Genomic DNA, 72,089 nt, shown 5'->3' on the forward strand with positions numbered 1-72,089 from the left:
TCCTGTATTGGGTGCATATATATTTAGGATAGTTAGCTCTTCCTGTTGAATTGATCCCTTTACCATTATGTAATGGCCTTCTTTGTCTCTTTTGATCTTTGATGGTTTAAAGTCTGTTTTATCAGAGACTAGTATTGCAAACCCCGCTTTTTTTTGTTCTCCATTGGCTTGGTAAATCTTCCTCCATCCCTTTATTTTGAGCCTATGTATGTCTCTGCATGTGAGATGGGTCTCCTGAATACAGCAGACTGATGGGTCTTGACTCTTTATCCAGTTTGCCAGTCTGTGTCTTTTAATTGGACCTTTTAGTCCATTTACATTTAAGGTTAAGATTGTTATGTGTGAACTTGATCCTGCCATTATGATATTTACAGGTTATTTTGCTCGTTAGTTAATGCAGTTTCTTCCTAGCCTCGATGGTCTTTACATTTTGGCATGTTTTTGCAATGGCTGGTACCGGTTGTTCCTTTCCATGTTTAGTGCTTCCTTCAGGGTCTCTTGTAAGGCAGGCCTAGTGGTGACAAAATCTCTAAGCATTTGCTTATCTGTAAAGGATTTTATTTCTCCTTCACTTATGAAACTTAGTTTGGCTGGATATGAAATTCTGGGTTTAAAATTCTTTTCTTTAAGAATGTTGAATATTGGCCCCCACTCTCTTCTGGCTTGGAGAGTTTCTGCCGAGAGATCTGCTGTTAGTCTGATGGGCTTCCCTTTGTGGGTAACCCGACCTTTCTCTCTGGCTGCCCTTAAGATTTTTTCCTTCATTTCAACTTTGGTGAATCTGGCAATTATGTGTCTTGGAGTTGCTCTTCTCGAGGAGTATCTTTGTGGCGTTCTCTGTATTGCCTGGATTTGAATGTTGGTCTGCCCTACTAGGTTGGGGAAGTTCTCCTGGATGATATCCTGAAGAGTGTTTTCCAACTTGGTTCCATTTTCCCCCTCACTTTCAGGCACCCCAATCAGACGTAGATTTGGTCTTTTTACATAATCCCATACTTCTTGCAGGCTTTGTTCATTTCTTTTTCTTCTTTTTTCTTTTGGTTTCTCTTCTCGCTTCATTTCATTCATTTGATCCTCAATCGCAGATACTCTTTCTTCCAGTTGATCGAGTCGGTTACTGAAGCTTGTGCATTTGTCACGTATTTCTCATGTCATGGTTTTCATCTCTTTCATTTCGTTTATGACCTTCTCTGCATTAATTACTCTAGCCATCAATTCTTCCACTCTTTTTTTCAAAATTTTTAGTTTCTTTGCGCTGGTACGTAATTCCTCCTTTAGCTCTGAGAAATTTGATGGACTGAAGCTTTCTTCTCTCATCTCATCAAAGTCATTCTCCGTCCAGCTTTGATCCGTTGCTGGCGATGAGCTGCGCTCCTTTGCCGGGGGAGATGCGCTCTTATTTTTTGAATTTCCAGCTTTTCTGCCCTGCTTTTTCCCCATCTTTGTGGTTTTATCTGCCTCTGGTCTTTGATGATGGTGATGTACTGATGGGGTTTTGGTGTAGGTGTCCTTCCTGTTTGATAGTTTTCCTTCTAACAGTCAGGACTCTCAGCTGTTGGTCTGTTGGAGATTGCTTGAGGTCCACTCCAGACCCTGTTTGCCTGGGTATCAGCAGCAGAGGCTGCAGAAGATAGAATATTGCTGAACAGCAAGTGTACCTGTCTGATTCTTGCTTTGGAAGCTTCCTCTCAGGGGTGTACTCCACCCTGTGAGGTGTGGGGTGTCAGACTGCCCCTAGTGGGGGATGTCTCCCAGTTAGGCTACTCAGGGGTCAGGGACCCACTTGAGCAGGGAGTCTGTCCCTTCTCAAATCTCAACCTCCGTGTTGGGAGATCCACTGCTCTCTTCAAAGCTGTCAGACAGAGTCGTTTGCATCTGCAGAGGTTTCGGCTGCGTTTGTTATTGCCCTGTCCCCAGAGGTGGAGTCTACAGAGACAGGCAGGTTTCCTTGAGCTGCTGTGAGCTCCACCCAGTTCGAGCTTCCCAGCAGCTTTGTTTACCTACTTAAGTCTCAGCAATGGCGGGTGCCCCTCCCCCAGCCTCGCTGCTGCCTTGCCGGTAGATCACAGACTGCTGTGCTAGCAATGAGGGAGGCTCCGTGGGTGTGGGACCCTCCCGGCCAGGTGTGGGATATGATCTCCTGGTGTGCCTGTTTGCTTAAAGTGCAGTATTGGGGTGGGAGTTACCCGATTTTCCAGGTGTTGTGTGTCTCAGTTCCCCTGGCTAGGAAAAGGGATTCCCTTCCCCCTTGCGCTTCCCAGGTGAGGCAATGCCTCGCCCTGCTTCAGCTCTCGCTGGTAGGGCTGCAGCAGCTGACCAGCCCCGATCGTCCGGCACTCCCCAGTGAGATGTACCCAGTACCTCAGTTGAAAATGCAGAAATCACTGGTCTTCTGTGTCGCTCGCGCTGGGAGTTGGAGACTGGAGCTGTTCCTATTCGGCCATCTTGCTCCCAACCTTTTTGGCATCTTTATTGTGGTCACAGATCAATTTCACAAAAAGACAATTGCACAGTCAAATTTCATGTACATTATTCAAATTAATAAATTATGATTAATTTTGTTTTAATGATATTGCAGTTATCGTGAGCTAAGAAGATTTGGCCAGAAGACCATTAAATATATAGGCTAAAGTTACCAAAATAAAGGCAAGATACACATGATAGACCACATGATTGTTGACATGATAACTCAAGGAAAGCAAGGGAAGAGAAAGAACAGAGGAGAAGAAGGACAAAGAGAAAACTTTAGGGATTATCCACATTTAAGACAGGAAGAGGGAACTGGTAAGGTAAGTGAATGAGATGGTGTACTTTCCATAAAGTGAAAAAGAGAGTGTTTCAGGAAGGATGTGAACAATAGCCTGAATGATGTATAAACATCAAGGAACTATGAGTAGGCCACACGTTCAGTCATTGACAGTTCTATTTTTTTATTCAACAAGTATTAATTGAATGCCAATTATATATTAAGCACCTAGAGAAAAGTGCCAACATAAACCAGAAATGCACTCTGCTTTTCAAGAAGCTTAGAGTCTAACCATTCCTATTAAAACAGGAATGCAATCAACTCTAATACTAGAGAGAAAAGTAAATGTGGCAGAATAGTGACACTACTACATACGCAAGGAATTCTGAGGTCACATAGATAAAGGAAAAATATGACAAATGGCATTAATTCTTTTGAATAAATGTTTGGTATCCACTAAGCAAAATCCTTCCACTTAACCAGTCAAACCATAGCACTGTCTCACACTTTTTATATTTCCCCAATGACAAGCTTTCCAAAATACTGTTAACTGATTTATTGATTTATTGTATTAATTTATTGTATTATCAACAAATCTAATAGTAATGCATTCACTGAACAACTTTAAATATTATTGAATTATAAAAGGTCACGAATTTACACAAAACAAAACTGAACGTATTGGTAAATGAGCCAAAAGAGGAGAAAGTCAGTGAAATAAAGTCTAAGAAAAAAATAATAGCATAATTTTAGGTTGATTTGTCTTGTGTTACATTTATTAGATGATTCCCAAATAGATTCCATATTATTTGTAGGTAGAATTTTTAATATATACATTGTATATGTATGTAAGTATGTATTGAGACAGGGTCTGCTGTGTCACCCAGGCTGGATTTCAGTGGTGAGATCATGGCTCACAGGAACCTCTGCTTCTTGGGCTGAAGCCATTCTTCCACCTCGGCCTCCCAAGTAACTGGGACTACAGGCATTCACCACCAGCTCCGGCTAATTTGTGTATTTTTTGTAGAGATGGGATTTCACCATCTTGCCCAGGCTGATCTCAAACTCCTGGGCTCGAGTGATACACTGCCTTTTTACACATCTTAAATTTTATTGTTCTTTCTGAAAGGTCTTTTCAGAGAACTATAAATATAAGTGCTCAAAAACCAATAATAAATTGAAGAAAAGTAATTTCAGAAAAATATGCACCAAATCTTCACTGTTTCTACTGTTTGGGTCAAAATAACTCTCATTTGTCAGTTTTTTTTTTTTTTTTTTTAATATATGAGAAAATAATAAAAATAAACGAAATAAAAACCAAACCCCTCTAAAAGCATTTGAAAATATTCCCCAATATTGGTGATTTTTACATTCACTTTTTTCTCCTGCCCTTATCATTTTAATTTATTTTTTAATAGAAATAGTTTTGCAATGATATTTTATTCTTCCAGTTACACAGACTGACAAGTACATGCTTATATTTTCATTTTTCTTAAGTTATATATTTCTGATATTACTCTACAATTCAAAGCTTTAAAAAATAAATTTTTTGAAGACAACTTATACTAATTTTTAGGATCAAATTTTTTAAAACTACTCTCGCTAATATGTTAGTTGTTTAAAACTTTACCAGTGAAGTGACTGATAAAGTTCAGTGTTTCAAGTGACATGCTTTGGAGCTTAGCTGGGAAGTTTCACAGGACTTACTATTTAACCTGTCAGTCCTTTACTCTTGAAGAACAGTATTTATCAAATTAACAACAAAAGAAGAGGATGTTTAACATTCTGAGAATGAGAAAAATAAGAATTTTTTACAAAATGTGTCTTCTTTTTCGTAACTGTTAAATGGTTTTAGACTTAGATCCATAAACCTAATTTTGTGGTTCTTTGTTACACAATGTGTTATTTGTTATGTCAAGAAAATGATAATGCTTTGGGCTTGATTTTAAATTTTGGACATGATGTAGCTTCTATGAATACCACAGTAAAGATATTTTAACAGAATTTCTATTTCCACAACAAAACTCTTGAAGAATAATTATCAGCCAGGTGTTGACAATTTCCCTTGCCGGCCTCTTCTCTCATGCTCTTTAATGTGATAAAGAAGAAGAAAAATCAAGATACACAATGATTTCCTGAAAACTTATGTATTCTCACACAAGGCCTACTGAGAACTAAGGAGAAAGTCCATCCCCAAAAGGAATTACAGCATCCCCAAGACAATATTTACCAGGAATTGCACTCTTATAAAGTGGGGGAGGTAGAGTTTGAACCAAGCAAATCTGACTTTAGAGATGATGTTATTAAGAAGAGTTCCACAAAACCCTCAGTAAAAATCTTTTTAGTTGGTTCATTTGTCCTCATTTATTCACAAATTATTTGTAGGGTTTTGAAAATAGAGCTTGACCTTGTTTCTACACCCATCATATGCTTTAAAGTGAAGTTTTTATTTTTGCAGTCTTGGAAAATTGAGGGAAGGTGTCTTAGTGAAGGACTCTTCTATTGCATGTTGTACAGGTAAATGCTACTTCAATATCTCTAATAGAGGTGTAAGTGTCGAAAAGCTCATTCCTTGATGTTTAAATATGCACTTTCATTACTCTTCTTTTGGCAGATTCTTATCCTTTATAAGCTAGATTTTATTTCTGCTATGAATTCATTTATGCTAATCTAACAGCAGGAGGGCTATCTTAAATCTTTAAGGTCAAAATATAGTTCCAAACACCTACATCTAAGCTGCCTAAGAGACTTGGTATTTTACCCCAGATATAGATATGTTTTTATATACTGAATGGCAAAGCACAAGTTTGAGAAAAAATGACCTATGTGTAATACATAGAAAAATAAAGAGGAGAAAAAATGACCTATGTGTAATACATTGAAAAATAAAGAGAATACTTGACGTGTTGGTATAATGTTCCAAGAGCCTGAATGAATTGTAGTTTCTAATATTTAAATTAAATAAACATTTTTACGTCCCCAAATTTTGATTTAAAAATATTATTGTGATTTCCTTATAAACGTGGCATTTCAGATTTGTACGGAGTGTACTTCTCTTGCCAATCAATAATGTGTTGATTATTCTGACAATGTAACACTGTTATAAACAGAAATGTGCTACACTCACTTATATCACTATATCTAATATTGTTTGTAAAATGTACATTGTGTAGGTAAACAAGGCACTATACATTGTAATAAGGGACATTTTTACCTACTTTTCACTTGGATCTTAAGTTCTAAAATCTAATTATTTGTCCAAATCACAAGTTATTTTTATAAATGTGTAATTCTTAAAGAAAAGCGTACTCTTTAAAGAACATATTTTAGACATCCATGTTAATAAGTAGAAATATATGCATATTGAATATGCATGTTTTTAAATAAAAAGGAAAGCACTCAACAAAAATATATTTTGTACAATGCTGATTTATGCTACCTAAATACATGTGGGGGAATTAGCACAATATAATCTTAAGTAATTATGTAATGGCTCACAGAATAGTTCACTTGTATTCTGGAAATATTTTGGAGAAAAGCTTTGACATTCTGCAGTAAGGTGTATAAACTAGATTGCTGCTCAGGAATATTTAGAATATTTCAGATAGTAGAAATGGCATAGTCTTTGTGTATGGTGTGTCTTTAGTACAATTTAGACCACCATTTGTCCTCAAGTAGGTCTATTTAAAGTATAATTGACTGCCCTAGCAATTATTGTGAATAGCAGCTGTCTGCTGGTAAAAAGGCATATATGTAATGAGGGAGAAAGGATCAAATACATGCAATAGAAAAGAAAAGCATAAAGAACATATCTATATGAGGTTTTTTAGTCCAGATTTTATATTTGAAAGGGACAAGGCCTATTAGCCATTTCCAATTAGGGACTATAAAAAAATGAATGAAAGTACTCATCTATTTATGAAAAGCAGCTGGGACTCCCTAAATCCAAAACTAGCAAAAGTTGATTTGTTCTAAAATTGTTGCAGCTTACAACATTTCATTTATTTTCATTAGCTATGTTAGGGCTTGTGAAAACCTTTCTTGTATCATGTACCTTCTGCAACACACAAAAACACCTTGCTTTGTTTTTCTTCTAAATAGCTACGTAATTAGGTAGATTATTTCATGTGTCTATGCCTGTGTTTGCTGAAGAGAACAAGCCAGATAAATTAGCACTTAGCAGAACTCACAATAGCACATAATATGCCCTTGTGTTTCATATAAAGCTTTATTTGTCATTCACGGCTGGTTGGCAAAACTGACTTTGCTTTTGAAAATGACAGGTGGTACTCTGGTGAGCTCTGTATGGAGAAAAAAACAACGTTCACCAAGACAGTTTCTGTCAATAGCTTCCATGATTTTGTATTCAATCTGGGCCTGTGTTTCTTCTAAAGTTCTGTTTCATTTGCATCTCTTAGGTCTGGCATCACCAAAGCTCTTTAACAATTGGGATTCTATACCACAAGGCTACAATCGCAGGCTTCCTCTCTTCTCCACAGGCCTGATTAAAAGACAGGTGAAGTTCAGTATATTTCAATAAGCCTCAACATTCCATGTCAGGAATCAATAGCCCTCCTTCTTTTTTTAGGGGTTATTAAATTGCAGCTGTAACATTAGCCTTCTTTATCTAATTGATTGTCTTTTCACAGGGCTAAGAAAATCAATAGCAGTCAATGGGACTGCCCTGTTTTTACCTAATAGATGTTTTCTCCTAATTGGCTGCCTGGGTGGCTTCACCGAGCTCAGTATGTTTTCAGAAGTCCACAGTATGTTGCAACCCTTGTAAACTATTTTACCCTGTGCAACAGTTATTGATTTTATAATGAAATCTAGAAAAATCAATAGCAATCAGGAATATAGATCAGGATTCCTAGGTACGTTATGACAAAGGGCAAACTCACTTTGCTACCACTTCAAACTGTGATTCAATTAAACTTGTCCTTAAAACATTACATTTTCCAAAGATTTTGATCAAAGTCACTTGAATAGTTGTCCAAGACCTGGCTCAAAATCTAAGAATCAAAAGATGCTAATTTTAAAAATACTCTACAAGTTTTTAATGGACTATTTCCTTACAAAATGAGATAAGTCAAAATTATTAAGGGTAAATGATAAATTTTCTAGGGAAAATGTGACCTATCAAAAGTCATTGTACGCAATACAGTTAACTATATTAATTCCTGAGAATTAACAATAAAATGTATAACTTTAAGAAAAAAGATAGATTTGGTTGACTTGCCAAATTCTTTACATTTATATGATCTCAGTGAGCAACACTGCCCCAATATGGGCAAAACACAGGTGTTTTCCAACTGGTCTGACATTATAGAATCTGAGTGGAATTTGCATTCCTTCTCTGAATATTATTAGATTTTTGACTCTGAATCTATTTTGAACACTTACCTGTATAAGTAAGACAATGTTATAAATCAGTCTGTGTTATAATCAGACTGCAAATTTCCTAAGAACACAACCATTTCTGTTAAAAAAAAAAAAGAAAAATTCACAAATTAAAACACATGAATATTAATTGTGGCTTAAAAATGTTCAGTTTCTCTCTGGAGAGAAATAAATGGTCTCTACTCCTAACAGGCAAGGAGAATTGCTAGCCTGTTATATTTGTTCTTGCACATTTGCTTTGTGATTGCTGACTTCTATTGTTTGTTGCTCAGTTTTATACAACCCTGATTTTGGAATCTCAGTTTTCTTGACATCTTGAATTCTAGGCTGGATATATCTTTCAGATATATTCTTAGTATTCATTTTTATTCCCACTCTGGATAACATTTTCATGTCTATTCTTAAATCCTACTTTTTAAATTCATATTTAATAATAAACCAAAGAGTAAAAAGGCAGACATTTCTGTATAAGGCTTGCGATTTTGTGAACAATTCTCCTTTTTCTTTTGTCATAGTAATAAACTGAACATTGTCATATCTCAAACTAGAAACCTTGGTTGCAAAGCAGTTTCATAATACCTTCCAGATTAGCATGCATGTAGCTTAGTCTTTATCATTCTTCACTGACTTGACATGCCCTGCTAAAGAGTCATGCCATTTAATAGGCCTAACCATGATGGGGATGACAGTTCCATAGTCAGTGACAGTCAACCCATATCTGTGGAGCTGTCTTCTGCTCTAAAATCACACATTTATGGTATATTTCGATTTGACCTCAGTTCTACCAGTTGATCCTCCATTATCTGGAATATGAATAATTAATTAAATAAATAAATAACACCATAAACAAACACTCTTACAAGAACAGGACTTTCACTCATATATACTATTGTGAAATAATACAGAGTCAAGAAAATACCAAGTAAAAATCTTTTTATTTTATCAGGATTTATAGAAAGGGGGATAGGTGTTGAGGGTGGGGGAGAGCATTGACGATAATGATACCTTTCTCAAGCTTAACAGAGACAAATGTCACAGAAAAGCACCAAAGTGTCAACCAGACATTGTCAATACCTTCTAAATGCCTCAGAAAATAAAGCTGTTTTTTCTAGTTTAAAGAGTAAGTCAGGGTCTTTCCTTGCATTGCAGCATGGACTAAATAACAACAAAAATTGGGGGAAAAAAACAAAAAACAGTTAATTTCCAGTTTCCTTTCCCCTGGCCTATGGCAGTTTGTAATACCCCTGACACTGTGCATTATGGTGTGCGTTTGCTCTCCTGTCTCCTTTTTTGTAGATTCTTGGGACAGAGCATGATAAACTAATTCATGATAAGTATGAATGTCATCTCTCCTAAGCACAGTAAGATTTAATAAAGATTATTACCTAATGCCAAAAGTTGAATCATTAATAGAAAGTTTAGATCTCTCATAGAGGTCTTGGAATTTTTCAGGCTCATTTTATATACAAACTGTTAAGTTTTCACGGCATTCTGGAAGTAAGAACACTGATGACTGTATTTAGAAGGTTACAACCAAACATAATAGAAATAAGTATACAGGAAACTAAAATATGTCAGTTTTTAATGGGAGATATATATAGATAGATATAGATATATCTATATATAGAGAGAGTTGCTGTTTTATTGATCAAAGCTACTTACAAATGTGTGCAGTGCTTTTTGCCTAAAATAATTTCTGACTTGCTTTTTGTGCTAGTCAGGGCCTTACACATCATCAAATGTGTTAAAGTTTATGAGCCAGTAAATTAACTTTAATTACCCCAATATTCCTCCTCATTTTGATCAGTAAATGGCAATGTGGACTCCTGAAGCAAAGAAAAAGCAAATCCTGCCAGATCTGACTGTCAGTCTTTGCCATCAGAAGATTTTGGCTGGACCCTCTTTCTATTTTTCATTTATGCATGCGGTATTCAATAAATCAAACTCATTCCTCTTTTATCCCCAGATTGATGAGAGCCCTTTACAAACCAAAACACTATTTTAAGCCTAAATCTAAATGAATTAAACATACATGTGGATGCATTGTATATATGTATACATATATGTGTATTTAGGTATATGTATATAGATAAATATTTCACTAACTGGATGTATGCACATGTACATACATATATTCATATAATAGTTACTAAGACTATTTAGACAAGACAAATTTTAATGAAAAGTTTATTCCCCCTACATTTACACTGAAAAGTTAATAGCAAATACAAAAATGATATTATCAAGTTATAAAATAATGTTCGCACAACAGCCACTACTTCATCTCCTACCCCTACTCCATTAACACCATCACTCTCATAATTATTGTTATAAATTCAATGTGATTAAAGTTTTAATGATAAGGATGGTGATTTCATGGCTTATTTCATTGGAAGGACTGTAGCTATCTTTTTATACATTTTCTCACCTCTCAATTAACCCAACTCAAGAGACATCGTTAGATCCCAAGACATTAAATATTTGCATCAGAGACCAGGGGTAAATGAAGGGAAACACTCATCCTTGTTCTTTTTTTCTTCTTTGAGTGCCCTTTTTAGGATTGGAAACAAGTAAACTACGTTGTAATCCAAATAATTGACAAAATTTTACTTGCTTTTTTAAAACTTCTCTACATACAAAAATGGATCATCACCCTTAAACTTTTATGGAATTGCATTTTCACTTTGGAGAAGAGGAAAACAGTTTTAAACTAAGCAATTCTGCCTGTAAGCTTAAATTGAAGTCTTATATTTCAAGTCTTGTGTGTCAGATTAGAAACACTATCTATCACTCAGTCATTTTATTTGTATTTCTAAAACAGGATGCTTATTATGCTTTCACCAGAAGCATATGAATTGGTGACTGTCATGCAGTTATTCACTAGTGCCTGCCTCACCATAATCTGTAAAAGAGCAGCTTCCAGAGTAAACAAGGTCATAGGAGGAGGTGGCTGTAAATGGACAAGGTGCACAGCCAAGGAGATGAATGAGATACCTTAAATGCAAGACCTTATTGCTCCTCCATAGAAGCTAAGTAAAAACAGTGTATTCCATTTGGATTGTCTTTCCTCTTCTTCTGTTTTCTCCATTCATATTCTTTGCTAGATGAAAGCCATAGGTAATTTGAAGAATATAATCATTCGGAAAACATGTTTATTATGCCGAGAACTAAGAGGAAGAACCCTTAAAGAATAAATAAGAATAAGGGATTTATCTGAGATCTCTGGAAAAAAAAAAAAAAGCTGGATAATTTAGGAACTGAGACAAAACGATGACAGTGTCATGGCTAAATTCTAACCTCTGCAAGCTGGATTGTCACAGGTTATTGAAAAGCCTGTTGGCAATAACACAGTCTGTCTTGAGTTGGAAATAGTTACTGAATACAGGTCTCTCTTTGACAACATAATGAGCCATAATTGTTACAACACTTGGACTTCACATGAAAATTAGAGTAACCTTATGCAGTATCAATCCTGAAGTGGGTGTTCATGATTTTTAAATATTTCTTAGATTTTTGCATCCAAAAGAATTATAAATCATTTGTCTAGCTGGTGTATCAAAAGAGAACATGTTGGATCATGGCCCTTAAATGAACATAGGCAAGATATTAAAATAATAAAAATAATTTTTCCAATAAATTTCTTTATAATCTGCTTGTATCACAAAGGGAGCATGATTTCAAATGAAATTTATAGTTCCATTGGGATACAAGCTGTGACAAAGACACTTTTTGACACTATGTTGATGCCGTGTATATGTTGAAAATGGAACTAATTGATGCCGTGTCTATGTTGAAAATGGAACTAACACCTCCCGGAAAACTGACATTGAGAGATGTATCAGAATAACTGAAGATTAAAATCCATTCCACCTTTCATGAAAAATCATTTATTATTTTAGGGATTTGATTCCATGTACACTAGAAGGTTGGTGTGACATGTAAAGACAGAATTTGTCTTTAAATATGAAATAAAAATAAATGCTCTGTAGAAATGAAAAAGAAAAGCAAACTCTGCTTCCAACACGGAAAGTGACAGCTATGTAGGCTTAAATCCCCACAAGATCTATTATTCCTTGGATCTCTAGAGATTAAGACAAAGTGAAAAGAAGTGGAAAGTGCAGGGATAGTGCAGGGGGTCAGAGTAGGGCAGTATGATGATAGCGTAAAGTGAAATTCCAGATGTTCTCTTACTTCTGAAGGGCAATCATTCTGTCTTAAAAACCTCAACAACTTATATTTTCCAGTGTATTATTATTATTATTATTATTGTTTTAATATAATTATAATGTTTAATATGTGTGATGATTTGGTGAAATATTTGATGGGAGTTCACTAGCATTATGTATTCATTCATTTAATATATACTTATAGCATGCCTAAACCTCAGATACTCTTCCACATACTAGGTAAAGATCACAGTCTCCACCCTCATAAATCTTACATTATAAAAGGTTATTTTGAAAAAGCATATTGTCAGTATTAACAAAAACTCACTGTTCAATGACCATCAGCAAGTCAGTATGTCTCTTAGTCTCAGTTTTAGACTCTGTGATATGTGAACTATTTTTCTACTCTACTTCAGCACATATTATTTAAATAAGTATGTGTTAAGTATCTATGATATGTTAATATAACTCTGTCTGGTAGTCAATACCATAATCTACCACTTTGCTATAAGTCAGACCACTTTTCAGGTTGTTGTTATGGTATTAGTACTCTTCTGTAATCATACTTGCAAATCCCAAATTATTTGAAATTGCTCTCCATTTTCAATATCCATAAGTCCATCAATGATCAATAACTATTTATCTGTAAAATTATTTTTGTATTCCATTTTTATGGCAAACATCCTTTTCAAATATCGTGAATAACTTCTTCAAAAGGCTCAAATTAGTATCTTTAGAAATTTCAAATGATTTTCCAAGCAAGTTTTCTTTCATACTAAGCAAAATCTACCAAGCAATTGAGATTTGCCTGTATTCTCTACTTACCTAAATTTTGTAACATGTCTTCTTTAAATAAATGAATATATTCTGTTTTGAATTTATTGATAACAGTTATTTTTCTCTAATGGATATACAGATTCAATAGAGGAAACTAGGAAAAATCCCCTGAAATCTAGCAGAATCAAAATTATCTATAAGAACACCGTGAATTATAATAAATGTTCGTTTTTAGTGAATGAATTCTCAGCTTAATTTTACACTTACAAAAACGGGGATAATGACATATATATGAAATATTTAAAATGCACCATTTTAAGTAAGTAGATTGATGAATATTGAAAATTCTATACCCTTCTATAACCATCATTCCAATCAATATCTGGAACATTGATATAATTTCAGGAAGCCCCCTTCCGTTATTTTTAAGTTAACACCCACTCCCACGTTCTACCCAAGACAACCACTGATTTCCGTCACTAGAAAGTATGATTGCCCTTTCTAGAGTTTATATATATGAAATCATGCAATATACACTCTTCTATGTCTGGCTACTTTAGCTTATCAAAATATTTTGAGACTTATGTTGATGTGTTTATCAATAGTGTGTTCTTTTTATTGTTAATTAGTATTCTATTATATGAAGAGAACACAGTTGTTTATCCATTCACCTGTGGAAAAACATTTGCATTGAGCCAAGACTTGGTATATTTCATCTTCTAAATTTTAATTATTCTAGCATGTGTATGTTGCTAACATGCATTTTGCTGAGACCTAGTGGACTATTTGTTTGTGTTTATCGGACATTGATTCTTTTGTGAAGCACTTTTTAAAGTCTTTTGCCAATTTTTATTGCATTGTCTTATTAATTTTAAGTACTATACACATATTCTAGGAGGAAGTAATTCTTTCAGAATATATACTTTTTTTTCAATTTGTGGCTTATCATTTCATCTTCTTAATAGCATCTATTGAAGAGCAAAAGTTTTTAATTTTGATGATATACAAAAATTTTCATTTTTTTATTATTAGTACTTTTTGTTTTCTAAGAAATGTTCTTCTACCTCGTGGTTGTGCAGATTGTCTCCTATGTTTTCCCCTAGAAACTTTGTACTTTCTGCTTTATATTTAGTTATATGATTTATTTCAAAACAACTTACTTTTGCATATGATGTGAGGGAGGGGCTAAGGTTCATCATTTTCTTCCATACTAATATCTAGTTGTTTCAGTACAATTTGTGAAGAAGACTTTCCTCATTGATTTTGATATGTCCCTTCAACAAAAATTAATTGACAACATGTCATATCCCTTGAATTCCTTACTCTGTTCCACCAATCTGTCTGTTTGTATTTTTTTTAATAGTTGATTATTTGTGGTCTTTTGAATGTCTATATATGTTTCACAATCCACATGTCAATTTAGAAAATTTTATTTTTTTTACTTTTTTATTATACTTTAAGTCGTAGGGTACATGTGCACAACGTGAAGGTTTGTTACATATGTATACGTGCCATGTTGGTGTGCTATACCCAATAAACTTGTCATTTACATTACTTATTTCTCCTAATGTTATCCTTCCCCCTTCCCCCACCTCACAATTTAGAAAATTTTAAAAAACAACATGGGAACTTGGTTGAGATTGGTTTTATTTTGCATATCAATTTCCAGAAAATTTGTATTTTAATAACATGGGGTTTTTCTAATCCATTAATACAGTGTATTCCTCCATTTATTTAGATCTTCTTTATTTCTCCTACCAATATTTTCTATTTTTTAGTGTAGATGTTTGCACATGAATTTTCATATCAATTCCTACTTAATATTCTTAAAACTACTATAAATTTTAAAATTTATCTTCAAGGTTTTCTTTTCAAGATATAGAAATGCAATTGACTTTTTTATATTGAGCTTATATCCTTTGACATTGCCAAATACGCTTATTAAATTTAGTAGTTTTTTAAATAGATTCCTTAAGATTTTCAACATAGACAATCATGTTATCTATAAATAGGGACAAATTAGAATGCTAGCTTTTCAAACTTTGTTTGCTTTTATCATTATTTTTCAATGACACACAATATTTATATATATTTATAGGGTATAGTGTTATAGAAACATATATATAATATGCAACAATAAAATCAGGTTGATTAGCATATACATCACCTCAAACTTCTATCATTTGTTTGTGTTGGGAACATTCAAAATCTGCTCTTCTATTTGAAAATATACAATAAATTGTTAATTATAGTCACTGCTTAGTGCTATGGAAGAACTTATTCCTTCTATCTTACTGTACTTTATTATCTGTTAACCAAACTTCATCTTTCCCTCCTCCATCACTTCCCCTGCCTCTAGTAACCACTAGTCTACTCTCTACTTCCATGAGATCAACTTTTTAGCTTCCATGTATGAATGAGAACATGTGGTACTTACCTTTCTGTGCCTGGTTTATTCCACTTAGCATACTGACCACCAAGCTCATCCATGTTGCCAAGAAGGATATAATTTTATTCTTGTATGGATGAATAGTATTCCATTGTGTAAATATAATATGTTTTCTTTATCCATTCATCTGTGGATAGACACTTGGGTTGATTCCGTATCTTGGCTATTGTGAATAGTGTAGACACCACTTTGATACATTGATTTCCTTTCCTCTGGATATGTACCCAGTAAAAAGATTGCAGGAATATATGGCAATTCTATATTTAGTTTTTAAATTTTTCTTTATTGTAATAGTTTAAACCTTCAGTACAATATGTAATGGAAATATGAACAAACATCCTTGCCTTGTTCCCAACTACTGGGGCAAGATTTATAATTTCAATGTTAATTATGTAGTTTTCATAGATTCTTTTTATCAGTTTGAAAAAAAAAATCCCTCCTTTTATTGATTTGCTGAGTTATAAATAAGTGTTCAAATTTGTCAAACAATTTTCATGCATCTTTTGAAATGAACACATTCTTTAATAAATGTGAAGATCAATATTGATTGATCTTAAATGCTAAACAAACTTTTGTAGAATAAGTCTTACTTGCTTATGATCCACCATGCTTTCCTATCTATTGTTGGATTCCATTTGCTAACGTATTCTTAAGGACTTTGTTTCTAGGATTATTAGAAGTATTGGTCTCTATTTTTTTTTTTCCTATTTTGGCTTTGCCAGATTTTGGTATCAAGGATATGGCAGAATCATAAAATTACTTTTGATTTTGATTTTCTTCTTTAATGGAAATCTCTGGTGAAGTTAGCTTAGTCTAGAGTTTTTATGGGAAGATTTGGTATTATTAATTGTATTGTTTTAATAAATATTAAAGGTTTGGTTAAATTACATAGTTTTCTCCAGTCAATTTGGAAAATTATACTTCTCAAGGATTTTGGCCTTTTCATCTTTGTTTGCAAAAGTTGTTCATAACATTTTCTTATTACTCTTTTTGTGCCTGTCAGATCTCTAATGATATTTTCTCATTTATTTTTGATATAGGTAATTTATACTTTCTCTTGTTTTTCCCTTCATTGGTCTTTCTAGGGTCTTTATCAGTTTTTGATTTGTTAATTTTACTTATTATCTGTTTTCTATTTCATTGCTTCCTGCCTTGTAATTATTTCTTTCCTTCTACTTACGTTGGGCTTCATTTGAATTTTCCTTTTTGTGACTGTGTTCTTCCTTCCCCTCTTTTTTAAAAATAATTTTCAATTGTTTCTCTGGAGCTAATCATATGCATCCCTCAGTTCTTACTTCTGACCTGACATTGCCCATTTTCCAAATGTAATAAATTTAGTGTCGGTCTAATGACAACAATTTTTTCTCAACATTTGTTCATTAAAAAACATTTTTATTTCTTTCTTATTTTTGAAAGATATTTTCCCTACTTACAAGATTTTAGGTGACATTTTTAGCATGGTTTTTAGCAGTTAGACTAAGAATTGCTTAAGTACAGGTTTTTGTTTGTTTGTTTGTTTGTTTGTTTGTTTTTGGTACTTTATGTTTTAGGGTTTTGCTGAAATCTTGAGTCAATCAGTAAATATTTTCATCAAATTTGGGAAGAATTTGGACCATTACTTATTCAAAATGTTTAGCACAGTTTGTTGTTATTCTTTTCACTATTGAGACTTTTGGAAATATGTTTTGACTCTTTTTGTATCTTAACTGTCTGTTCATTTTTCTTCAATCTCTTTTATCTCTTTTTCAGATTGGAGTATTTCTATTGATCTTTTGTAAAGCTTAGTGACTCTTCCATCTGCTTTCTTCAATCTCCTGTCAAGCACTTTCAGTGATTTGTTTTTTCATTTCTGTCTTATAATTTTCAAGTCTGAAATTTCCTCTTGAGTTGTTTTACACAGTAGCTGTGCTGATATTCTCTGTTCCTCACTAAGACCTTTAATTTTCTGAACACTTTATCCCTTATTTCTGTAAACATATTTATAATAGCCTCTTTAAAGACTTTCATTGCTAAATCCAATGTCTGGGCTATCTCATTGTTGACTGCTACTGAATATTGCTATGAACTTTTTATTTTTGATTCTAGGTCACATTTTCCTGTTTCTTTCCATGTGTTACTTACTTCACATTATACTTTGTTGATGACATGTTTAGAAATTCTAGTTCTATTTTGTTCGTCCAAAGGAATTTTTTGCATTTGTTGGCAAATCTACAACTGGATGATCATCTTGAACTGATTGCAGCCGAATTATGCTTTTTTAGAGCAATTCCATAGACATCTAAGTTTTCTGAAGTCCCTCCCACTTGAAGAACTAGATGTCCAGAATCCACCTCCCTAAAGGTTTTTCCAGGATTTGATTTTAGACTTAGTTAGAGAAGAGGTAGAATAGGCCTTAATTGAAGACATTGTCTTTACTCTTTAATTCATAGCCTTTCTGGTTCCTAAGCTGAATGCCCAGATTTTTCACAGTGTGTTAACCTAACCATGTCTGCACACTGCATGCACCTGAACTGCAAAGTTTCCTAGCATTATTTAATCTGTACTACCTCTGTGCTTTTCTGTTCCCAAGCCATAGGAGCCACTTTCTGTTGAGTCTTGTGTAGTTTTGCTCTGCTTTTGGCCAAGGACTCACAGAAATTTTCTGATGCTTCTCTCTGCACAGATCTCTACCACCTAGAGCCTTGCCCAGCCTCTTAAGCTACTTCAAACTGTTGGGGTGTGTTTAGACCCTACTTTGTTGTGACATGGCCAAGAAATTATTCCCTGGAGGAGTCTTGAGGATCATAGTCTTGTTCTTTTTTGTCCAATATATTGAAACACATACCTCATGTAGTTAATCAATGTTATACTTTTCAGTAGGAGAGCTAGTCCCATAATAGCTACTGTCATAGCTCAGAACAAAAGTCCATATTTACTATTTGAACATTTTCTACTTGTCAAGAGATAATGACTATTTTATCCATGGTAACATGATTTTTTAAAGTTTGCATTCTATTCTATTGCAAAGGTTTGCATTCTATTCTATTGCAATGGTGAACTCATTTATATATTTCCTCTATGTTTGGGTATGTACATTAAATCTAGTAATTTTGAGTGTTTTCTAAGTGCCATGCATTGAAACAAGTGTTTTACAGACACAAAAGCATGTAATCGTCACAACAAACTTGTGAAGCAGAAGTATAATAGTATTCTTAACATTTCGGATGAGAAAACAAAAGCATGGAGAATTAAAATAATTTACTCAAAATCATCAAACTAGTAAAGTGAAGCCAAGATTTAAGCTCAATTATAATATGCAGTTTAACTCTTCTATGTTCAACTATTAAGCTCCACAACCATTTTGGTAGATAAAAATAATCTCTCACATTTATTAATTTATTAATAAGATGCTTAAAATTTTTCATAGTTTAACTGACCCTATGTGTTTCAAATTTTATGACTTAGATGTTTATCTCATTTGCTCAATGTTCCCTGGGATCTTCATGTTTTATTTGTTTCTATAAGTTCTTTATGTGTAAAATATTCACCTACCAATCATTTCTTGTTTGCTTGTATACTATCTCTTCTTTTGGGGGAAAAAAAGATCATATTGTGAAATTGCATAAATAGTCATCAACATGTTTTTAGGGTATTTTTATTTGTTTGATTGATTGATTTAATTTTTAATCTTTCTCCCTCCCATCCCAAATTTTTAGTTGATTTAATGTGATAACAATTGCATTTATAAACCATTTAAATATTTGTAGGTATGTTTCTAAGCTTTCTATTTTGTGTGATTGATCCATCTATGTTAAGTCTTTAGTACATAGTAGCACATTTTTAAATTTTTGTATTAATACATCTTAATATCTGAACGTGAATGTCCCTTTTCAGTAATTTTTGTCAAATCTTTGATTCTTTTTGTCTTTTCCACATTTCATTTGAATCTGAGGATAAGTTTGTCAAAGTATCTGTATATATGTCTGGGCATTTCTTTATATTGTATTTCATGTTTACATCTCTTGTTAAAGAATTAGCCTTTTAACTTCTCAGATGAGAAAACATGCATTTCTTCATATACGGTATTCAATATGTTTTAAATTTATACACATCTGCCATTGTTTGTTAAGGTCATTCCCCAGTTTATATTTTTGATAGCTACGGTGAATGTGATTTTCTTCATTTTCACTTTTTACAGATAACTAATAGCATGATGAAAAGTTATTTCATTTAGGATTTTAGTGATATAGCTAGTCAATTTACTGAGGAATTAATTTTTCTTTTAATTTTTAAATTGACTGTCTTGGATGCAATAAAATATATAATATTCTTAAATGAAACAGATTTTATTTATAAATATATTTTTAGCAGATACTTTATTTTTCTTACAAACTTGCAGTGGCTAAAACTTAGAAACGTGTTTAATTACAGTTGTGGTAGAAGACATGATTGTCTAATACAGTCATGTGTCATGTAACAACATTTTGGTCAAGGACAGACCCCATATACAATGATGATCCCTTAAGATTATAATGAAGCCAAAACTTCCTATTGTCTAGTTATATCTTGATGATTAACTCTGTGTAGGCCTAGGCTAATTTGTGTGTTTAAGTCTTCATTTGTTTTACGTTTAAAAAATTTGTAAAGCAGTTAAAGACTTTTATAATTAGGATATAAAGAAAAATATTATATTCGTACAGCTGACCAATGTGTTTGTTTTTTAAGCTAAATATTATTATAAAAAGTTAGAAAATTAAAAATTTTATAATATAAAAAGTTACAGTAAGCTATGATTAATTTAATATTGAAGAAAGAAAACTATTTTTATAAATTTAGTGTAGCCTAAGTATACAACATGTATGACGTCTACAGTACTATACAGTAATGCCCTTGGCCTTCACATTCACTTACCACTTACTTACTTACCCAGAGAAAGTCACAGTCCTGTAAGCTTCATTTATGGTAAATGCCCTATATAGACACATCATTTTTTAAAATCTTTTGTTGTTGTTGTTGTTGTTTGTTGTTGTTGTTGTTGTTAAGATGGAGTCTCACTCTGTCGCCCAGGCTGGAGTGCAGTGGCACGATCTCAGCTCACTGCAACCTCTGGCTCCCAGGTTCAAGCGATTCTCCTGCCTCAGCCTCCCAAGTAGCTGGGACTACAGGCCCATGCCACCATGCCTGGCTAATTTTTTGTATTTTTTTTAGTACAGATGGGGTTTCACCATGATGGCCAAGCTGGTCTTGAACTCCTGACCTCAGGTGATCTGCCTGCCTCAGCCTCCCAAAGTGCTGGCATTACAAGCCTGAGCCACCACGCCTGGCCTTGAAAAATCTTGAGTCATATTTTTACTGTACTTTTTCTGTGTTTAAAATACTTACCATTGTATTACACTGCCTACAGTATTCAGTACAGTAACATGTTGTACAGGTTTGTAACCTAGGATCAATAAGCTGTACCATATAGTCTGGGCATGTAGTAGGTTCTACCATCTAGGCTTGTGTAATACTCTCTATGATAGTCATACAATAGCCAAATCCCATGATGAAACATTTCTCAGAGTGTATCCTTGTCATGAAGTGATGCATGACTGTATTTGATTTTCATGAGCATGTTGCTAAAGTCACATTTATAAAGATAACGTTGGCTGGTAGTTTAAAACATAGTATTTACCATGTTAAAAGTATAAACCCAAAGGATTATAAATCATTCTACTATAAAGACACATGCACACATATGCTTATTGCAGCACTATTCACAATAGCAAAGACTTGGAACCAACCCAAATGTCCATCAATGATAGACTGGATAAGAAAATGTGGCACATATACACCATGGAATACTATGCAGCCATAAAAAAGGATGAGTTCATGTCCTTTCTAGGGGCAAGGATAAAGCTGGAACCATCATTCTCAGCAAACTAACACAAGAACAGAAAACTAAACACCACATGTTCTCACTCATAATTGGGAGTTGAACAATGAGAACACATGGACACAGGGAAGGGAACATCACACAGCAGGGCCTGTCAGGGGTGGGGGGTTACGGGAGGGAAAGCATCAGGAGAAATACCTAATGTAGGCGATGGATTGATGGGTTCAGCAAACCACATGGCACATGTGTACCTATGTAACAAAATAGCATGTTCTGCACATGTACCACAGAACTTAAAATATAATACAAAATATATATATATATTTTTTTCTTCTATATCTAGTTTCTATCATAATGATACATGAAATTTACTCAAATTCATTTTAGCATTTATTTGGGTGGTCTCACAGATTGACATCTTTTATTTTATGGTGTGGTAAATTTTATTAAAACGTATGTTAGGCATTCTCAATGTAAACATTAAAGCTTAAAATATCCAAAAGTTTTAAACAAAAATAAAATAATTTTATTTTTATTAAACTAATGAGTGTAATATAATGAAATATTATAAAATTAAATTACCTATTGAAAAAGTTCCCTTTATATTTTAAGTATATTATATGTTGTAAGTATATTCTTTTACTCTTTGTCATTTATATTTTCTTTGTTAATGTGTGTTTTTTATTATATTAGTTGTTTTGTCTTTCACAATGTTTTACCTTTTACCAAAAGTGATATCAAAATGCATTTATCAATTTGTAGTATTGTCCTTAACCTGCTTTTTAATTCATACATCTTTTTCTCCTGCTTCATTTAGGTTTATTTTGTTGCTCCCTTTCAAAGTTCTTTAGATGGATGTTTAATTATTATTTTATTTTCTTGTATTTTTACTTGATAAAAAATCACATTTGTGTCTTACTTTGTATCTAGCTCATAGATTTTATGTGGCTTTATTAGTTTTCATGTGTATTTTTTATTTTATGAAAAAATGCTTGAAAGTAGACCTAACTATGAGTTTTCTCTTAAAATTTTTATAACTTACCATTTTTGTTCATCTTCTTAATCCTTAATTTTATGTAACTAGTGGCCACATAATTATCTTGTAAATCTTGCTGTTTGATTTTTGTGGCTTATTACATGCTCAATTTCTATAAATGTACTATGAGTGTTAGCAGCAAAATTATACTTTCTGCTTGAAGGACACTTCATTCAAGTCACATACCTGTTAATTAAGTTAATTAAATCTATTATAATTGTATTTATTGTTTTACTACATGATCTGTCAATAACTAAGAGAGCTCTAATAAAGTATTGAAGTATTACTGTGTTTCTATTATTTTCTTCATTAATTTTTTCTTTGGTTTTCTATACTTTGCTGCTAGATTATTTAGGAAGACTGTATGGGAAGTATAGCTTTCTGTACCTGAATAGTACGAAATGTTATCTTCACATGGAAATCATTATATGTCTAAGAGTAAGCTTATCAGATTACAAATTTTCAGTTTGCACATAACCAATATTTGTAGTCTTCTGATTTTTGCTGCTTTAAGTAGTACTTGATTTATACATTAGGATGACAGATTATTATTGTACTTTAATGTGTTTTTCACACTGTGGAAACATTTGAATATTTCTGTGAGTATTGTAACCATATTTTCAATTTCACCTCCCTCCTCAACAATATAGACTTCAAACTGCTCTTCACCTGTGACCCTGCAGGAAAGCCCTGCATTTGTTGCTCTACTCAGAGCTGATCACAATAGCATGCAATTCCCAATGTAGCCAGTTCCTCTAAGTTGAAGTTGATCTCCCTGTTATCTGTGCAACACATCAGTGAGCAAAAAGAAGAAGAAATTTAGTGTTTTCTTTTTTTTCTTTTTTTGTTTATTTGTTATTTAACTTTTATTTTAGTTTCAGGGGTACCTGTGCACGTTTGTTATATAGGTAAATTGTGTGCACAGCGATTTGGTGTACAGATTATTTCATCATGCAAGTAATAAGCCTAGTATCTGATTTTTGATCCTGACCCTCCTACCAACTTCCACCCTCAACTAGGCCCCTGTGTCTGTTGTTCCCTTCCTTGTGTATATGTGTACTCAGTATTTAGCTCCCACTTATAAGTGAGACCATGTCGTATTTGTTTTTCAGTTCCTGTATTAGTTTGCTTAGGGTTATGGCCTCCAACTCCATCCATGTTGCTGGAATGAACAAGAGCTCATTTTTTTTTTTTATTGCTGTGTAATATTCCATAGTGTATATTTACCACATTTTCTTTATCCGGTCTATCATCAGTGGGCATCTTGATGAATTCCAGGACTTTGCAATCATGAATAGTTCTGTGATTAACATAAGCATGCATGTATTTTTATGGTAGAAGAATTTATACTCCTTTGATTATATACCCAGTAATGGGATTGCTGGGGTAAATGGTAGTTCTGTTTTAAGTTCTTTGAGAAGTTGCCAAATTGCTTTCCACAATGGCTGAACTAGTTTACATTTTCATCAGCAACGCATAAGCATTCCCTTTTCTCTGCAACCTCACCAGCATCTGTAATTTTTTGACTTTTTAATGATAGCCATTCTGACAGGTGTAAGATGAGATCTCATTGTGGTTTTGATTTGCATTTCTCTAATGATTGTTGACGTTAAGCATGTTTTTATGCTTGTTGGCCATGTGTATGTCTTCTTTTAGAAAGTATCTTTTCATGTTCTTTGCACAATTTTTATGAGGTTCTTTGGTTTTTGCTATTTTGTTCAAGTTCCTTATAGATATTAGACCTTTGTCAGCTGCATAGTTTGCAATTTTTTTCCTTTTCTGTAGGTTGTCTGTGACTCTGTAGACAGTTTCTTTGGCTGTCCAGAAACTCTTTTGTTTACCGAGGTTCCATTTGTGAATTTTTGTTGTTGTTGCAATTGCTTTTGGCATCTTTGTCACGAAACCTTTGCCAGGGCCTATGTCCAGAATAGTATTTCCTAAGTTATCTTCTAGAGATTTTATAGTTTTTGGTTTTAGATTTTAGTCTAACCCATATTGGGTTGATTTTTGTATATGGTGTAAGGAAAGTTTCCAGATTTAATCTTCTGTATTTGGCTAGCCGGTTATCCGAGGACCACTTATTGAACAGGGAGTTCTTTCCCCATTGTTTGTTTTGGTCCACTTTTTGAAGATCAAATGGTCACAGGTGTGTGGCTTTATGTATGGGCCCTCTATTCTGTTCCATTAGTCTGTGTGCCTGTTTCTGTACCAGTACCATGTTGTTTGACTTACTGTAGTCTTGTGGTATATTTTGAAGTTGGGTAATGTGATACTTACAGCTTTTCTCTTTTTGCTTAAGATTGCCTTGGCTATTTGAGCTTTCTTGTTGTTGTTGTTCCATATGAATTTTAGGTATTTTTCTAACTATGTGAAGAATGTCATTGATGATTTGACGGGAATAGCATTGAATGTGTAAGTTGTGTTGGGCAGTATGACCATTTTAACAATATTGATTCTTCATATCCATGGGCATGAAATGTTTTTTCAGTGTTTGTGTCATCTCTGGTTTCTTTGAGCAATGTTTTGTGATTCTCATTGTACAGGTCTTTCATTTCCTGCTTTAACTGTATTCCCAGGGATTTTATTATTTTTGTGACTATTGTGAATGGGGTTGCATTCTTGATTTGGCTCTCTGCTTAAATGTTGTTGGTGTTTAGAAATGCTGCTGATTTTTGTACAGTGATTTTTGTATCCTAACACTTTGCTGAAGTTGTTTATCGGATCTAGGAGATTTTGCACAGAAACTATGAGGTTTCCTAGGTATAGAGTCATAGTGTGTGAAAGCAGAGATATTTTGACCTCCTCTCTTCCTATTTGGATAATTTTTATGTCTTTCTCTTGCCTAAGTGTTCTGGCTAGGACTTTCAGTACTTTGCTGAATAGGAGTGGTGAGAATGGGCATCCTTTTCTTGTTCCATTTCTCAAGAGGAATGCTTTCAGGTTTTGCCCACTCAGTATGATATTGGCTGTGAGTTTGTCATAGATGGCTCTTGTTATTTTGAGATGTTTCTTCAGTGTCTAGTTTGTTGAGGGATTTTAAACATGAAGGGATGTCGAATTTTAGTGAAAACCTTTTCTGCATCTATTGAGATGGCCATGTGAATTTTGGTTTTAGTTCTATTTATGTGTTGAATCATATTTATTAATTTGCATACATAAACCAGTCTTGCATCCCAGGGATAAAGACCACTTGATTGTGGTAGGTTAGCTTTTTCATGTGCTACTGGATTTGGTTTACTAGTATTTTATCGAGGATTTTTTTTTCCATGTTCATTAAGGATATTGGCCCTAGACACGCACACTGTATTGATTAATTCTGTGTCATCTTGACTAGATTCAGTGATACCTAGTAGTACTTCTGTTTATTTCTGTAAGAGTGTCTCCAGAAGAGACTGGCATTTGAATCAGTGGACTGAAGAAAAAAGATATCCTCTTACCCAGTGTGGGTGGCCATCATGAAACTGGCTGAGGACTCAAATAGAACAAAAGGACAGAGGAAAGACAGATTCACACTCTCTAGTGTCTTCTGGAATTGACACTCTTCTTCCCCTGCTCTTGGACATTAGAGCTCCAGGTTCTCTGGCCTTTGGACTCCGGAACTCACACCAGCAGCCCCAGTTTCTCAGACATTCAACTCAGACTGAAAGTTACACCATCAGCTTCCCTGAGTTTGAGGCCTTTGAACTTGGACAGAGTCATGCTTCCACAAAAGAGAAGTTATTGCTATCAGTTTTGTATCATTGCTCTGTAATTTCAAATATAATAGGTTGGCCATATGCAAACCATGTTTTATGGACGCTACTGAAGGTTTACTGTTTGAGCTTCATGACAAGTTTTACAAATTTTGAATGAAGATATTTCTAAAGGGAGGATTTAAAATACTTGTGGTATACTAATATTTAATCTATTTTTTCTCTTCTCTACAAATTAAATTTTCATTTATTTTCACCAAGTAGCTGAACATGAAAGATTAAGCATAATATTCAACCTGAAGTAGACAAAATAATGCCTGCCATCTCCCCACAAAAGATATCCACATCCTAATCCGTGGAACCTGACAATATGTTACCTTACATGTCAGAAAGGATATGGCTAATGTAATTAAATTGAAGACTTTAAAAAGGGAGGATTATCCTCGATTATCTGGTGGGCTCAGTATAATGATTTTAAGTCTTTAAAAGGGAAGAATCTTTCCCAGCTGTGGTCAGAGGAAGATGTGGCTACGGAAGAGTAGTTGGAGAGATACAATAATGTTGTTGGCTTTGCAGAAAGAGGAAGTAGGACACAAGCCAAAGAATGTGGGGAGCTTCTATAAATTTGCAATAGAAGGGAAATGGATTCTTCTCCAGAATTTCCAGAAACAAAGGCAGTCCTGTGCACAACTTGAACTTAGCTTAGTGAGACCTATGTTGAACTTCTGACCTGGAAAACTATAAAAAAATAAACTTGTAGTGCTTAAGCCAGTAAGTTTGGGATAATTTGTTATAGCAGAAATGAAAACTAAATACATCACTATCAATAGAATGTTTATCACATTTATTTCATAATTGCTCAATTTATATTTCTAATATTACCACATATTAAAATACTTTAATCTCATTTCAACAGTAACTTTCTATATAAGGATAAAAGAGATTCTACATATAAAGGACCCAGTTTGGTTCAGAAACAATTCAGGTGAAAACACAGGGCATTCGGCAGAGAGTGTTTCCCTGCTTGATAAGTGCTGTGGCTGAAATATTGCTGATGATGTTGATAGACATGATTCCCCGCATAATGCAATAGTAAATACTAGATGTAAAGGGAATGTTCAGTGCCTGGTAAGTAGGCACTGAGAATAATGGCTTGAAACATGCATGCAATTGCCACTTTAGTACAACCTGCTACATGGCATAGGACAAGATAGTCAAGTTAAAAAAAAAAAAAAAAAAACTAAACTAAATATAAAAATAAACCATCCATGTTTTAACCCAAATGACACCTCCATTGGAAAGCCATTCCCAATCCCTCCAACTAGATTAGGAAACCCTGTTACCATATTTCTAAATCATTTGGTATCTATTAAGCATATCTCTCAAAACTTCTAATTATTTGATTATATTTATCTTCTGTGATAGAATGTAAGTCCCATGGAGGCAAAGATAGCATTTGCCTTGCGTACAGTTGTATCCCTAGCATCTACTGTAGAATGGCATATAGAATACACTTATTAAAAGACTTTTGTCTAATAGATTGACTGAGTCAAAAGACAGGGTTTCTAGTGCTGGCTCTGTCAAAAGGTACATACATGAACTTGGGAAATACAATTGATTTTCTGAGCCAGTTTTCTGGTCAAGAAAATTACAGGGATTTGAAATGTTGAACATATTAATTCTAACATATTTTATGTATAAATACAATATGTTTATCATGTAATTATCTAATTATAATTTTAATATATAACTATGGCACTTATTTCATAAAATCAATAGTATAAAAGTAAACATATGGAGAACTCAGAAATAGTAGGGCCTGACTTTTATAATTTTTTTCTAAATGCAAAGGTAATGCAGTTTGTTATAAAAATATTTACTGAATATAAAATGTGAAAATATTTCTCATTCTCCATCTTTACTTTTTAAAGATAAATATTATTAATTATAGTTTCTGTTATAGCTTTGGGAACCATCTCTTTAGATGACATACACAGAAAAAAATACTGTAAGAAAATTCAAAAGACAATTTTTTTCCAGCAATTTAGAACTTTTTAAAAGCTATAGATCATCTACTGTAAAGATTTACGATTTATTGTGTTTTGTGGTAAACATTTGATAGTAAATTATACATTTTTTTGGTAAGCTTCCTATCACCAAATTTCTTCATAAATGTGCATAGTATATAATATTAAACATTTAAATAACTATCTTTAATTTTTCAAGATTACTGCAAGTATAATATATGCAAAGTATATTCAATCGGTGGATGAGAGCAATGCAAGGTAAATGTGGCCCTGGATGACTACCTTGATGCATCAAAAATGGTGGCAGCTGAAAGCTGTCAGCTAAATTTGCTTTCTGCCGAAGGTTCTTTTGAAGGGAATTCTGAGCACGGAACGTTCATGGTTGCTTCATCCTAGGAGAATCCTTTCAGCAATATAGTGATTGGCAACATTCTGAATTGAGAATATAAACATATTTATTAACATTAACATGTAAGTTGTAAATAGTTCCTTTAAATTTCTATTTTAAGCATTTGAGTAATTTAAAACCATAATAAAGACATGACACAAAAGTTGCAAAGAACATTTAAACATTGCCAACAGTCTCCAATTTCATCTCAGGCAGAGAGCACCTTTTTCTCTCTGCCCAGCTACCAGTTCTTCTTGAGAGACTATTCTAAGTTCTATCTTTCCTTGAGTCTTCATCTGGCTACTCCATTTACCTTGAAAACACACTTCCCAGCCCTTGCACACTGACATAACCCCTCAGGGTTGCATCGCTCTCTTCTTCTTTGAGTTAGCTTTCATTATGCAAAAAGTTACTACAAATGAAAAACAAAGTCAAATTCTAATGCAATTCAAACATAAATATGAATGCAATAATGGAAAATGTTTTACTGAAACCAATTACACAAGCACTTTGCAAGGGAATATTGTCACCGCAGTTTCCTTTCATCACTATTTTATTTATTTATTTATTTATTTTTTATTTTTTTATTATTATTATACTTTAAGTTCTAGGGTACATGTGCATAATGTGCAGGTTTGTTACATATGTATACTTGTGCCATGTTGCTGTGCTGCACCCATCAACTCGTCAGCACCCCTCAACTCGTCATTTACATCAGGTATAACTCCCAATGCAATCCTTCCCCCCTCCCCCCTCCCCACTCCCCATGATAGGCCCCGGTGTGTGATGTTCCCCTTCCCGAGTCCAAGTGATCTCATTGTTCAGTTCCCACCTATGAGTGAGAACATGCAGTGTTTGGTTTTCTGTTCTTGTGATGTCCATCAGTGACAGACTGGATTAAGAAAATGTGGCACATATACACCATGGAATACTATGCAGCCATAAAAAGGATAAGTTTGTGTCCTTTGTAGGGACATGGATGCAGCTGGAAACCATCATTCATCACTATTTTATAGTGAGTCCTATGTTGCTCTGATTCCTCCCGCCCCGACTTTGCTCTATTTGATTTTTGTGAAACTTTCATTTGCAGTGTTGTGTTGTTGTTTGGCCTTAATCCCTCATGTATACCACTCATCTCAGGTCTTTACTTTAGAGCCTGTGGTTATTAAAGAGTATTGATAAATTCCTATTTGATTAAAAATGAAATTATTAACACAAACACCAACATGTCATAAGGTCACTAACTGAATGATCTAGATTATGTTTACATATTTTAATATTATCATTAATATTAAATAGATACAATGATTATAACTATATAAATAAAAATCTATAGCTATCTAATCATAATAATACCATTACCTCACCTACTTCCCTCATGTTTGGCCTCTGTTACCTCAACAGCAGTAGCCCCATCATCTCTTTGATTTTAGAATTTTTTGCCTGCATAGAGTAGGCAACATGTGCATGGTATCTTTTTTCCAAAGTATTACCAAAACCTATACATTAAATGTTTCTAATTCCTAAAAGTCATAAAATCCTAAGCTTTATCCTGATTCTGTAACTTGTTTGTATTGCATTATTATTATTTGAAAAGTTTAGAGATTATAGCCATTTAATGATAAAATAACGATCTTTAAAATTATCTATTTCTGCCATCTTGTTCTGCCACTGAGAAAGGTACAATGATATGCCTTTGAAGAGTCACAGAGTCAATCATTGGCAAAGGAGAGGCCAATGTCCCTGTCTCCTATTACTCTTTTATCATACATGTGAGCCACAGTGTGCAGTGAAATAATTCAAAGGAAGTAACAAACTTTTTATACGATTTCAGATTTTTTTTTTAAACAGGTTCTCACTCTGTTGTCCAGTTTGGAGTGCAGTGGTAACATCACTGCTCACTGCAGCCTCAGTCTTCCGGGCTCAAGCAATCCTCCTGTCTCAGCTTCCCGAAGTGCTGGGGTTATAGGCATGAGCCACTGCGCCCAGATAACTTCAGATTTTAAAATTTTTATAAAGGCCCTTTGTGGTCAAAAATGTGATGCCATTTGAGTTAATCTATTCACATTTTCTTAGTGCTTCCATTGTGATAAGAACTGCTGAGACAATACATGTCATTTAGATTCAAAACTCATTTTTAAATATTGTACTTTATACTTGGTTTTAAAATCATAATTACCGTACCCAAAAGGACCGGCATGTATAAGACACATTTTTTTCTCAGTTTTTATCACACTTGTGTTTGGTAGAAGTGAGAGGAAAATCATGATTAAGTTACTTGAAATCTAGAATGTAAATACATAGATGATTGCAAAACTAAATTAAAAAGGAGGATACTTAAGAATGTCTTTTTGCCCTGCCAAACTCCAGATATGTACTTTTATGTAAAATATAACACCTTCAGGTTATTGCTTAACTGATAACATTTGCAGGCTGTTTTTTAATATCATGAAAAAAAATCAGATATCTGAAACCATTGAACAGCAAATAATTTATGCAAAGTTGTATCTTACTCACTCATAACATATTAATCTAGTTTCTAAAAAACTTCGTGTAACTGATAAAATCTTACTGTGCAGATTATATTTGTTATGTAATATGAATCAAGAATATCCATTTTCTCCCTCCTGTCTCTGTTTTTTTCTATAACAAGGTCAACTGTAGAAAAACAGTAAGCTGCTAGTGTGCCTGCCAAGTTTTAATTGAAATGTTGTGATAAATTTCACTGCCAGGTCAGATGTTATTTTCTGGTTAAGGAGGGTCAAGTTGGTCTCTTAAAGAACCACTTTTGATTTTTATAGTGTCCAGTGATTTGTTCCTGGAAGTTGATTTACCGCAGAGTTGACCTCTGTCCTCTCAGTTGCCCTTTGCCAGCATTGTCAAGTCTCCAGTTCACCTATGGCCACTGGCAGAAAAAAGTATTTTATTAAATGAGGCTTCCCATTTTATTAGTGTGAAAATAGGCCTTTCCTAATCGATAGGACAGGAAGCATTCACTTTATTGCTTTAGACTAGAGACTAAAGGTCATTTAACACAAATAGAATGAGGCACATAACAAAAACAGCAGTAAATATTTGATAAGTCAGCATAAATAACTTGGTTAGTGTAAAAAATGCCTGCCCTCTTCAATGTATGTATTAAGTTAATAAAAAATATTTAAAATCGTTGAAATTTAGAACAACTATATTTTAGATGATAATCTTTAAAAATAGTTAATATTAAATCACAATTTTGGTTTGATTTTTGAATACATCAATCCCAAGTTCCTGCTTAGGATTTAAATAATATCAATACTTATAAAGTAAGTAGCTTCTATTCTACAATTTCCAAGTGCTTTATTATTATAAATACTATAAAAATTTCTTAAGAAGACAGTGTATTTTGGAGAACATGAGTAAACTGTATAGTGAGAGAAACAAAGACGAAAATGGCAATAGCTTTGCATTCACTGATGAAAATATTGTGGAGGTGACATTCGAAAGCAAGGAATATGCCTTCATAATCTATGTCTTGGTGAAGTATTACTCAAGGTTGGTGGGCTGGCAGTAATCACTCAGCGTCATCTACTTCAATTTTACAGACTGGCTTTGCAAGACCTACAAGGTTCCATTGTTCTATTCCAAACATACATCTTAAGCATCTTGGCACCTTAGTAACATTTTCAACTTTTCATTAACACTTGAAAATTCACGTATATTACCTGAATAACACCTTTACTTTTACCATTTTAAGACAAGTTATTTAGGTCCTCTGTTTAACATATAAATGTATATAAATACTAATATGACCATTTTAATCAAAATTTACAATGTATTAATAATATTATTTGGCACATGTTTTGTTGTAATATCACGTATGCATACACACTGTAGCAAAAACTTTCTATGGTAGAAAATACATAGAAAAGCCCCTTTTTGAATAGTGGATAGAAGTTACTGCTAAGAGATGCAGAAATTTTAAACAACTTACCTAAAGCTTGTGATTGTTCTTAAGCAAGTGATGATGGCAACTTCAGAATACACACCTTTTAGAATTAGAATTTGAATTATTACTTCTGAATTTAGAATTACATGAGCTAACATACACAAAAATATAAAGAACAATCTGTGTGTTGTTATTTTTATGATTTCTTGGTGGATTTTATTCAGGATGCTTACTTACTAAGCTAAATGTAATGGTTCTTTCATTACCCTAGAACTGCAGTGTGTGCACTTCAATGCTCTTGTTATTTATGTAAATTATTGGCAGTCATAAAAAGCTCAGAAAAGTTTACTATTCAACAGTATAGTAGTGAATAGAGTGCTGTGTCAGACTAATTCTTTTATCATGAAAGGTAAGCAAGAAATTTGACTGTATAACAAAGGAGCAGAATTTTACAGCCACTGGCATATGGTTCTTCAGAAATAATCAGTCTGTGAGGCTTCAAATATGCAAATTCAGTTTGATTAACTTCCATGAATTCCAAATTTAAAAAATAATTATGCTGGCCTACATGAGAGGACACATAGGTAACAATAATAAATTTTTCATTTTTCACCCACTAAGCATGATGTCATTACAAGCCTGAAGCATGTGGTGGGGAGCCCGTTGCTGTGAACAGGATGATCTTGGGCTCTATTCCCTTCTGAGAGTGGGCTGGGCTGGAGGCCTAGGGAAGTGGGAGTTGGGAGCCGATTTCACAAGAGCTCTTATGGACATAAGGAGTTACGGGCATGAGGAGTGTTCTAGGTCCAGATGACCAAGTGTGACAGAGAATTAAGGAGGTATTCTTTTCTCCATGTCTGCTAGAAACCCACTACAAGAACAGGACACTTGAATGGCCTTGAATGACAGACACTTGAGATCTTATAATAGCAGTGGCAACAGAGAAGCCCTTTCAAGTTACTTTGCCAAGACTTTATATAAAATAGGGTGAGCCAAAGCAGGAGGGAAAGTACATGGGGAGTGTCATGTGGTAATTGTAGTGGGCATACTGGTGACATTGTCTTGTAAGTAAACATGAAGGTAAACTCCAAAATCTCTCAGAAAAGTACGTGAAGGATTGAGAGCATGCCACATGGTGGCATCCATGCACAGGTAGGGATTACTACTAATAATATTTACTATCACAAGTAGGTAAGGTCTCAAAAGCAGCTCAAAAATTCCTAAATAGCTGGTAATTAAAGCACATTATAGCACAGATTTCTTATGTTCCAAGCACCATTTTAAGGACTAGTGAGTTACTCATTTTTCCTAACAATCCTATAAAGTAGTTATAATATTTGTTCTCAGTGTAAGGTGAGGATGCTAAATCAGAGATATGATAGGTAACTAAGTAAATCGTGAAACTGTGAATCAAATTTAGGTAGTTCATGTTCTAAAGAGGTTAGACCTGTACATGTCACTTTTTAGGTGAAGAACATGAGTTATGAAGTTTAAGTCATCTTTCAAGGCACACAGAAATAGCAATCCACAAAGCATGGACTTGAATGTAGGTCATTCTGAAATCAAAATTCACTACTTTTAACCATCTCATTATCCTGTAAAGCACATGAGGAATGCGGTGAAGATGCTGGGCCTCAGAGCTTTTGAGTGTTCTTGCCTTAGCTGATAGGGTATCTACTGGTGGAGAATATGACTTGCTTACCTACCCATACTTACCAAATCAACTATGATTCGGCCCACTCTGTGTTTCTTAGTTGTCTTAAATAGCCAGTTGCCTCAAATGTGACTAATTTATTCCAATTGGCTACCAAAACCACTATTTACTGAAAGCCTAGTATGCCTTGGGCACTATGTTAAATGAACGTATACATTACATCTGTGACTCCTCACACCAGTGCTGAGAGAAACGTATGATTAACTTTGTTTTACATATGAAGAAATTGATTCTAGAAGTCTAACTCACCTAAGGCCATGCCCCAGGTGACAAGAAGCTAACCAGATCTATCTGATGGTGCCATTAATGCTACATCACTCTCCCAAAGACACCCAAATCCACTTGATTAACTGCATGTCCTGCAATTGTATGGACATAGGATTCTATGACACAATCTCATCTGAGCTTGACATAATGGTGTCTGCCACTCCACTCCATTTAACTACTTTTTTTTGTTGATTTTCATGCATAATCAATGAAAATTGTAATGACAAAATATAAAAACAAAATGAAAATACATATACACATATCATATATGAAATATAAATATCAATGTATAAATAATATTCTTATTAAAATATTTCTTTTGTGCTATTATATTCCAAGGTAGGTCACAAAAGCCAATGATTATTTTGAGAAATATATCTCATATTTTTTTTAGTTCCTATTTATTTAATAAGGGACCTAAATAATGTCCTTCCATATTTTTCACCTGCTTTCATGTACTTTGTCCTCTGGCTTATCAATTAATAAATTTCCATTTGAGAGCATGTCTTTTTCTCTTCTATTTGATGTTTAGCAGATGCCACCTGTTTCCAGAGGACAGGTTGTTTGTTGTTAGTAGAGCACAATAGTGAGTACAGAGCGTATAAACACAGTTGTTGGAGTATAATTACTTGAGCTCTTTATGGAGGTGGATCATCTCACAGTACAATGCTCAACAGGACAAAGTAAGGCCAACTGTCTTTTACAGCATCAGCTGCCACACTGAGTTTGGTGTTTTGCCACGACACCAAGTCTTTTTTGTTTATCAGGTAATTAACAGTAATGATGTCTTGCTGCTTGGCTTTGTTTCAGAACCAAAGCTCCTTCTCAGCAGATTTGGGTAGACTCTTAGGCTCAGGCCCATGGCCTGACTGTCATAAGCACCAGCAGGCAATTCTAGGTTTAATTACTTCCCTGTTTTGTTCTTTACATTGGGCAATAAACATCCAGTCTAAAGGCAATTTGTAGGAGAGAGGGGAGAGGAAAGGGAGGGGGTGACTCTTCTCACAGCAATGCATCCATCAAATAAACTAACTTAAAAACTGTTTTGACCTTGAGTTCTTAAACATTATTGTAATTCCCCATCTTATAAGGAAAAGCATTTTAAAGAAAGTTATTGAAATAAAACACAACCCTACAGATAGGCAGTCTGTTTATGAAATATGAGGGAATTCAATTACCCATGAATGGATGAATGGCTTTTTTTTTCCCTCTCTTTGTCTGGTCATCATTGTTACTGTGGATTTCTTTAACAAAAGATATCAAAATAAACAGAAATGTCTCCGATGAACTGTGAGCCTACAGTTAAGTGGCGTATGTATGGGAGAGTGCCTCTTTTGGATGTATTTAGTATAAGTATTATTTTTTTAATGGTACATTATTGAATTTTGAGCAAAGTCACACTAAAAAAAAATAAATTACTACATAAGAATGAGCAAAGATCTAGAAAAATACAACATGTAGATATTAATTTTTTCTTACACAAAGCAGGAACACATTTCATTAGAAGAAATATAAAATTTTAGATAATTTTGGTTAAATGTTGATTATAGATAAATTTATATGGAAATGATATACATTTGTTTTAGTACTTGTAATTTTTGAACCTCATCGAGTACTGATTTATAGCTTTTGTGTTATGGAAATTGTATTTTTAAATATTCTTTAATATGCAGTATTTGTAAGTAATTTTCAGTGCTTATTAGTGATACTTGGCACATTTCAAATGCCCAAATCCTAAAATTGTTCATGTAATTGTATTTATTATATAATATTCTGACTCATATTATTTTTGCTAGATAAATCGATCTCTTTTGGATAAAACGATCAAATATTTAAAATGAATTTGTCTATTCTGTATTTACAAAGCATTTAATTATTCAACAAAGTATTCCATATTTTGGTCTCTTTTCTGCTTAATAAAGTATCTGAGTTACAAATACCAAACCAAAAGGTCCAAAACGTAGTTCAAATAGCAATAGTAATTTGAAGTATGTATTGGACCTTTATGATAATAATTTTTCATTACAGTTGAATTTTAAACAAACCGTATGGAAGGTTTCATATGTAAAGGATGGGCGCGGAAAGTAAGGAAAAGAAAAGGATGGGTATAAAAAGGTGATTTTTATGTTTTCTAAAGAAATTTTGTATTAAATATATTCAGTGTTGTGAAATTCCTCCAGCATGGTTTTTTGGAAGTGTTCCCACTTCTTACAAACGTTCCTCAGATTTTTATGGATAGGATGTTCCATAGAGATGATGCACGGCCTTCTCTACAATATAAAAGCAAAGAAACTACTGCTTCCCTTGGCATTCAAGTAGTCTTTTCCATTTCTAAGTACATTTTGAAAAAATACATTTTACATGCTCTACTAATTGTATTCCATTTTTATATGTGGATTGAAAAGCAAATATTTAAAAACGTTAACAGCACTCAATTTGTTAAATACAAAATATCAGAAATACCAGATTTTCACTGTATCTATAATTTACCAGGTTATAGTAAGACCACTGGGAACATTTATATTTAAAAAGGGTTTAAATTGTTTTTCCACTAAATTTGCTCATTACTGGTTTAGCATGTTTAAAATTGATTTTACTGAGAGAAGAAATGAATAGATTGATTGTTCAAGTGGAATAGTATGAGGAAATATATAGTATATAGTAGTAGTGATTTTGAGAATTCCCATAAATGTGACAGGATATTGATAATCTACCAGAATTTGTCCACAGAACTCTTAAAATATAATGGTTCTCTTTCTCTTTTAATGTGAAAATTTTTCTAGCCTCAAAGTTCGTAAAAGAACCAACAAGCCCTTCACACAATTTTTTCATGTTTCTCATGCATGTAACAAAGGGCTCAGATTAAACTGGCATTTAATAAATTATAGCTATTTTATTATTAATAGCACAATGATTATTATGTATTATTAGTTTCTTTGGGGAAAAAGAAGCATTATAATAATTATCATTGAAACTATATTTCCAACTGGATAAAACAGTTTACATCTAAGAAGAATAGTTGTGACTTTTACCTCTTGGAAATAGCATCGACATCATTGTGGGTCTGGATGAAGATTGGAAAGAGAAAAATGTAACTGTCCTTTTCCTAGGACCTATCAACCATTATATCAATTGACATGATTCGAGCAGAGTTTTTTTTTTTTTCACTCTAAAGCACAAAACAATACTAGGAATGGTAAAGGATGTGATAATTTTTAAACTAAGAACTTATAATACACTCTGTAAATGCAAGAAAGGGGTCCCTAAACTCACTTCTACCTTAAGCCACTTTTTCTGAGCAACAAAATGTCTTGGCAATTAAATAATTCATTGAAACAATAACAGCAGTCTAGTCAGATGATATTTCTTTGTTTAACCCAATTTTGCAGGATGAAACTATTTAGATGTGGACTTAGTGACTTCATTTGAACCTTCGTAGGTTCATGCTTTGTTGAATTGGACCGTAAGAGGAGATTCATACGCACCAAAGCCCATATTCACACTCTTAGTTCAAAACTTTTTAACTGGAATTTAATTTTAAACTTGAATAGAAGTATGAGACAATTCACATGTGGTCAAGGTGAACATAAAATTACCTAACTTGATGAAGACTGTACAAATTCTTCATAATCAGCAAATATTAAGCAGAAAATTTGAGCACTGTTTTGGGTATTTTTTGTTTTGTTTTTGCATTTCAACACCAAATTCCTTTTACATTTTTTTCACAAATCATGGAAAGAAGAGGAAGTAATAGTAATGATGGCGATGATCCATTTTGACCATCTTATTATTTTCACCTTATTCATCTGGGAGCTACAGTGCAGTCTTAAGCATCCCATAAATACTGATCTAGCAAAAGGAAACAGACTGTATTTTTCCTCGACTCTCTGCATTGATATATTGAAATAGCAGGGAAGAAAAAAAAAAGGCCCATAATGCTTCATTAGTTAATTGTGCAGAGTACAGCTCTTTAGGGGTAAACAAGTGAAGGACATTTGCTGAATGGCCCCTCCTCGTCACGCATATTATGGCCTAATGATGCTAGTAATGGTAGGAGTCTCCTGGAGAGTCATCTGTCAAATTAGCACATTGAATTATTTATTGCCTCAGGATAAAATTGTTGAAAGGTAGCAGCTGAGACATGGTTTTTATAAATCTAAAATTCAGAAAAAAATACTAAAAAACTCATACAGCTGCTTTGAGGGTACATTCGTTTTTTAACACTTGCATTTATGAACACAATAGTCTTTACTGAGTAAACAGACTGAGCTTATTTCTACCATTAAATCTGATTTTTTGTGTGTTTGTGTGTGTGTATGAAATCCTGAGTATTTTATGTCATTAGTGATATTGTAATAACCTAAAATTCAAATTAATTGTTAAGTCTTCATAACTCATTTCATCTATATCACCAATGATAACCGTAAGACAAAATGCCAATTTTTACTAGGCTTTGTGCCCAGAAACTAACATGGAGAGTATTGTTCTTGACTTCCACTTCTCAACTGTTCATGTTTTTGTTCCAGCACAGTGTTGTCTAAGATAGAAAATCTGCCCTCCTGGGACTTACGGAAAAAGGTAAACCCATGCTAAACTCTAAAAACAAAACAAAACAAAACAAAACAAAAAAACACGAAAGAGTAAATATGATAAGAAACATAAACTCAGAGGAATCTAAACATTAAAAAGTCTAATACAGTCAAGGTCTTTCAAAACATATTAATCATTTGTTCAGTATTTACTTAGTGGATACGTGCAGAAAATGCTTTTTCTATTCATAAATATTACATACAGAAATAAATTCACTTACCAATTTCTTCCACTGGCCAATGACGAGTCACTGTTCTGAAATAAATTAAAACAAAACAAAACAAAACAGTTAACCAATTCTATGTGGTCCCTGTTACCTCTTTATTTATTTATTTATTTATTTATTTATTTATTTATTTATTTTAATTCCTGCTCTAAATAGGTAACTAACTTGGGAAGACTTAACATCTCGATTATAAAATAGATCGCTAATTTCAAACAAGCAGAGTTACACTATGTATTATTTGGCCTCAAAGGAGCAATGTAATGAATTTCTTAACATTAAATCACTATGAGTAATCGAGAATGTATATGTGTGTGTATATGTATCCATTTAGTCAGAAACAACTCCAGTTAATTCTAGTAATGTTCTGAGTGGTAGAAGAAACTGGCATCTGGCAACTTCTGTTTGGCTGACCTGCTACTGGGGAAGTGATCATAGAGAAAATAGCATCAAATCAGGGTATTGAAATATGAATGAGCTTTCAATACACAGGGAGAAAGACATAACCAGTTATCTTGGAGAAAAAAAAACAGTTTGGACCAGGATATTGAAAAGATATAAAGAAAATTAATCTAAAAACCAAGTTGTATAAGATAATGGAAGGTCTTGGCCGGGCGCGGTGGCTCAAGCCTGTAATCCCAGCACTTTGGGAGGCTGAGACGGGCGGATCACGAGGTCAGGAGATCGAGACCATCCTGGCTATCCCGGGGAAACCCCGTCTCTACTTAAAAATACAAAAAACTAGCCGGGCGCGGTGGCGGGCGCCTGTAGTCCCAGCTACTCGGGAGGCTGAGGCAGGAGAATGGCGTGAACCCGGGAGGCGGAGCTTGCAGTGAGCTGAGATCCGGCCATTGCACTCCAGCCTGGGCGGCAGAGCGAGACTCCGTCTCAAAAAAAAAAAAAAAAAAAAAGATCATGGAAGGTCTTGACATGTTAAGAAGCATATAATTTATTTTAAGGAAAAAAATTCAAACAGATGTAGAGAAATAGATTCAGCAGAAGAATCTTTAGGAAAAGTTTAAATAATGTTGGATAAATTCTAAAATAATATATACATTCTAGTTTTCATCATTATCGCCACCATAAATATACCACACGGGAAAGGTGAAGAGACAGAAAGAGGAAAAGTAGAAGTACTAAATTAAGTGGCCACTGTCCTGGGAGAATGGTGATGCTAATTATCAAGTAAAAGAATCAGGGAGAAAGAGTCAAGTTTAATAATGAAAATAACAATATTTTATTATTGACATTCAGATTTGAAGATTTTGGTGAAGTATTTAAACTGAAATGTCCAGAAAGTTGTTGAAAAGTCAAAGTGTAGCTCAAAGATAGGTAAGTTAAAAATTTACAGCTGATAAATGGAAATTACTTTCACGTGGATAGAAAGTCATGCGAATAGCTAAATTGGTTACTTGATGTGATTTGGTCAACGCAAATGTTGTCTGCCTGCATATTTTACTTTCTTTTGATAGTATGGGCATCATGTAGAATAATTACTGTTTTATTACCCCATCAATTTTCTCATCAAGATCTGATTTTTCTTATTGCTATTGCCATTTTAATTCTTTTCATCTCAGCTCTTCTTTCCGAAGTTCTTTTGTATTGACCTTTCTTTTCATCTTTATTAATTTTATATTTTTCTTTTAAACTTGTTATTGAAATGAGAAATGTCTATCTTCCAAGAGCTTCCGTGTTTCATAGATACTCTTTAACTTAATAGAAGTAAAAGTATGGGGAAACTGTTATTCCCAGCTTGTAGCAGTTGAAGCAGACCTGCTGATGACCCAGGTCTATGCAATTCCGAAGTTTTGATTTTGCTCTTTTGTTCTTTCTATATCACATTGCTTCCTCCATAGACAATATCTCAGCTTTTTACCTTAATTTCTAATAGCTATCCTTAATCCCCTACTCCTATCTCATTTTCTCTTATCAGTCACCTCTCTTATTGCAGATCTACTCCTCCAGTTAGTACTCTTCCTCATGCTGCTGTTCGGTGTCTTTAAATCCTCTTCTCATACTTCCTTATGCTCATCTGCTCAAACCATTAAGTTTTATCAACCCAATAACATTTACAACAATTTTACCTTTAAAATTGATGATGGAGTGGTCTCAAACCCACCCTCCCTTCAATACCCAAAAGATGGCATTGAAATCCCTTGCTATGTTAGAAAGTCCACACTGTGACAACAGAATGGAAAGTATAATTTTGACTGTATGTCATTTGCTTAGACAAATCACCAACAGTTTTTCTGCTTATATGAATACGTTTTAAATTGTAGTATTATTTTTCTTGTTCACAAACTTGTAATATGTGGTCAAAAATATATTTCAAAGGTGAACATTTTTTAGACAGTAGAACTGCTCTAAGCAGTCAAATTTTTTAAATATCATGCTTTTTTTTGTTTGTTTGTTTCTTTAGAATGGTTATCTATTAGGTAATAGCTGGGTTCGACTGAAGCAGGATATCAACTGATGCCTACCTGGCAATTAAGAAAACCAGAATTTCATCTATCATTCTCCCAAAGAACTGTAGGACTGATACCTGGAACAGGGAGTAGTAGCAGCTGACTGTTGGAGCAGGTTATATTGAGCTTACTTTGGAGGAAAAATACACTAATTTCATATCTAGGAGTTTGTGTTAAAATAAATGTGGGAAGGTATGTTATTTTAAAGGAGCCATACTTACATCGACCATAAAACCTGAGGGAATGGTGCTGGTGTTCCAGTAGGTGGCAATCTTCCCCCAGAATATGCAGCTAACCAAGGTCCTAGTGCAGGTTTGGGATGTGCTGCTTGCCTAAATTAACACCAAGGATTCTGTCTCTAAAAGTTCAAAACTTCAACAAAAGAACAAACCTCTTTGTATATTAGAACACTTTCCACGCTCTTAGTAGACTAAATCTTAGTGGCTTTATCTTGCATCACCAAACTAAATCAGGTATTCTTTGGGCCTTATCTTTTCTGTTCATGAGTTATATATGTACAGCCATATAAGTATACCATCTCCATCATCCTTCTCAAATTATTCATGTATATTAGAAACTGCTCTTTGCCAGACATCAATTTATAACATTATGAAGACAGTTAATGAGAACCTGTAAAATGTCATTACCCTTGCAATATGTTTAAGGCAGAAAATTTAAATAATTCTGTGGACTACAAGTGACTCTCCACTATATTTATCTCATCAATTAAGGAATTGGAAGTTGAAGGTTTTGTAAAGGCTTTTGCAAAATAACAAGTGTTTCTCAGTGCGAACTTTGAAAAATAGATTTTATGGGGAAATGCAAAGCAATCAGAATGCCTTATCTGTGGAGAGAAAGTTTACAGGAATATTTGCCATGCTGTGATACTAGATATTTGTAGTAAAATCTTCTAGTGATGTGTAATACAATGGTTACTGCTGTCATTTGGGGATTTTAATGCCATTCTTCCAAACAATCACAGCATAGGCTAGGTGCAATCTTTAGTTTTCTCATGTTTTTTGTTTGTTTGTTTTGTTTTTAAATAAATCTATTACTTTATTTTAAGTAATTATTTTCTAATTTGGCATATAGTCTCATAAATATGGGCTAATATGGTAGCATTACTACTGTTCAGTAACATTAGGTCCTTCTTAACTTCTGAGTAAAAGAGAAATGTGTGCTTCCCTGTTCCCTTGATGTCATATGTGTGTGCGACTTACTTTAGCAAAGAAACGAGTGTGGGAGTGATCTATGTCACTTCCAAGCAGAAACATGGAATTGTCAAAATGATAGTTTCCATGCTGTGGCTTCTTCATCAGCCTCAATCATTTAATGAAGTCAAAGTGGAAGAAAATCCCTAGTTTACCAGAAAAGATATGTAGCATGGTCCAAAAATAGATCTTTATTGTTTCAGGCCACTGAGATTTTGTATTTGTATGACAGCTTAATATAACTTAATCAATCCTAACGATATAAAAAGGAATTAAACTTAGTACTATAAAATAGATGATAAGTACTATTAAGTCATATATTCTGCTCAACTCTACTCTGTTAGGACAGTAAATAAATGTAATGTATGTATAGACAAAATATACTATGGAAGTATATACCTAGGAACTAAAATTATCTCAAACTAATAAAATGTTTTCCTAATATGGAGCCAGCAATTGCTCCTACATTCTCCTCCTCTAGGTGAAAGCTGGACTCCTCTATAATTGAGAATCTCCTAGTAAATCATTTTCTAGATCAATATTAGAAAATCAAAGGTTTAACTGAAAGTGTAGACAAGTTAAACTTCAGGACTTACTTAGGTAAAAAATGATTATAATTGATATGTAGCTAATACATATGCTTTTCAGATCACTACCAAGCTGTATCTCAACTGCAAGACTTTTCAGATACTTCAACATTCATTGTGAATTTCCAAGAATGAAAGATAACATTACTGGCAAAGTCAAAGGCCTAATAAATTCCAGGAAACATAATGTCACTCTGTCTTATACTTAAACAAAAATATTTCCTTATTTAAAAAACAGTAGTGCATTTAACCATTATAGAGACAATTTCCTTCATAATCGTTTCCTTTTAGAAGCATGGCCTCTGAAGGAATTACAAAAAAATTAGAAATGATTTTCTTTTTTTTAAAATATATTTTCATGGTTATTTCTAAAGATCGTAACTCTTACTCACCTGCATTGTGGTATGTTTCCTGATTAGAAGGGGTAAAAGGGAAGAGTTGGGTTTAGTACCACGCCATCCTAGGTACACTCTTGCTCTTTGTTGAGTACCTAAATCCCATCCTTCATTCACCAGGACATTAATCAAAGGTTTAAACCTACTTTGTTGGAGCATGGCTTCACAGCTCTCATTGATTTCTATATTCGGTTAACAGTTCGTGGTCTAATTTACTCATTTACTCAACAATCCATTATTTCATTCCTAAAAAAGACCAGGTTCTGTGTTATGCACCCGAGATACAAAGTTAAAAGTAACACGAGCTCCATTCTGAAAAAGGTCATTATTTATCAGAGAATAAAAGTTATTTGAATGTACTATAAATGTCAAAAATAATATATTTTCAAATACTTTGAATACCAAAGCGATAGAGCAATTAATGACATACCAGGAAATATAAGCAGAATGATCAGAAGCACATTGTCAAAGTTTATGTCCTATTTGGAGAACTATGTGTGATCTGCTATATATAGTTCAAATGACCCAGGGGCATTTGGAATACAGAACTTAAAAAACAGTATTTATTTATGTAAAATAGTCAAATGTATACTTTGCTTAAGATGAGACACTGTAAGCAATTAAAGGTAGAAAATAAGGATATTTGAAACTCATCAAGTAATATGTCTTGTAAAATACTGACCTCAAATGGTCCAAATAAGAGGCAGATTTAAAAAGTAAGGTGGAAGGAAGGGGACATAGTGGAGATGAGGTAGAGAAATAAACATTTATTGATCGCCTAAATTTTCTAGACATTTTGGTGGTAGTTTTCACATATCATCACATATCTTATTCACACCCAGCCAGTCAAGTAGGCATTACAATTCTTACTTCATGGACACTCTTAAAAGCTCTTGGACACAAAAATGAAAAAAAAAAAAATTTTCTTAAACTATGAATAAAGTCCTTTTTCATAAATTGTATATTAGTTAAATAATCTCCTTTTTTACTTATGATTCTTACACAGTGATAATCTGATGTAACTAGGGTATTGAACAATTTCAATGAAAAAAAGTTAGCACTATATATTTTCATAGCAATGATGAAAAATATATGTATCTCATATTTATGTTTCATTTAGTTAACCATATCTAAGAAATCCTCTGGCCTTAAATCAATCTAAACAAACTTTTAAGGGCAGAAATAGCAGTTACCTTTTTAGAAGTGGAAAGGTGTGATACCTTTCATCACCCATCATAAGGGTCATAACTGACACTCCTATGACAAAAGACTACTAAGAGAAGAGTGTAACAAATGTATTTATTCAAAGTTTTACATGACATGGGAGGCTTCAGAAAGGAAAGGCCCAAAGACTCAAAGAAAAACTGTCCTTTGTTATGCTTAAGTTCAATGAAAAATGGATAGTCATGTAGAAATGTGATTGGACAAAAGGAAATAATCGAATGGTAACAGACTGAGGGGGGAACCAGGAAAGGCCTGGCTATTCAGATTCTTCTTGGCCTGTCTGTATAGCATTCCTTCCCCCCACATATGGTATGGAGCAACGGTCTTCTGGAACAAGGGTCTTCAAGGGAGAAGAAAGAAGGGAGGGAGTGACCTTTCTAGGTTTTAGGTATTGCTTTTAGGAAAAAGACTTCTAGTTTCTATGATCCCCCTAAGGGAAGAGGAATTCTGGTTTCCATGACTCTCTTCGGATGGGAAAGGGAGACAGGAGACAAGAGGTCAGGAGAAGGTCAGAGAGAACTTGCTTCTGAGGCCTTCTAATCTCCTTTAGTTCAAAGTACTCAGCATGCCAAGACAACATACTTTGGGGTATCATGTTCTGAGCCCCACCACCTTCTTAGACATACTCCTTAACCCAAGATATATTTTTTCATAAAAATCACTCAACTCTATGTTTTAATACATTCTATTTTTTTTCTGTTTAATATGTCTTGTTATCACAGTCATTGAAGCAGAAGAAATTACTGTTACCTATCTTACATGTTTTGATCCAATGTAAAAATGGTTCCCTAATAAATATCTACCACCAAACTTCTGTTCAGGTTTTAGATATAAACTTTTATATATAAACCTTTAGATATAAACACATAGATATAAACCTTTCAGATATCAGACTAAGACTTTTAAGCTCTCGGGCTTTTAGACTTTAAAATTGGTAGATTGAAAACTTTTCCTCCATGTCTTATTCCCATTTTCTTCTATTCTCATTCACTGACTCCAATTCCAATCTGAAGCATGAACACCTCCTGTATGTAGGCAACACATTCCTCATAGTCACGCAAACTTTGGCCATGGGTATCAATCCTCGTTTCACTGAGACGTCTTACCTTTGGTTAATGTATCACTAAAGCTGTCTTACCACAACTTGCACACACTGAACAAAATCTCATGATATGTATGAATATAAAGTAATACCACTGGCTGATAGAACAGCCTACAGAAGAGGTAGTATCAAATGTTGGTTATGACTATTGACTGTCTCCACCATAAAATATGGCTTTATAGCAAAGCTGATAATAGAATTCAATAGTTCAGTTGGAGTAGCACCCTCCATACATAATCCATACACTGCCAAAGCAGTCCAGCTCAGGTTGGAAGAGGTAACTATTTCTCAAGTGTTGCCTCTATGACAGTGAACACCCTAAACAGTCAATGAGCTTCTGGAGTCCCGATTCAGCCTCTATCTAGCTTCAGAGAAGATGCAACAAGATATTCCACCTCAGGAACAGGTACTTATAACCCTTAAAATTAAAACAAACAAACAAACAACAACAACAACAAAAACCCAGCCCTTAAAAATCTGTTTGAGATTGCTGGAAGGTTTTGCTTGCACCAGTAAATGTTTTTGCAGGTGATATATAGGTGTTTGTGGTACCTAATGAATCACTGGAGAATGATGTCAGCCCATTTTGTGTGCAGACATATGAAAAGAGAACAAAGGAGATTCATATAGACATTAAAATCATGCAATAAAAATACAAATTAAAAACCTGATAATTAAATAATTCCCCCTGATTTATTCTTTCACTGCAAATTTAACACTGATAATGATTACACAAACTCTCTCCCTTCAAATTAAAAAATAAACAGCAACCAAAAAATAATTTCATAAATGACATCCAAATATCTAAATAAGTTATTGATAATAAGTACAAATTTGAACACTTCATTCAAATAAATTGAAAACAATTCAAGGAAATGATCAAATACAAGAATCTATGGCCTTGGGGGGCACTGCAGGCCCTAAAACAGGTTTCATAATATTGCCCTAAGAGATCTTGATTTCATGTGCTATATCATGCATTCCTCTGCGTTACTCAACTCTGCAAAACCAAATTACAAACTCTGGTGGAAAATAAATGCATAAACTGATTTATTTGTGTAAGAAGGAAAATGTAAACAAAGTAAAAATTGCTGATCTTAGAACATTTAATCACCATTTACATTTTTAAAAATAAACATTATCAACTGCATAAAATTGAGAATTTCTAATCACCAATATGCTGCAATGGCAAATTTAATTTCTACTTATTTTTAATAATCAAAAATATACAGTTAAACTATTCACTAGGGTTTATAGAATGGGTATGTCTATAACCCCATTTTAGCAATCAGCTACATTAGCCCAATGTACTATAAGAGTGTAAAGAGGACAGTGCGATTATACTGTAATAGGCAATTCTTAGCATGTTTTCAACAAATGTATTTTGAGTCCTTATTAAATACCAGCTTCAAAGGGACCTAATTAACATGGACTAGTCCTCACTGGAAGCAGAGAATTATAGTTCAAATGGATATGAAATAAGTTTGATAAAGCTTATATTTGAGATTATAAACTGGCAGCCCACAGGCTACAATGGAGACTACAGATATTCGGCAGGGAGGAGGGGCCTATAAGGTTTTCAAACATTTGAATGAAATTTGAATAATGAATGATTTCACATGCTAATCTGACTTTCTGGCTTCTTTTGAAATAACGTAAGATGATCACAAATAGGTGGATCTGAATAGCAGGCCATGTGCTTTCCAGTTTTCCAGTCTCTACTTCTTGCCAACAACGAGCTGACTTGATTCCTTTATATCACAGGCCTGGCCCCCTGAGACACTAGAGTTTTAGTTCCTTGTCTTACATAGATTCTTTCATAAAAGATGGAATGAGTTACGCACCAAATATGTGTGGTCTTCCTCTCAGGCATCTACTTCTGAAGTAATATTTCTATCTCTCCTCCTATCCCAATTCTCGTTCAAATATTCCCTAGATAAGAATCAATATATCTGTTAACAATATATTCAAAAGTCTTCATGTGTTATTTTATAACTAAAATGAATTAAAGGTATTATCTAGTAATTAGTTTAATATATGTTAGAAACAAAATTCAAAATAATCTAAAAGTTTCAAGAATTCAAACTGATTTATTTATCACTTTCATTTTTCTGGGCAATCTCTCCCCAGAATATGCAGCTAACCAAAGTCCTAGTGCAGGTTTGGGATGCACTAGGCTTGCTTAATAACATCAAAGATTTTGTCTCTAAAAGTTCAAAACTTCAACAAAATTAAAAAGTGATATTTTTATCTCCATAAATCTTTTGGTGTAAAGATTTAATAATTAGTTAAGAGTTGGATCAGGTTAAATTGTTTGCTGTATTGTCTAAAAATTTATCACTGCTGTCTTTTTCCTGCTTGTGCCCAGAGCTGATCCCAGAAGCAGAGGCTGCAACTTAAATCCTACAATATCAGTAGCAGTGGCAAGGTTGCAATTTCTCCTGAAATGCCCATTCACAACCTTATTTTACACCTAAACCTTTACAAACATAACTTCATGTGTAACATTTACCAAAAGCACAGATATTTTTTGTGTGTGCCAAAAGCTAAATGCATAGTAAGTTGTTAGAGTGACCTGTGATCAACAATAGAGAGAGGCAGCAAGAAAGACTCAGAGAGTGGACTTTGTTCTGGACACAAAGCTAATAGAGAAACTTTAAAAAACATATATATTTGTCATTATACAGACAAGTCTAGTCAGATGAGTAGGTAGAGCTATATACAAGCAAAGTAATGGAATACAGATGTACTTGCTCAACAAAAAGGAAAAAAGGTAACCAGGTGCGGTGGCTCATGCCTATAATCCCAGCACTTTGGGAGGCCAAGATGGGCTGATCACTTGAGTCCTGGAGGTCAATACAGAAATTTTCTAGGCACAGTGGCACACACCTGTAGTCCCAGCTACTTGGGAAGCTGAGGTGGAAGGACCACTTCAGCCCAGGAGGTCAAGGCTGCAGTGAGCCATGATCGTGCTACTGCACTCCAGCTTGGGTGACACAGTGAGACCTTGTCTCTAAGAAAAAGAAAAAGAGAGAAAAGAAAAGGAAAAAGAAAAAGAACACAAGAAAGAAAGAAAAAAGCAAATGACAATGACCAATGACCAACAAAAAAACTCAAAAAACTGAATGTTAGAACAAGTGAACCGGGTGTTGCACATCTGTGACAACAAAGAATAGTGAGATTAACAACTGAAGGGGAAATTAGTTATGCAGTCCAGGCTGATAAGTTTTTAATAAATGGAAGGAACAGCCAAATAGGATACTCAAAAAGCAACAGGAACTGCAGGTATTCAGATCACAGACACCACAATACAGAGATTCACAAAAGGTGGAGTTGAGTCCAAGGAAGCTGTGTAAGCAAAAGGGATTGTTGGATTTGAACACTATTTGGTATGCGTTTTATTCAATCTAACGAAATAGCAAAGTTACCACAACATCTGCCTATGTTCCTCTTCTTAACTTCTAGGTCAGCACAATGGATTTACTCCTGTGGAGCTCAAATAGCGACTTCCATTTGAAATTCATGGTAGGTCTTCCAGATGCCAGAGCAAGGAAAGCAAAGAGTCTTCATTTTATCAGAGGGTAATGATTACAACAGGGACACTGAGTATTAGGTTAACAGGGCTTTTATAATCACTCATTGATGTCTATTATGAGTTTGGGACAGTTTCATGAGACACAAATGTCTGCTGTTTCAATAATAAATGATATTTCTTCCCCATTTGGAAATGATGACTCCAATCTGTAGAAAATGGAATTACAGTCTTTTAGGAGAAGTGTAACAAAACACTTTGAATCTCAACAATTATTCCTGCATGATAGAACTGTTCATCTGATTCTTCCCTAGGAGCCTAGGAATGGGCTTTATTGACCCAGAAAGTCTGAGTATCTGGAGGTAACCTGGGAATGAACTCTTTGAGTGGAGAATAGCATACAATAGGGAAGACTTGGGACATGGAACTTTTGCTCCCCCTACTTCAGGCTCACCTGTCACTGAAAGCACAAAAAGAAACATTGAGTCTGTCACCATATGTCTCCAGTTTTTAAGATTTTACCAGTTGTATGTAGTTCTCTTTTGATACAGTGTAACCTTTTATCAGGAAAAATACTTACAGGAAAAACCTTTAAATTTAACATAAAATCTAATTTTTTTGCTCCTATTGAAGCTTGGAAGACTGGATCCTTATTAGAGTGCATTTCTACAAAGAGATAAACATTTTAAAAAAATAAGTATGAATGGAATCCAGGATAAAATGCATCCATTTGTGCAGGAAAATAGCTTTTACTGAAGAAAATGGCACAAATTCATCATATGGAGAAAAATGTCATTTCAAAGCCTATTTCTAAGATCAAAATGCAGAACTTTTAATACACTATATTAGCTTTTTTCTTGCTCTAAATTTACAAATTTTTAAAGCCAAAGGGTTTTTAAAATCTTTTGAAAACATCAGCAAGTAATTATCCCTATTAATAGAGATTTGTCAAAACCAGTCTAAAACTGGTCAGGAATGTCACCAAAAATGGGGTCTTGAACATTGTTGCATACCATGGAGCCTTCGTTGAACAATAGTTTCATCAATATATTTTAATTAATCTCTGTATATACCTTAGTACTAAATGCAAATTGCTAACTCTATGAAACAAACTCTCATGTCTGTCCTGCTAGTTATTATCTCACTCATGTTGAATCCCATTCAACATGCCATGACATATAGCTAATAAAAGGGCAACTGTGACAAGGGACTAAGTACCAAAATCAACAATTTGCATAGTGAACAAGCTTTATATTGTGGTGACTCATGTAGCCTTGTACTAAACAATAGGATGAACACTCCCTTATGGCCTCTAGTAAGTACTAGACATGTGGCCTTAGAAAAAGAAATCCCCTCTCATCCCACTTTTTCCCAGTGGTGCTTTGTTAGATCACAGCAAGGGTTTGACTTCATGCCCTGGTCTCTGTCTGAGAGGAAGTCCAGCTCAATTCAATTTGCATCTCTCTGCCTTTTAGTAATGAAACAGCATCCATTTGAGCAGGCCCCATGATAATGCAGAGCAGATGGGCAGAGTTTTGTCTAATTAGATTGTGGGCAGCCTGTTTGCAATAGTAAATGTGCGTGTATTTGCTTATTTCACACTTATTTCAGTAACAACAGGTTAGTGGAGACAAGACAGAAATAAATATAGGTAGATAGCCTCACTAAACAGATTCTTAATACAAATCAATAATTTTAATTCAATTACTCTTTGCTCTACTCTAATGAGTAGGCTGATTGCGGGCTTTTTAATTTTTACTATTTTTTAGATTGCAGGCTTTTCATTTTTATTTTATAAAATGTTTATATTATATTTATAAATTATTTAGAAATTCATTATTTATAAAATAATAAATTATTTTATGCTTTTCTCCTTCCTTCCTTCCTTCTTTCCCTCTCTCCTTTCTTGCTTTTTCTTTCTTTTTGGTCCAAAGATTATTTGTAAGGTATTTGAATCTGCAACGTGTATAGTTAATTTTAAAATCCAATTAAATTATCTATTTTTAAAAATCTAATACCAAAAGAGCCACCCTGTTCTTTCTACTTTTAGATTTCTCAAAAGACATGTGTGGATATTACAAAGTATACCTACAGACTTATATTTTATGCATCTATCCAACTGATACTTATCATCATCCCCACAATCATCACTTTCAGTTTCCCTCTGGTGTACCCATTCACTGTCCTGTCCGGTGAGAGAATCATCAAAGAGTGAACATTCACGTTGTGACAGTTTCAGGGATTTATGGTTTCAGAAACAAGATTTTCAAACTCCTGTTCTTGACCTTTTCTCATTAACCTTGCTGCTTTTTTATATTTCCTAAACTCTTTATGCACAAACACACACACACAAAGTCTGGAGACTCAGACTGAGAGATAATAGAAATAATGAGACAGAAACAAAGTTTATATTTGGGAGGTTGTAGTCTTATTCTTACTCCAATTATCTCCCCTGATTCAACGTCCCCTCAGGTACCCATGGCCTAAGGACTTTGTCCCTCCACCTTCTCAATCAATTACATCGTAATGTAAATTTAAATCGGTATCTTAAAGGTAGAAAATTAAAGACTGCATCCTTGTATTGTATAACAAAAGTTCACACCTAAAACAATTTTATGCTTTAAAAGGGTCATATGTAAAGGTTTTAAGAAGAGAATCTTCTGGATAAAATCTTACCACATAGTAATGACTTGATATGTCTATGAAGAAATGACACACAGATTCAAAAATACACATTGGAGAAGCCAGATGTTTAATTTGGATTATGGCTATTGAATCACAGGAGAAGATCTATTTTCTGAATACCTGAGGGCCTACAATACAAGTATGATCCTTCTGAGTTGCGTATCTGTGAATATTCTCAAAGCCACTGAGCTGACAACATTAACCAGATCCTGAATTTCAAATGCTCAGCTCACCTCTCCTCCCTGTGGGCTCTTTCAACAGAGAACTGTTAATAACTAGCTCAATTCTAACAACACCACCGAAAGAACAATCAGTAGCACAAAAATGTACAAGATTAGTTCAGGAATCCAAATATTCCTTATGTAAATAAAAAAGATGAAGGGCTCTAAAGCAATTAAATTGCACTACTGACCCTGTTAAAACCTAAAGGAATCATTCCCATACTGCATCTTTGGATGCAGAGAAAAGTATAGACTAATTGCCTTTCTTTCATCAAGTTGAAGATGCAGAGCAGCCATGTCTCTGGAAATGTTCTATAGAACTCAAAGTAAAGTGCTGTTTGCAACTCATTTTTAACATACACCAACATGAATTTATTGTCTGCCCCTCTTCCACCTGAGACCTCCTTCTCTTCCAGTCTTTCATATCTTCCCAAATGACATATCCATTTCATGTCACACAAACCAGAAACCTTCCAGTCTTCCTTGATAGCTTACATTCCCTCTCACTTTCTCCCTCTATCACATCACTTCTTTCTGGTGATTTAACCTCTTAAACAGCTCCAAAATCGGTTCCTGTTTCTCCATATCCTCAGCCAGCCCCAGAGGAGGTCCTCATCATCTCAGTCTCTCATCAGAAGATGGCAAGATTCTAGGCAGCCTTCTCACCCCTTCACTCTCAGATCCTACCACAAAATTAACCTTTCTAGAATGTAAATATAATCCTGTTATTCCCCAGCTCTACAACTTTCACTGCCCCCCATTGCCTATGGAACAAAATCTGAAGTTCATACTATCTTCAGCATCTTCCCTCATCTTCTTCCTCTCCAATAGCTCCTTGGTACAGGGATCCCTGGATCTAAGGTCACCAAATTTTTCATCATGACTCAGAATACTCTCTACTTTTGGTTTTCTCATGGCTGCAAACACTGCTATGTGGCCTTTCAAATGTTTTCGGGAATTTCTGGCATGGTGAGCTCCTTTATTTATTTATTTATTTATTTATTTATTTATTTATTTATTGAGACAGAGTCTCGCTCTGTTGCCCAGGCTGGAGTGCAGTGGCGAGATCTCAGTTCACTGCAAGCTTCGCCCCCCGGGGTTCACGCCATTCTCCTGCCTCAGCCTCCCGAGTAGCTGGGACTACAGGCACCTGCCACCACGCCTGGCTAATTTTTTGTATTTTTAGTAGAGATGCGGTTTCACCATGTTAGCCAGGATGGTCTCAATCTCCTGACCTCGTGATCCACCCACCTCGGCCTCCCAAAGTGCTGGGATTACAGGCGTGAGCCACCGCACCCGGCCAGTGGTGTCTCCTTTCTAAAGTTTTCTTTCTTTGTTAATATTGTCACCATATTATGAGTCAGCCTAGCAGAGAATCATGCAGTTGTTTTGTGGAGGAACATTTTCTTCATGCCCCACATCTTTGCTGTCTCTCTTTTATCATCTTAAATATTCTTTCTGACATCCAAGGCTGTCCACACATCTGAATCAGCCACATTTAATGATTTCCTCAAACTTCCACTTAAATTCAACTTTCTTCTCCATTTTTACTGCCCCTGAGTTGATAAAAGGGCATTATTGCCTCTTGCTGGAATCACTCAATGGTCTGCCATAGCAAATCATCTGCTGCAGATGCTGGAATTTCACTGGTACTTAGGCAGGGTCCTCACCATTCATGTTCATCAAATAGCACACTGAGTTCTTTCTTTGATGTGTTAGATATTTTTAAACTTATTTTTTTCTATATCATTTTTCTGCTAAAATATAGTCATTGCCTTCTTTTGCCTGTCATGGAAACTACTTACCAAAAATACTTTCTCTTTCTATTTGCCTATCTATATTTTAATGCAAACTTAGCTTTCCTGGGCAAACATTCTCAGGAAATGCTCCAGTCCTTGTCCTTTTCTTTTCTGAAATATATGTGCAAAAAATTTATAACTTAATTGTCCATTGTTCCATATGCAAATTCTTATAAATAATAATATATTCAGGACCAGAGAAATTCTGCAATATGTAATGGACACCCTTGGATATCAGAGGACAATTTGCTGTGCCAGCTGGCCATTGATCCCAGCTAGAGACAATGATGCCCTATGATCAGTTATCTTTGGTTGTGCTCTGTCTCTATCCTCTCTAAAGTCTTCCACAGATAAAATAAACTTACTTCTTTTCATCATTAAGGGGAATTTGCCCACCCAGCACATGAATTGAAATAGTCCTTGTCCCATGGATGCTTTCCACTTACTCTCAGATTTTTGTTTGTTTGTTTGTTTGTTTTGAGACAAAGTCTTGCTCTGTCGCCCAGGCTGGAGTGCAGTGGCGTGATCTCAGCCAACTGTAACCTCTGTCTGTGTTCGAGTGATTCTCCTGCCTCAGCTGCCTGAGTAGCTTGGACTACAGATGCGCGCCACCACACCAGGCCAATTTGTGTATTTTTAGTAGAGATGGGCTTTCACCATTTTGGCCAGGATGGTCTCGATCTCCTGACCTCGTGATCCACCCGCCTTGGCCTCCCAAAGTGCTGGGATTACAGGCATGAGCCACTGCGCCTGGCCTGCTCTAAGACTTATTGTAGCCTCTAGTCCCTTTAAAAATTTAACTAAATTCCTAACTCTCAGTAAGACTAAACTTCCTCATTCTTCATTAGTTTGTGTTTCTGTTATTTTTTTTTTTAATTTAAAAAGACTTTGTTAAAATTATTAGCAAAACCTCAAGAAGAATCATAATTGACATCTAATAACATTTCTGGAGTAAAGGATAAAATTCCTCTTTTTATACTTATAAAAAGATATAGACTTCATTTTATTTGGTATCAATGATAAAGACCAGGAGACATTTTCTTCTGGTCAGAGGGAAATTCTTGGCTCAGGGAAGCTGTTTCTCTGAGTCATTTCTGATTCTTTAGCCCAGTATCTTGACCCTCTCCACACATTACCTCAACCATCAGGTGTGACACTTTCTTATCTTTCAGAGCAACTGCTGTTTATTGTGAGTAGCTGATATGCTCCTTCCAGCTTTTTCTCTTTCCAATTTAGATTAAAATAGCACTACTACCAAATTAATTTGACTGCTTAATATCAACAAATAAATGCCAAACTCTTTAGCCTGTCCTGTGGAAGCACTCCCTGATCTTTCCTTTATTTGACATTTTAGCACTACCATTTTATCTCTGTCTGTCTATCTGTCTGCCTATCTATCTACCTGTCTACCTCTCTATCTGCATAGCCATCCAAAACTACAATCAACAAGATTACTTACCCTGTTCCAAATATATCTGATTTCTCTTCAGTTTCCCACCTTTGTTTATACTATCCACTCACTTAACCTATGTGCCCTCTTGTATCCTATTTTTTAAATTGCTATATAATTCACACACTATAAAATTAAACCTTTTAAATGTACAATTAAGTGGTTATTAGCATATTCATAAAGTTGTGCAACCATCATCACTATCACCTCAAAAAGAAATCCTATACCCATTAGCAGTCACTCCCCACTTTTCCTTCCCCCTAGTCTATGGAAACTACACATCTACTTCATCTACTTTCTTCTTTTTTTTTTTTTAATTTATTTCTTGAGACAGGGTCTCACTGTCTCCCAGCCTGGAGTACAGTGGTGTGATCTGGGCTCACTGAAAACTCCACCTCCCAGGTTCAAATGATCCTCCCATCTTAGCCTCCCAAGTAGCTGGGACCACAGGTGCACACCACACCTTGCTAATTTTTGTATTTTTTGGTTAGACAGGGTTTCTCCGTGTTGTCCAGAGTTGTCTTGAACTCCTGGGCTCAAGTGATCTGCCTACCTTAGCCTCCCAAAGTGCTGGAATTACAGGTGTGAGCCACCACACCTGACTCTTTTCTGTTTCTATGGATTTCTCAACTCTAGATCATTCAAATAAATGAGATCATACAACATAGGGCCTTTGTGTCTGGCTTCTTTCATTCAGCATAACATTTTTAAGGTTCATGCATGTTATAGCATGTATCAGTACCTCATTTCTATTTATGGTTGAATAATATTTCACTATGTGGATATTGTACATTTTGTTTATCCGTTCATCACTTCATGGACATTGGGGTTATTTCTACTTTGAGGATATTTTAAATAATGCTAATATAAACATTTATGTGCAAGTTTTTGTGTGGGCAAATGTTTTCAATTCTCTTGTGCATATGCTTAGGAGTGAAATGCTGGGTCCTATGTTACTCTATATTAAACTTCTCGAGGAACTGAAAAGCTGTTTTCCAAAGTGGCTACACCATTTGGTATTCCAGAAGCAATTTCCTCATATCCACACCAATGCTTTTCATTGTCTGCCTTTTTTTATTTTAGCCATCACAATGGCTAAAATGTGGTACCTCATTGTGGTTTTTATTTGCATTTACCAAATTACTAAGATGATAAGTGTCTTCGTATGTGCTTGCTGGTCATTTGTGTATATTCTTTTAGATATACCAAGCCTTATTAGATAGAGATTTTGTAAACAGTTTTCTCTATTCTTTGGATTGTCTTTTTATATTCCTGATAGAATCCTTTGAAGAACAAAACCTCCCAAATACCATGCAATTAAAATTCTGCTTATCATTCAAGACTATTTCTAAACACCACATATTTCTTGATAGACTTTTTAGTTCTCACAAGTTAATGCTCTCTCTATATTTTTGAATGGGCAAATACTTGATTAGTACCTGCTATTATATTTATAAAATATTAACTTCTAGGTATGTTCATTTTCTTTATATTTGGATGCTCAAGATCAGCATTCTTCATGGTATCTTTGCTTATAACAAGAGTCTCACAACAAATTTTGTTTATTTATTAAAGAAGCAAGAGCCAGTAGAGCTAAGACAGGTAGTCTACATATGGTGATATAAAGTTCATATAGGTCTGGGGAGCATGTTTAAACAGATGTCTCCACATGAATGAACTTTTATGAAAACTGCTTCTAGGGTGGGGACGTTAAGGGGAGAAAATTACATTTACATACTCTAAACAAAAATGCCACCAGGAATTGTCCTACCTGACATTATTTAGTTTATTTCTCAGCTAGACTTTTTTTTTTTTTTTTTTTTAAGTAAACACAGTTAAGAATGTTCTATTTATCAGCACACAACACAAACTGCTCTTGGCATGTTTCTAATCACATGTTCCTATAATTGAATTTTCTTTTACTATTCACAACTAGAAATTTGCCTTCTTTAAACGTGTGTTTTTAAAACCACGAGTTCTTGATTGCTCACTTCTCGAGGCTAAATTAGCATTGGTCTTCTTTCCCTTATGACTACGTATTACTGTACTAATGAAAAACAGGGCCTCTTTATTTATAATGGCCTTGGGGTCAATTATCAATTTATCATCATGTCCTGCAGATTTAAAATAAAATAATGCTGTGCAGTATAACCATTGTACAAAATTGACATTAAGTAGATTCTCTGGGTTTGGACTTAATAAAAAATACAAAGAGTGCTGCCTAAAAGGTTTCTCCAACTATAAATTCTATTAGGTAGCTTTTAATACAAGACAGTAGGAAACTGAACAACTAAATTAGAGGGATTTTTTTCACTGCTGTTTTGTGTCTCATGCATTTGAACAATCATAGGAGGATAGTTGGCTAATTCACAGAAACAATATTTCATATCTCCATAACAGTAATTCAAAAGCTGCCTACATTTTTACTTATGTCAATTCTGTATGTCTTAAAATATTTATATCCAGTGTCAACTTATTTGCAGAAGACATTTGGTTAACCATAATAAATATGTGCATGAAATATGAGGAACAATCATTTTTTGTGTGTCAAAAATGACCTAATTCCTTTACATTTAGGAGTTAATCCAAGAACACTAGCCTCAGATCACTTTGAGACTAGCCACCTGGAAGGTGGTAAGATAACATAAAAGTTTCTCTTTTAACTCCTATTGTAGATAACACTAATTTCTGCATAGCTATGTTACTACCCATGCTGAGACAAAGGTCTTGTTTATGGGTCATGAAGATCAATGTATGCTCTCCATGCATGTGTCACTTAAAGCCACAGACTCAATGAGAATGTAAAGAAAGGCACACACAGACTTTAAGGTTAATTGTACGTTTGAGAGTCTAAGACTTTTTTTCCAATTTCAAGGAAAGAATCAACCTGCTAAGTCCTACCTAGTGAAGACTGAGGGTATTCTAGGTACTATGTGTCCGTCCCTCAGTAGCATTCATCCATTTCAAGTGCTCAGAAGGCACATATGGGTGTATTGGTTCCAGCATTAGACAGCAGAGTTATATAACACTTTCATCTTCACAGAAAGTTATATTGGACAGTGCTGATCTGGAAAGCAAGGGATCAATTCCTTATACCTTAGGATCCAGGATTCTTTAGTGGTCTTACTTTGGAGAGTGACTTAGTCTGGAACTGGAATTGTTAATTCTACCAATTTTATGTTCCTGCTTGTACCTTGCAGTTAATGCTCTTTGGGGGTAAGAGAAGAAGTGAAATGTAAAAAAGAAACAGAAGGAAAATGAAGGGCAAGATATATTCAATATGTTAGCGATGCTGACGGACTCTGAACCTTGGTAATTTTTTGTTTTTTTACTAAAAAAAAAAAAAAAACCTCACTGAGCCCCAAGAGATCCAACTTAGAAGTAAAAAAAATACATTGAATTATTGTGTTTGTTAGTTTTAAATGTCTGCCAAGGCAGACATTATATATTCTCTCAATAACTAGTTTCTTGTTAATTCTTCTTAATTTTCACATTAATTTAAATGATAAAATACAAAGCATAAGCAAATAAGTAGATACCTGTGTATATAGCCCTGCCATAGGAATATAAATAAAGTATCAGGTTTCCACACTGATATCTTATTTAATTGGAAACACTGAAAATATGTTAACATAATTTGGTTTTAGATTTTTTTTTAGAATTCAATTTCTAATAAGCCAAATTTTTTAAGTTTAGTAACACTGGAGCAAAACCAAGGCCTCTCCAGACCCAAATAAATAAATAATAAATAAATAAATAAATAAATAAATAAATAAATAAATAAATTATTGCAAAGAACCACTTCCAAAAATTCATATATCTTAATGAACATCTAGAATTTGTGAGGAATTGTCTAGAAAATGGGTTTAAATGTTAACTACACAGTTAAAGCTCTACCCCTCACTTTTCCAAAAGCAGCCTAGTTAGGAACTAGTTTTGGTTATAAATGTCTATTGCTTTTGAATGTCTTGTTTCACCACGACTTTCAAAGTAAGTCTTTTAAAAATTATCATAACAATGTCTAACCTTCCCCAAAAGAAATGCTTTATAGATTAATGGGGGTAGGAATTGGGAGGGGTCTTTCCTTGAAGGAAATACCCATTAATCAGTTTCAGTTGCCTTCTGGGTTCAAACTTTGGGTGTCGTTTTGCAAAGAGTACCAACAGGTTGTCCAGACAAGGAAGGTTTTCTAGTAGCACCTTCTGCTGGGCCCGTCCACATCAAGGGACGCCCCAGCTCCTGTCCACACGATTGATGAATGTACTTCAGGCAGGGCTAGGACACAGCTCAGTACAGTTCTCTAAACGGTGATAAATGACCACCTTTGTGTGAAATGGGTTAGGTGGGAGGGCCACCCTTTGACAAGGCAAAAGATGAAATGATTACTATTGGATTCTATTGACCTGTCTGGTTAGAACAGTTGTGCCTCTTCGTAGAGGTTAATTGGACTTGAACTCAAGAAATTAAGAGGTCAGCTGGGGTCACAGTGACAGCAGGCCCACTTTTAACTTGCTGCTAATAACATTTGGCAGAAGAAGGATGCATCTGGGAATTTTAGCCTAGATACAGTTCATTCTCTTTAAGAGTAATGGTTTACACAAATTATTAAGCAAACCTTAACTTAGTATCACATATAAAAATACAATGTGTTTTCAATTCCTATCAAGACCTCTTAAATTACTATGAATCTTCTTGAAATATAAATATTAGAATACATATTGTCTTGGTTTACTTAAATATGCACACACATTTAGACTAGATGTAGTGAAGACTCCATGAAAAAATTAAGAAATTTGGATTTAGAAAAGAGAGATACAGAAAGGCTTGAAAATAACATTCTAACTTACAAATGTAAGAAAAACAGAGAGAATTAATATTTTACAATATATACAGTAAGGCATATCCTAATACTGTGTAAACTCTCTGATTTCACAAGTACATTTGCAAGCTTCATACATTTTGAGAATTTAGTAAAACAATTGAATTGTTACTGCTTCCTGAGAAGATATCTAAATTTAGTGACACAAGACTTAACTTCAGCTTCGCTGTTCTTATCTCGGTTACTGGACACTTCAGAGTCTTTTCTGGACAAGGACCCTGGCACTTTCCCTTGTGCCACCTGCTCAACCACTGAACCCCACAATGAGCTCCAGTGTGGGCAAGATCACAGAGCACTTTGCAGGGATTGAGGGCATAGTACACAATGCCAGGAAGGAGAGTCACAAGGGAGACTCGGGCTGGGACTGGGCCGTGACATCCAGATGGTGGGGAACAAGGGACATCACCTAATTAGTGGTGCTGTTCCAGCAGCTGTGTAACTAGGGCAACAGAAGGGAGGGAAGGAGGAACACTTGGAAATCCGCAGCCTTGAAATTGCTCTCCAGTCCTCCAGCTTTTTGGAGATCAGTTTATGCCCATCAGCTACCTGTAGCTTGTACCTAAGAAAGTTGGGCACAACAGAGAAATGGTTTTGCTTCTTTGTGCCAGGATCAACCCCAAAGAATAACACAGCATTGAAGATCATGTACGCAGCCCCCTTTTCTATTAAAATCATTTATTTTCTCTTTTATCTTAGGGTTGTCAAATAAGAGAAGTACCATCAATAAAGCTCTAGGAATACTATCATCTCAAAGGAGCATGGTATGGTAACCAGACTCTTTTAACCACTTGACACTAAATCTCATTACTAGTTAACTTAATAAATTACAAAATACCTAAAACAATCATAGAAAATATGCCAGGTTTTGATTTATTTAGTGGAGGGGAAAGTGCTCTGGGCTAGGAATCAGTAAGCTCCTGTTCCAGCACCATCTCTGCCACTTACTAAAAATGATCCCAGACAAATCATTACACTATGCTGGTCCTCATCCCCAGCTGTAAAATGTGGGCATTGGTTTAGCTGATTACTAAAAGCCCTGACAGATTTGAAAGTCTGAGGGACTATGGCAGTGGGGCGCAACCTTGCCTGCACATTAGAATCACCTGGGGAGCTTTAAATTGAATTAATATCCGGGAGTGGGCCTGGGCATTGGCATGTCTTAAAAGTTCCCCCGGTGATTCTAATGTGCAGGCAGCATTGTGACCCACGGCTGTATGATATCACCAAGTCCAGGCCCCATGCCTATTATACTACTCACATTTATAGAGCACTTAGCACAGGCACTGTGCTTATCATCAATTATCTAAATTATGTAGGCATTGCAACCAGCTATGGATTGGGTAATATTGGCCCTGCTTTACCCCATTTTACAAATAAAAAAACTGAGGCTTATATAGATGAAATAAACCATCAAGAATGTCCAGCTAGAGTCTGGGAGATCTTGTCTGAATCCAAGTCTGCTTCAGACAACAGAGCCTGTGCTCTTAACCACTGCACTTTACAGCCTAGGAATATTTCTAATCTGTTTCTCTACTACTTAGTATTGGAGAATCTGCAACTGAAAGTACAAATGTCTATGACTGGTGTCTTACATTTCTCCATGCTGGTATCTCCAAAGGCAACCTCCATCCTTTACTTAAACCACCAACCTACACAGCACCCCATTTGAGCAAGAGGATTTTAGAAGCTGCACAAATGAACTATGAGATGAAGGGGCTTTCCTCTGCAAAGGGATGTCATCCTGGTAAAATCCTTAGGATCCCTGGTTACAGGGCTGGAGATACCTAGTGATGCTGTATTCCTGATTCTAACTGCCCACAATGGCAGGCTATTAAGCATCTAATTAACTTTTTAATTTCCTATTTAAAGCAGAAATGCATCAGATATAGTTGGGGTGAATCTTAAATAATTGTAAAAACTCCACATTTTCATCATGCCTATTCAGACATAGCTTCTGAAAATTAGATTACATTACATTAAAACATGTACAAATATAGGCACATTTTGCATTTAGAGGCCCAGTAGTCCAGTGAATGTAGCAATTAAATTCACATCACTGAAATACATTACTTGAAAAAATTTCCAAAATTTTCTGAAAAACATATAATTAAATCACCCAATCCCTCTTTAGTAAGAATGTTTTGATGTCCCAGAAGCAGTTTGAGACTTTTAAAAAATGTCTTTAAAGTTTTTTGCTTAAACAGAAAAGTGAAATTATATCAAGAGTAAACAAACCTGAACTCACTATTTGCTAACTTGTTCTCCAGGTATCACATGGAAGGAATGCTTGGAAATGTTCTTGCTGGCTGTTAAATAACATCAATCCTCCTCAGCTGTGTTGCTGTTCTTTGTGCCAGAGGGTAACCCAACTGCTTTACTAAATCCTGACTCACTTTAGGGAGAACTGCGGGCTTGCCATCTACTCAGCTGGATGCAATTCAGAAAGAAAAGCACCAACTCATATTTGAAGTTAGGCCCAGGTGGGGACAAAGAGCTGTCGACACCCTTGCAAGGTGCAGATCTTCCACAAAGGAAAGTGCAGGTAGATTCCTTTCCTTTGAACCATAATTCCTCTACTTTATACTGTGGCCTGTCAACAAAGCATTAACATGTATTTTACCAGAAGGCCTGTTTGAAGGTAAGACAGAAGGCTACAGCTGCCATATATACATATACACACACACAAAAAAAATATATAGATAGATAGATAGATAGATATAGTATGTATATGTATACACACATACATATATATACATATATACATACACACACATATGTATACACGGTCAAAAGCCACATAATGATGTCTCAGTCAATGATACATGATGGTAGTTCCATGAGAACATAATGGAGCTGAAAAATTCCTAACAAGATGATGTTGCAGACATTGTAAGATCTTTCTGTGACATGTTTGTGATAATGCTGGTGTAAACAAGCCTACTTTGCCTCTAGCCGTATAGCACATGCAAGTATATACGGTACATAATATTTGATAAAAAATGGCTTTTATGGTTTATATATTTACTATTCTGAACTTTCTATTATTTTTTTGGAGTATACTCCTTCATATTAAAAAAAAAAAAAAGTTAACTGTAAAACAACTTCAGGCAGATGCTTCAGAGGATGTTCCTGAAGAAGGCACTGTTATCATAGGAGATGACAGCTCCATGCGTGTTATTGCTCCCGCAGACCTTCCAGTAGGATGAGATGTGGAGGGAGAAGACAGCGATGTTGATGATCCTGACCCTGTAGTGACTAGGATAATGTATGTATGTGTCTTAGTTCTTAACAAAAGAGTTTAAAAACTAAAAGATAAATTTAAAATTTAAAAAAAATAGTAAAAAACTTATAGACTAAGGATACAAAGAAAATACTTTTGTACATCTGTACAATGTGTTTTAAGCTGTTATGACAAAAGAGTCAAAAAGTTAAAAAAAATAGAAGTTTATAAAGTAAAAAAATTACAGTAAGCTAAGATTATTAATAAACATTTAAAAATAAATTTAGTGTAGACTAAGTATACAGTGTTTAATAGATCTACAGGAGTATACAGTAATGTCTGAGGCCTTTGCATTCATTTTCTCCTCACTCACTGACTTGCCCAGAATAACTTGGTTTTGCAAGCTCTATTCGTGATAAGTGCACTATTAAGGTGTAGCATTTTAAATCTTTTTACCATATTTTCATGGTACCTTTTCTGTGTTTAGATACACAAATACTTACCATTGTGTTACAATTACCTATAGTGCTCTCTACAGGAACATGTTGTACAGTTATGTACCTAGGAGCAACATAGGCTCAACCAGCTAGGTTTATGTGAGTACACTGTATGATGTTCCCACAAGGATGAAATTGCCTAACAATGCATTTCTCAGATCATATGTAATGTATAACTGTATATAGAAACCTTAACTTTTTAAAAAATACAATTTACCACAATATAATGAATGCATACCTTCAGGGATTAGAATCACTCTTTAAGTGAAAAAAATGAATTCATTCCACAACTGTTTTAATACCTACTATGTGCCTATTGCTCTGCTAGGCACTGGGATAATTGCAAAATTAAAATGAAATCCAATGAAAAAATTCAGTCTGGTTAACTTAAATGTGCATTCATAATATTTGGCCACTGTACCAGTGATGTCTAGACTTCTATGCTTTGCATATTTATAGAGCTGTTCTGAGAATTATACTCTTCTCTCATTGTGCCATCAAACCTTGGAAAATGAGAATGTTCTGGCAATAATACTTGTATACTTAAACTGGGAAATTTAATTATAATGCCTTTTTGTACTTTAAGGAGCTGATGCAACAGAAAAAATTACTATTTACTATGTATTCATTTATACTCTACAAAGAAAGTGGTAACTAACAATGGAAGGCTATCTTTCCTTCTGTTTCCCTCCTTTCCATTTCTTCCCCACCAGTTAAGAACTTGGAATGCAAGTTCAGAATTATTAGCTGGAGAATGTTGGGAAGAAAAGATTGGGGTGTCATAGTGCAGTATGAGAGTCAGAGTTACAGCAAGAAAGAAAAAAGAAGGAAATGGAGAGAGAAATTGGAATAACGAAGAGTTACAGACTGAATTGTGCCCCTCCATCCTAATTTATATGTTGAAATTCTAACCTTTTATGTGACTATATTTGGAAATAGGGCCTTTAATGAAGTAAATAAGGTTAAATGAGCTCACAAAGGTGGACCCTTAACACAATAGGACATCAAACCAATTGGAAAAAAGAAGAGACAACAGAGAGCTCTGTCTCTGCATATGTACAAAGGAAAGGCCTTTTGATGACACAGTGAAAAGGCACCTGTTTGCTAGGCAGGAAGAAAAGATTCACCAGAAACTAACCAGGCTGGCAGTTCATTCTTGGTTTCTGGTTTGAAGAACTATGAGAAAATAAATTTCTGTTGTTTAAGCCACTAGTCTGTAGTATCTTTTATGGAAGCCTGTGGCGACTAATAGAGAGAAGGCTAAGTGTAGATGGATGAATGAAAAAATCAGTGCTGCAGGATGATGTGAGGTTCAACATGACTGTTCTGAAAGGTGGTCTTTTGTGTGATGTACTATGAGATTCCTCCTTTCAACTCGCACATCTTCAGTAGAACCTGCTATGCTTACAGATGTTCATCACTTACTCTTAATTTTGTTCCTGGCAATAAAATTTACCATTTTATTTTATTTGATACAGCATAGACGAAGAGGAGGTTGTGGCCATCTGATGCCCATGAGAATACAAGACTGAGGGTGAAGGGCCAGCTTTTGCAGAGATTTGAGGAATACATTTAGACTTCTAGAGAGCATAAAATCTAAACTTTTAGGTAAAGTTATCTAGCCCAAGAGATATCTCTGCTAAAATAGAGGTTGAATGTTATTAGAAACCTCTGAAGTCATCTCTATCTTTCAATTTAAAGGTGGAGGAATTGGGGCCTTTTGAGGTGAGGACTAAGGTATTCTTGCACTATATTCTTGTCCAGATGGCAAGGGGAACAGGTTTTAGAACTCAAAATCCGTGCTCTTTAAATTCCTTTGTTAACTATAATAATAGTTTTCACTTGCTTTGGACCAGATAATAATTTTTTTTTTAAACCCTAGCCCTGTTCCATCTCTTTTTGAGATAGGATCTTGCTCTGTTGCTCAGGCTAGAGTGCAATGGTCTGATTATGGCTCACTGCAGCCTCAACTTCCTGTGCTCAAGCAATCCTCCCATTTCTCAGCCTCTTGAGTAGCTGGCACTATAGGTATAAGCCAACACACCTGGCTAATTTGTGTATTTTTTGTAGAGATGGAGTTTTCCCATGTTACCCAGGCTAGTCTTGAACTCCTGGGCTCAAGCAATCTGCCCACCTGGTCTCTCAGAGTATTACAGGCATGAGTTGTAACGCCCAGCCTGTTCCTTCTCTTTAAGCTACCCTGTCTTTGGGTCATAATTTGCTTTAGGAATTCATATAATAATTATACCCAGCTTTGTTTTGAAAAACAAATAGCTGATGACAAAGTGCCTTCCACACTGTAAAGTTCTATAAAATATAGAGTGTTATTACCTATTACTCAACTGTGTAACAAATTAATAGATCTTTTTTTCACCAGATGAGAAAAAATAGATTTTATTTTAAATTTAGACACTGCTCAGACTACTTCTAACTAGTACTCACATTATTGCCGATCATTGTCAAAACACACATATGCATTCCTCAGCCAACTGCTGAGGCAGGAAACTGAAAGGATACTGATTCTGTAGTTAACAGGCCAAAGTTAAAATTCTGGTTACTCCATTAAGTAGTTGCTTATCCTGGAAGAAATTCCTGAATGTCTCCATACCTCAGCTTCCCCCAGTGAAATGGGACTGATGCCTTTTTCTTGGGGTTGCTGTGGCGGAAAAGGAGATTAAAACAGGTAAAGTGTGGTTTCACAGATACCATGTATAGAAATGCATATTTATTCAATGCTTGTAAACATGATTCATGAATGAAACACGAATGGCAGACCATCAACATCACAGAACTGATGAGAAGAAAGGAGAGGACTCGTATAGCAAACATTAATGCCTTTCTGTCTTCTTTAAACCCAACCTTAGGTAGACTTTAATTCTGTGAAGTGAAAGCTCTTTTTTTTTTTTTTTTTTTACATTCACAATTAAATTAAGACTTGAGTTCCTTTATGTTATTTAAAAAATAACAGATATAAGAGATAAATGAAGTAGGGTAATATATACAAATATATATTACTATATATATATATACACACACACACACACACACAGACACACACACACAATACATATTTATTTTGTCAAATGGGTTTCCAGTCAGCCCCTAAAGCTGTTTACTTCAGGAAAGAACTGGCTTACAATTGATCTGATTTTCTGTCAGGGGGATCGTGTTAATGTTAACACAGCTCCACAGGGTCTGGCACATGAAAGTGTGGCCTCGAAGGGTAAAGGCAGTTAGTGAAAGGGAAAGAATAGAAGGGCTTTTAAACTCTCCAGTTTCTAGTACATGTGAGATCATATTGGATGTGGTACAGACATTGCTTTGCCCTGAACAGTGGGGTAATTCAAAGACTCATATTTTTGCATCACAAGTACCAAAGAAAATATTTACATTTTAATCTATTGCATTTTTAAGCTTTTTAGTGGACATTTAGAATATGGCAATTATGTCTCAGCTTGAGTTAATATAAAGACAAAAAATGTTAAAGGTAAACATTTATTTCAATAAATGTTTTTATTTCATCAGAGATTTAAACAAGAATATCCACAAGTGAGTGGAAAGGTAAACCAACTTTAAAACTGAAATAGTAAGAAAACAGAATTATAACAAAAGTATTTTGTTTCATATATTAATTGATGCTTAGAGCAATTTACTGCTTGACAAGCTTTTAGATATGTAGAAATTCCCTTCCCTGTATGCTATTCAGCATTTGATAAGGATTCTGACACTTTGGACATAGTTTTTAATTGAGTATGATAAAGAGATTTTAAAGTACCCTAAATGTTTTGGCTGAAAATAAATATTAAATTTTTCAGTATACATATAAGATTGGAATGACTTTAAGACACAAAAGGTCTGTAGTAATCTAACTAAAATTATGTAATTTTTTTAACTTGTATTTTAGGTTCGGGGGTACACATGCAGATATGTTACATAGGTAAACTAGTGTCACAGGAATTTAATGTACAGATTATTCCATTATTTCCTTTTATCAGTATGACAATGAAAATGCTACTTTACTCACTAAAGTACCAGTGTGGAAAATAATATTGCTATATTTATTCCAAAGGGATTTTGAATTAAAAGCCAAAGCAAGAAAACTCAAATGCGTTATTTACCCACTTAATATTAGGAAAATACATCTTGTATCCCCAATATAACTCTAGCTGTTAGCCAAGAAATTAAAAACACTTTAATAAAGTGTTAAATATGCTACTGTTTGGGATACCCCCAAATTTTTTTAAAATCAAAGACCAATAAAGTAAAATGAGGAATCTCTTGAGGCCAAATATATTCTAAGAAATAGCAAAGCCACAGTTAGGACTCATAATAATAAATGGTTCTCAATTGTATCTAGCCCCCAAATCCCGAGATCTCCCTTGTTACTCCAATGCACACAATATTCCAATAATTCACTAACTAACTAACTAAATCTATCCATCAATCAATATAGGCTAGACTAAGTAACTGTATGTAGGAATAGACATAATTGTAATATTGTCCCTGAAGGGGATATTAATTCCTTCTCTTAAAGTTATTACAAGGTTGGCTAAGTCTAGGCTTTCAGGACAGAAGGGAATTCTTCATTCCATACTATAAACTATGAAGGGTACAATGTGCTCTTCAATTGAAGCTTTTTATCCTGGAAAAAATAAATGGAATCTTATTATTGAAAGTGTTATTTAAGCTAACAGCAATATGTTGGTAGAGGTTCAGGAAAGAAGACCATCTGACCTGAAATTTTAATCGATCTTTGACTAGTCACCATGGTGGCTATGTATTGCTTTTAATTTACCTAGGACCAGTGAATGACTCAAACACAATCAAATGGATTCTCTCTCAAGGGCTGAGGAATACAGAGACCAGAGAGTGGAAAAATGGCTGTCATTTGTTTCTTCATTTAAGCTATAGATGAATCCCTACTTCTGAGTCTTCAGGAGCTACCTGGTGCCTCAGTATCCCTTTGATATTCTGAATGACCCCATATTCTTACAGCAATTTTCCTTTTGGCCAAGAGTAGATTTTTGGTTTTTGCTAGGAACTAAAGAGCCATAAACACCAAGAGTCAACAATGTCATTCACCTAATTCTTCTCAATCCTTTATCCTCCCAGGCCAGCCATACGTATAGGTAAGTTAAGGCACAGGCCAAGAGCTAATTTTGGCACAGAAGTAATCAAATATCACTCAGTTTCTAGTACGTATGAGATCATATGGCATATGACACAGACATTGTTTCGTCCTATTATATACTGAGTGTTTATCATGTTTCAGGCACTATGATGAGGACTGGACATGAATTATCTAATTTAGTTCTTATAACAAATGCATAGGGTGGTTTCTATTATAGTGACCATTTTACATTTGTAGAAATTGATCAATTTCTAGTCTCACAGGTATCAAGTGGCAGATCTAGATGATATAACCACCCCAAAGAGGCACTAAAATATACATATATAAAATCAATGTGGCAAGACATATGAATAAATTTCCCTTCAGAGTTTTCTCCTCTACTGTTAGTAGGATAAATGTTTATCCCCCATTCTTGCCATTTATTTCCATGAAGATGGATTCTTCTCTGCCCCTCAATTTGTTACCTGGCTGGTTAATGACAACCCGTGGTCTAGATTTCTCAACTGAATGGATCTAATTCATCAAACATCTACCTTGAGTGATTTAGTCTTTTACTCCTTAATTTTTTCTTGAATAATCATCTATTCTAAAGAACAGATTTACCAGAAAAAAAAAGTAGTAAATTCCTTTTTGTGTTTATTCTAAGTATATAGTTCATTCCACATTTTAGGAACACTCAAGACATTTTTTGAGGATCTGATCTACAGACACACCAGTATTATTTTTTAATTAGTTCTGAATATAGGTGAGAGAGAAGTACAATTTGATGCATCACTTCAAGATCATACATTTTATCATCTTCCAGTATCCCATTCTTTACATAAGTTAGAAGATTTTACTATTTCATATTAACTGTGATTAGAAGAATAAGATTGTAGTATTTAATATTAATTGTGATGAGAAGAATGGCAGGTAAAAAAGCAATTCTCACACTCCTCAACTTTACAGAGAGGATACCATTGGATCCACTGCCATTCTCAGCATTCAGGTTTCCAAAATTATAAATGATCAACTTGCCAATTTTTTACATAGGAGAAAAAACAAAGCAGAAATCATATAGGAAGATTATATGTTTAAATATCCCTAAAAAGAGGAGAAATCATATACGAGTATTATGTGTTTAAATATCCGTGAAGTTGACAGAAATGAGAGTGACTATCTTTTTTTCCTTGACAGTCCATGCATATGTTAAATAATTCTGATATCTAAGTCTCATGTGAACATGCAATATTACATATGTGAGAAAAAGTAAGCCCATATCAGGATAATTTAGGAGCTCATTGGGGAATGGTCCAAGGGAAAAATCTTAGTCATTGAAAGGTACATTGAAAGATTCTTCCAAGTCATTAGAAAAGAAAAAAAAAACGGAAGAAATTTTCAACCTAAACGATTTATTATAAGGCACTGCTCCTGTAGCCTATAAACTGTACTCAACTGTTCCAAGGTAGACTGTGCTTAGTTCCTAGAAACAGAGAAATCTATAGATTTCTGAGCCAGGCCAATTGCATGCACTAGAAATGGTTTGCAGTTTAATTTTCTCAAAGACTACTACTATGAGAAGTGGTTTCAAATATTGAAAGGAGCACTCTCAATTTTACATTTAGAAAGTTGTTGATAGTATTCTTCACTTCCTTTTTGAAAACAGGAAACGGATCACCTAAAACTAGCATCAGCTGAATGATATTTCCCGAGGTGCTAGAGAGGATCCAGGTCACCTTCTGGAGTTGAAATGACTTTTCCTTTCCCCTGTGTTCTGATGAACTACATGAGTCTAGATCACCAAATAAAGAATATAAATTACTAAGGGATGTCAGGATAGTATCAGGACAAGTTGACATATTTTTTTTTTAAAGTATTGTTCAAAACAGCTTTCATTCTAGCCAACTAATTCCTAACTGTATAACATGTCAAGGGACCCACATAAGCTACTCATTGAGAACATCTTCTTTTGACTTTTGTGTACAATTGTAGACTAACTTGGGAATTAGTAAATTAAAATCAGACTCCTATAAATGTAATGGTGTGAGTCACTGTCCCAGGGAAATACCTGTGGTCATGTCAATCTATCAGAAAGACTAGTATCACCTAATGCATCATCATGTTAGGGGCAGTATATGGAGACTTTTTCCATAAGTATAACTTCTTAGACACTCTCTTCTGACTATCTGAATTTTATTGGTACGATATGTCCAAAAATCTAGTGATACTAATAACAGAATGGTTTATTATACAGGATACATTGTTCAACATATTTTCCTTAGAATTCTCACTCTGACTTGCCAGTTAAGGAATATATTGTTTTAATTTTTCCATTGGTAAAATGGGAATGCAATACTTATTAAATACATTGAATGAAAGCATTTGTATCCAATACTCAATAAACTATAACTACAATTATATCACTATTTGCAATATCAGGAAGATGAGTTTTAGAAAG

The 72,089-nt window shown here is 34.5% G+C and overlaps 1 long non-coding RNA gene across 1 annotated transcript; it reads right to left on the minus strand.

Annotated features, from left to right (window-relative positions):
• Positions 1-6,955: 6,955 nt before the first annotated feature.
• LOC105499354 (uncharacterized) lies at positions 6,956-32,566 on the minus strand. Its single transcript, XR_011624296.1, has 4 exons — positions 32,506-32,566; positions 28,430-28,579; positions 8,150-8,225; positions 6,956-7,247 (listed from the first exon to the last, which is right to left on the minus strand). It is a non-coding gene; the product is annotated as an uncharacterized lncRNA (long non-coding RNA).
• Between the last annotated feature and the right edge of the window lie 39,523 nt (positions 32,567-72,089).

Source organism: Macaca nemestrina, chromosome 6 (genome assembly GCF_043159975.1).
Source record: "Macaca nemestrina isolate mMacNem1 chromosome 6, mMacNem.hap1, whole genome shotgun sequence".
Classification (NCBI taxonomy): domain Eukaryota; kingdom Metazoa; phylum Chordata; class Mammalia; order Primates; family Cercopithecidae; genus Macaca; species Macaca nemestrina.